We start from the raw sequence: 51,978 nt of genomic DNA on the forward strand, positions 1-51,978 counted from the left end.
CCCTTCGATACTTGTGATCATCCAAGTATCCCCCAAGAGTTTGTACCTGTGATCGTCCAGGTACCCCTTCGATGCTTGTGATCATCCAAGTATCTCCAAAGAGTTTGTGCTTGTGATCGTCCAGGTACCCCTTCGATACTTGTGATCATCCAAGTATCCCCCAAGAGTTTGTACTTTGTGATCGTCCAGTACCTTCGATACTTGTGATCATCCAAGTATCCCCCAAGAGTTTGTACCTGTGATCGTCCAGGTACCCCTTCAATACTTGTGATCATCCAAGTACTATCTCCCAACAAGTAGATGCCCTGAGAAAGGTCGACGCATCTCCCGTCAAGGCGACCGAATAAAGGTTCGGGTCCTGGAAAAGCAATTCCCCGTCAAGGTGACCGAAGAAAGGTTTGGGTCCTAGACAAACCAACTTATTGCTCTAACAGGCGACCGAAGAAAGGTTCGGGTCCTGGAAAAGCAATTCCCCGTCAAGGCGACCGAAGAAAGGGTCGGGTCCTAGACAAACCACTTATTGCTCCAATAGGCGACCGAAGAATGGTTCGGGTCCTAGAGAAGCAATCTCCTCATGCAACAGGTAAGATGACGCCTTGATACTTGCCAAAACTCGGGGTTCACACCCTATCTCACTCATTCCCGGTAAGTAACTACATGTATCTTCTTATCTGTCTTACTATGTGTAATGTTATATTACTCATTTTCTGCATAAGACACTAGGTCCCAAATAAGATATAATCTATTGCATATGTACGAACAAAATTTAGGTATCAGTTTGTCTTTGAATGCAACCTCTGCGAACTCACCATCAAGAGAGGGTAATTGTTGACGCCTAAATTTTGATTAGGTCTTTTTAATTAGGGCTTAGTCTCTTTTAATCTTTGTTTTTCCTTTTTCATATAATAAATAATAAATAATAAACAACAAAAAATCAGTAAAAAACAAACAAATAAAAAAACAAATAAAAACAAGAAAAGCAAAAAGCAAAAAAGCAGCCAGCCCCTTTTTCTTTCTTTTTCCTTCGCACGACTTGCCCCCCTCTTCTTCTTCCTCCTATCTTCTTCTTCTTCATTCGCCTTTGCATCTCATGCGCGGTGGCCGGCAACGCGCTTAAGGGCAGCCTACGGCAGAGAGGCACGGAGGTAGGCCACCGAAGGAGAAGACAACGCGCATGTGCCTTCAATGCGCGCCTTTAATGCTGAGATGAGACGCCGGTTGGGCCGCGGGAGTCCGATCGGCAAGCCAAAGACCGGCGGCCAAGCCCCTCCGTCGACCGGACCTCCTCGCCTATAAATAGCGGAGCACCTCCGTCGTTGAAGAACAGACGAGGCCAGCAAGCTTAGAGAGGTCCCTGAGAGACTTCAGGGAGCTCAAAGAGCGAGCACGGCCGAAGGATCGAAGCCGGCGAACTCTGAAGAACTTCCCCGAGAGACTTCGGGGAGGTTCGAGAGCGAGCTGGCCGAGATCCGAGGGAGATCGATCGGAGGAAGGCCAGATCCGGAAGCTGAAGAGGCGTCGTAGCTGCCCTGTCGTCGTCACACGCACCTGCACCCCAGATCCGCTGCTGCTCCGGGCTCAAAGAACCACCGCAACTCGGAGCCCCGTCGCGGAGTTCCCCTACGCTGGGTCGTCACCATTTCCCACGCCGCTGCGCCATACCCTCTCCATAGGCAGGTATCAGCTTTGCTTGGCCATCGCTGTTTCTGCCCGAAACCTTGGTCGCCGCCCCTACCTGTCGCCGCAGCTTCACTGTCGCTCCCCCCCGCGAGAATCCAGCAGCCGCCCGTCGTCGCCCTAGTCGTCGTCGCCATCGTCGTCGACGCAAGCCGCCGCCCCAGCTTCCCCCTCTCGACGCCGCAAATCGTCGAGCTCTAGGGTTCCCGCGAAGCCGGGTCGTCGGATCGGGTAGGGTTTCGCTAGGATCGGGTCGCGGCTGCAAGCCGGGTCAGCGGTTGAAAATCGGGTCGGGCGTGGGTCTGAATCGGGTAGGGTTTGGCTTCAAAGCGGGCCGGGTTGTACGCGTGGGCCGGTTTGCTGTTGGGCTGCACCCTTTTGTGAAGTAGGCCCAATTCCGGCGAGTGGGCTGAGTAAAAAACCGAGCCGGGCCCGCGTTGCGGGCCGTCCAAGTCTCGCGGGTCGCGAACCAGGTCGGACCCAACCCGGGGATCCGACCGGTTCGTTTTTATATTATTATAATATAAAATAATAATAAATAAATAAATAATTTATTTTCCAAAAAATCAAAAAAATCAAAAAAATTCATATTTTCCAAAAATCCCAAAAAAACCAAAAATTCATGGAAAAAGCCAAAAAAGTTCTTAAAATGCCAAAAAGACTTATTTTCCAAAAAATAGCAAAAAATCCAAAAATCCCTTTTACTTTCAAAAAATAGAAAAAGGTCACAAAAATGTTTTTCTCCACAAAATGCATGGAAAATCTCTCAAACATCCAAAAAAAAACCTCAAGATTTAAACAAGATTAGGTACCGAAAGGGCATTAGTGATTAACTAGTGTAATCAAGTCCCCGATCCTAATTTCTCTGGTTGCTGAGCGCGGAGCAAGTATTTCTCCCGATACTTCGTTTGGGTTTCTAATCGACCCACCCCAAACCGATTAGTGGCGACTCCATTTTAAAATTAATTTATAGGTTAAAAACTTGAACCATTAAGTCGTGAATTGGTGGACTTGGGAAAGTCCGGGCTTAATAATTTCAGCCGAGCCATTAGCCTCCTTAGGCGCTCGTACCCGATTGCGGGCGCTGAGAAAAAAGAGGTCGCGACATGGACCGACAGAAAATATTTTTCTCTTTGGTTCTCTTCCATGGATCAATAAGCACGCACGGTGTAATTAATGCATGGTTTTCTCTAATAGCATACTTTAAAAAAAAAAGGAAAGAAATGAATGATTTCTTCTAAGGGAGAGAGAGATATAGTGAAAATTACCAGAATAATTCCCATATGTTCCAATCTCGAGCCAAAGAGATTTAGTGATTATGTTAAGCCCTAGGTTTCGCTTAGAGGACGTTTATTACATAAATAAGCAAATCTAGATTACTAGGAACAGGCATGTAAAGGTTGAAAAGGACAAGACAAGCACATGCATTGGACAAGGACAGGCCAGAGAGCTTGTCCCCTTTCTTGAGACGGGCTTGCATGTCCCTTTTATCGGACGGTGATTTTTTTTTTTCGGACATGCAGTTTGGTTGTGCCCTTCCGTGGGACAAGAAAATCCAACTTGGATTTTTCTGGGCCGGACGACGTGCAAAAAGAGAGGAAGGACGGAATGGGGTCCGTGGGCGTGAGGTTAACACACCGCGAAGCTTCAATAATTCCCAAGTGACCGATGATGGTCAAAAAGCAACTTAACTCCACCCCGGTTAACTCTTATCGTCATCTTGCTGTCTTCTTCCTCTCCTCCTCGTCTGCATTTTAGAGAGAGAGAAAGAAGGTGTGTTTGGTCCGTGTTATTGAGGGAGAGACCCGTAAGGATCTGGGAATCAACATGAGAAGCGTCGGCTTTGTGAACTGTTCCGTCGCTTTTGCATAGAATGAATAGGAAAGAGGGACATTCCATGGAAGTTAGTAGCGCAGAGGGAGCAAGAGAGAAAGAGAGGTGGTCCCATATAATCCGTGAAATAGGCTGACATTATTGTCGAGTGCAAGCAGCCCTGGTATGGAGTTAATGATCCCCTTAAACATATATATAATGACACACAAGTGAACTTTATATTCACCGAACCACCAGGGGTTCGTTCCAATAGCCACCCTTCCAACTTGGAAGGGGGAGGTAAGGGGAGGTAGGGGATTCAAATTCCCACTTTCTCAGGGGGGATAAGGGTGGGGACGATGTCATTTCAAGTAGGTTTTGATTCCCACACCCTACAAAGAGGGGGCAAAAGTCTAATGATGGATTTATGAGGTGGGCTTAAGGCCCATCCACTCAAATTGGGCCCAAAAGACCCAGCCCACGGGAATAGGGCCCGTGGAGGGGGAAGGTATAAAAGGGAGGAGAGAGAGAGAGAATAAAAGGTTGAGGAACAGAACGTACGTCTTTTCTCTTCTCACGCTCTCTCTCTCCCAAAAAGAAAAGGCAGTAAGCATATGGCACGCTTTCTTTCCCTTCAAGTCGTCATCGGATCGAACGGGGCCAGAATTTCTTCCTCTTCTTCGGCATTGGTGTTTAATCTGTGGCTAACAAGGTACGGTCGAATCCGTGGTGTGCTTTACGATCGGTGATGCGTGTTTTCCCGGGCTTCGTCTTCCGCATTGATTTAGGGGTTTGATTTAGTGTCGAATCCGTTTTTAGGGGATCAGTAATTCCCAACATTGGTATAAGAGCCCTAGTTCACGTTTTCCCGATCTGTTTTTGATGTTTTTGATTGATTTTTCGCAAAAATGTTTTCGGCCGTACGGATCGGGCGACAAATCCCGACACCCGAGAGCTCTTCGGCCATTTTTACATGTTTTCATATGTCAAAATCAAAATCTGATGGCACAGGAAGAAAGGGGGCGTCGAGACGAGTCTGGCGGTATGTCGAGCGCCGCCGGGAGACGCCGCACGCGTCCACACGCGCGGCCGGAAGGCGCTGCGCGTGGGCGCGACGCGCCCGGGGGCGCTGGTTCGCCCGACGCGTGTGCCACACGCGCCGGTGGCGAACCGGCGGGCGCGCTTCGCCACCGGCGGCGAACCGGCACGCGCGCCCGATCCACGGACCGACGCGTGCGGCGTCGGCATGACGTCACCCAACGATCGGTAACCGCCGGGCGTCATCGATGACGTCAGCGATGACGTCGGTTGGCCGGGCGGCGACCCGACCCGCGAACCGACCCGACCCGTTGACGAAGGCACGCGCCCGGCACGTGTCGGATGACGTCTGCGTGACGTCATTCCCCGCACGCGCGAGGCACGTGCGGTCGGTCCGGCGGCGGTCCGACCCGGGTCCGGTCCGACCGGTTCGACCGTCGCGACGGTCCGACCGGTCCGACCCGCGCAACCTTTGACCCGTTGACCGTTGACCGACGACCGTTGACCGTTGACCGACCGTTGACTTTGACCGTTGACCCGAAAAAAAAAAAAAAAAAAAAAAAAAAAAAAAAAAAGGAATTTGTTTCTTTTTCAATTATGTCTGTGTGGGTTGTAGGTAATCCATTTTTATTCTGCATTTGTTGCATGAATCATGGAATTTTATGTATTTTCCATTTTGTTTATTATGGATTATAAGTGATCCATTTTAGTTCGCATTTGTTGCGAAACTATGATGCGTAATGCACGGATACCGCAATCCCGAGAACGGACGAAGGAAGAGCTAGACTGAAAAGGCTGATGAAAGAGTTAGCTGATTTTCGGTGGCTTGATGGTGATTTAGTATCACATATGGTCAAGGTCAATCGGATGATACGAAATCATCAATAATGGTTATCTTATGCCGGATTTTGAGAAGGTGCCGGCTTTGTTGAACACTCTTCCACCTGAATGGCAAGCGGTGTTAGATCGGCTATGGGAGGTCAACGTGGTCCCGGGTTATAGGAGGTTGGTGGAAGCTTTTGTAAGAGAGTGCTACTATAGGATTGAGTTGGCCAAAACTTCAACCCTTAGATTGTGCGCTACGTGGCGCGAGTGAATGCGCCTTGGTGGTGACATAAGAGCTCTCCAAAAGTTTTTCCATGGTTGGCAAATGTACCTTTAGTTTTCTCAGATGTTTTGGCTGATAGATTAGAAGGGACATTCCCTAATTATTTCTTAGATTAATTATGAGATGTTTTATGGATGTAAATATCTCTTTCCAAGTTGATATTTTTCTTTGTATATATTGCTCGGTGTAATGTATAGTTGTATTATGTGAAAGCATTGTTATTATATTGAATGTTAGATAATATTTGCTTTACATTCATTCTGCTGATTCTTTGTGGGTAGTTAGTGGGTAGTTATAGAAGTTTTTGTAACTTCATAGAATTGATTTTGCATATGACAATCATATTAATGATAGTTTTAAGTTATGATTTTTGGAGGATGATTGGAAACGTAGTGACCTTTTGATTCTGAAGCCTTACTTGAAATTATTCATTAATATGATGGGTCTATGCAAATAAAGATGCATAATTGATAGGCATTAATTATTCGTGCATGTATGTCTGATGTGTTCAGAACGATAGTTCAGCAACTAAGAATGTAATTGCTGATATGAACGGCTACAATTGTGAAATATTGAATATGAAGATTCAATATGTGCTGGAAAAGCAAGAAGCACTAGAAGCTCTTGACCATGTTATGGAAGATCTTGAGAATGCTGTGCGCCACCTTGAGCTGGTAGAGGACCGCTTAATGGCATGTGAGCTGAGAATAGATATTTGCAATGCTGGTTCTAGCTCATAAAGGGTTTTGAGCTCTAAGCGCAAGCGTATTGATTCGTTCAATATGTGGGAATGCAAAGGATCAAGTTTTTATTGCAAGAAATCAAGAGTTAACCAACACAAGAGAGGAAAACGTCCTCAAGTTAAGAAAATGTCAAGGGTGAGGTGTTACAATAGTGACAAGAAAGGTCACTATGCTCGCGTCTGTCATGAGAGAAAGTAAACACCTCTTGTACATTTGAGAACTTTTGATTATGTGTCAAGTTCTGAATTATTGGCTGAATCCAATCCTTTGTGGACTGTAGATTCAGGAGCAACAGACGATCTAGCGAAGGATAAAAGATCCTTCGTGGAATTCCGACGAATACCAACTGGGCCGAGAGTGGATCTATGTGGAAAACAACTCCAGAGCTGAAGTTAAATAGGGATTGGCACCTGCCAACTGAACATGTGTGGTGGACGCAACTTGTTCCTACATGATGTTCTAAATGCTCTGGAGATTCGTCGAAATTTAGGTGTCTGTTTTGCTGTTGGTTAAGCTTGGTTTTAATATGAACTTCCATAATAGAGCTGTAGATTTGTATTTGGATACAAACTACTATAATAGTGGTCACTTTCTAGATGGTTTTATTGTACTAAATGTTGACTATGGTGATGTCAATATATGTTATCCCCTTGTTTCACGTCTTCTATCTTATATGATAATGATGTGAATGTGTGGCATGCTTGACTTGGTCATATTGGCCAACAACATATGAAAAGACTAGCCAAAGAGGGCTTGTTGGGCAATATTGAATAAGTTGATTTGTCCATATGTAAGTATTGCCTAGAAGGAAAACGACAAAGAAACCATTTGGAAAAGGTAAAAGAGCTAACGTTCCTCTGCATTTAATCCATTATGACGATTGTGGTTCAATGAATGTGAGAGGAAGGCATGGGACTGTTTACTTCATCACTCTTAATAGATGATTATACTCGATTCGGATGTGTCTATTTGATTTCTCATAAAACTGAAGCATAAGTTGTTTCAAAGGTTTATGAACTTGGTTGAAAATCAATTAGACAAGAAAATAAAAGTATTGAGATCCGATCGAGGTCGAGAATATTTATCGATGAGTTCAGAAAATTATGTGATGAAAAAGGAATAGAAAGACAGTTGTCTATTCCATATACTCCTCAACAAAATGGTGTTGCGAGAGAGAAGAAACAGAACCCTACTAGAAATGGTTAGGTCCATGATGGCGTATGCTAACTTACATATCACTTTTATGGAGTGATGTGTTGTTAATCTTCTGCCTAAATACTTAACCGGGTGCCTTCCAAATCGGTTAGTTTCACTCCATATGAGTTATGGATATGTAGAAAACCAGACTTAAGTTTACTTAAGCCATGGGGTTATGCTGTCTATACTCATATGTCCTCTCACAAGTTTGGGAAATTGAGTCCCATATAAAAGTAGAGTATTTTAATGAGATACTCCGAACACTCAAAAGGGTATGTGTTCGTAAGTGAGCAGGAAAGTGGGAGAATAACTGAATTTGAATCACAGGATGTCACATTCTTAGTGGATGAATTTCCTAAGAAGGGCGAAATAGGGGAAGATTACTTCCTATTTGAAACCTTGGATTAAGATTATGATATTAATGGAGTTCATCCAAGTGGGAGTAATATAAGATGTGATGAATTGAATTCAACTCATTCTCAATTGCAACCACCTCGATGTGACGACATCATCATTACCTAATCCAAGTGGGAGCATAATGGGGAATGATGTGCTAAGTGTACAATCTCCCATACGGTGAACAAGTCGCCAAAGTATTCCCCGTCGATGTTTTGACATTGAAAGGGAAACTTTTATGGTTGCTCCGCAAGATGAGGATGAGCCAAGAAATATTAATGAGGCTCTAAATTGCCCTAGTAAGGAGAAATGGATTTATGCAATGAAAGAGGAAAATGGAGTCAATGAAATCAAACCAAGTCTGGGAACTGGTTGATCTTCCAAAAGGACGCAAAGCCATCGGGAACAAGTGAGTTCTCAAAGAAAGCGAAAGGCTGATGGCTCGATTGAAAGGCATAAGGCTCGCCTTGTGGCGAAGGGTATAATCAATAGGAAGGAATTGATTATGAAGATATTTTTTCTCCTATAATAAGATTTGCCTTGATTCGCATAGTTACGGCAATTGTGTTTAGTATGGATCTTGAGTTACATCAAATGGATGTAAAGACTGCTTTCCTCAATGGAGAATTAGAGGATGAAATATATATTGAACAACCTGTTGGTTTCATAGTGAAAGGCCAAGAAGAAAAGGTATGTCGACTTTGGGGGTCGATATATGGCCTTAAGCAGTCGTCAAGACAAGGATATATACGTTTTTATAATGCCATAATGGCATATGACTTTACAATGATAGATGAGGATCATTGTGTATATATCAAAAGATCCAAGGATCAATTTGTGATCATATCATTATATGTTGATGATATACTAATTGCCGGAAGCAATATGGAGCTAGTCAATACTGTCAAAAGTTGGTTGTCTTCCAAATTTTGAATTGAATGATATGGGATTGTAAACCCATTGACGCTCCTATTGCAAAAGGTGAAGGATTGAGCCATAGACTGTGTCCAAGGACTCCACAAGAGAAGGAACAAATGAAACATGTTCCTTATGCTAGTGCTGTTAGAAGCTTGTTGTACGCTATGATGTGTACAAGACCTGACATATCTTTTGCAGTTGGAATGGTGAGTAGATACTAATCCAATCCAGGTCAAGCACGTTGGAAAGCTGTTAAGTGAATACTGAGGTATCTAAAGTGGACTGCTGATTATATGTTGAGTTATTATAGAAAGGATCTGCGACTCTAAGGCTATTCGATGTTGATTGGGGAGGAGATTTAAATGAAAGGAAATCTACCTCTAGGTTTGTTCTCTTACCGAATAATGGCACCATGTGTTGGAGCAGTAAGAAACAAAAGTATATAGCCTTGTCCACGATGGAATTGAGTTCGTGGTATTATCAGCAGCAGTATAAGAAGATGTTTGGCTTAAGAGATTATTGGATCATTTAGGTGTTATTGGAAGTGCTGCAGATTTGTTATTAGTTAACTATGATAATCAAGCAGCAAAAGTGTACACTAAAGATCCAAATATCATGGCAAGACCAAACATATAGATACCAAGTATAATTTTGTCATGGATATGATTGCACGAAAAGATGTGAACTTATAGTACATACTACGCATAGAATGGTAGCAGATCCTATGACAAAGCCGGTACTTAGAGATGTGTTTTGTGGCCATGTGAAATCTCTAGGATTGCGTAGAGGATGATGTACTGAATATTGTAATTTCCCTAAGAGTTCACATTTGATGAATTTGTGTTTTCATCATTAATGCCTATGAATCTTTGTTTGATCTTTATGCATCTTAATGCTCAGTGCATTATTTTAAGTTAGAAGAAGTATGTCGGACAGATGAGATTAGCCCACTCACACGGGTAATCGCCTCTATTTACTTGTGTGATAAATAGAGATGAGACTGTTTTTAAGCTTATTATCTAGGTGATAATCGAGAGCTCAAGCTTAAAACACGTATGTCGCCTTAACTGGGTGTTAAGATGAGGACATGATACTTACTATGTCCGAAAGTAAAATACCCCACATATTTTACTTTATCTGTCTATGATGCCAGATGTGAGTTCTGATGAATTTTGTAAATGAGTAGATGCATGAACTCAAGTTAGACATTGGGTATGTCTGAACTATCATCTGTACGGTATTGAAAGGTGTAGACATACGCTCCATGGGAAAGGAGTTAATACCGTAATACGTATTTCATACTACGTATGCATGAGACGACCAATAAGAGTGGCAAAAGTTTGATCTCAACTTTTATGTCGTGTGAGACTCTTGAGGAAGAGAGTTCCTCAATTTCTTAGTCCCCTCATGACTCTTACTTATTCTCAAGATTTTTATTTAGTGTTTGCTATCTTAGGATGTTGCCAATGGTCATGAGTTTGATTCGATCTAATGGGGCATTTCTAGAAAAGCAAGCTGGACTGAAATTGAGAGTTTGAAGGAAAGAGGAAGATCGATTTTGGAGAATCACATTATAGTTTTGTATTCACCGGTTAACCAATTATGACTGTCTTTGTGATAATCATAATTGTGAATACAATATATATATCATTGTTTAAAAGAAATCAAGAGAGATATAAATGTGATCGATCGATCTAGGGTACTGCATACTAAATCTACTCGAAGTGTGATGCTCATTATGAGCTGCTATGTATTCCTAACAGATGTATGGCAACGAGCTCTCAAAGTATGCTGGTCGCACGGATTATTCACCGGTATGAATGTTGAAGAGAGGAAAAGAGGATTATGTTCGGCCCACCATGTTAAGTGAGAGTCTATGATGGATTTTTCTCTGATGGGGCTGAGAAGGGCCTGTCCGCCCATGTTGGTTTTGCACCACCATGTGCGAGTGGGAGATGATGGATTTATGAGGTGGGCTTAAGGCCCATCCACTCAAATTGGGCCCAAAAGACCCAGCCCACGGGAATAGGGCCCGTGGAGGGGGAAGGTATAAAAGGGAGGAGAGAGAGAGAGATAAAAGGTTGAGAATTCAACGTACGTCTTTTCTCTTCTCACGCTCTCTCTCTCCCAAAAAGAAAAGGCAGTAAGCATATGGCGCGCTTTCCTTCCCTTCAAGTCGTCATCGGATCGAACGGGGCAAGAATTTCTTCCTCTTCTTCGGCATTGGTGTTTAATCTGTGGCTAACAAGGTACGGTCGAATCCGTGGTGTGCTTTACGATCGGTGATGCGTGTTTTCCCAGGCTTCGTCTTCCGCATTGATTTAGGGGTTTGATTTAGTGTCGAATCCGTTTTTAGGGGATCAGTAATTCCCAACATCTAAGATGAGTGGTAAAGTAGGATTATAATAGGACCGATAAAAAAAAACTTTATATTCACCGGATCCGTTGGCAAAGTGTAATCAATCAATGAAATTAGATCTTCTCAGAACTATTAAAGTGAGGTTTATGAGAAATAAATGATGATGATAGTTAGTAATTTCTATAAAAAGAAAATGAAAAGGTATTTTTCCATGAACCTTCATTTTCTCTCAATAAAGTGTGTAATTTTTTGAACATTCGATTAATCTTTATTAGGCATGCGGGTCCCCCCATTTCACACACACCGAATAATTAACGTTGACACACTGTTTTTATATTACAAAATGTATTAGTTGCCGCACTTGAAACTTTGTTTTTATTGATTTTGGTAGCTTACCGTTTTAAACTTGGGAGCTAAGCCCCTTCCCTTTTTTAAACTTTTGGCAAGGTTTGGTAAATATTTACGTACAAATACACATTCTATGCACTGAGACAGTTAATGAGGTGTAATTAATCAATGAAATTCGGTTTTCATTAGAACTGTTAAAGTAAGGTTCTTAAAAAAAAAAACTGAATAAAATTAATAATTTTCAATAAATGTTTATTTAATTTTTCAACGTTCGTTTCACGAAAAATAAATTGATTGAAGAAAACATTTTCTATAAAGGGTAAATTTTTTTCCAAAATAAGAGAAAATATTTTTCATTTTTCAAATAAGCTCACTCACTTTCTCTTATCTCACAACTCTTACTAGTCCTCACTTCCTTCTTTGTTTTTTTTTTTTTTTTTTCTATTTTTAAAAGTTCGAATTTCTTTTTTCATTTTCTTCTGTCAGAATCGGACATCGGCCAGCGACGACGACCAGCGGCCGATCATGGGCTAGTCTCGAGCTGCCCAGCTTCTGTTGAGCTCAGGGCCGATTTCGGCGAGCTCAGAGCTGCTGATCGCTGGAGCTATGTACGTATGAAATAAATGGTAGACGGTGGTGGACAGCTAAATAATTCCCGCACTCCGCAAACGGTGGGGTCGAAAAGGCGATTTTAGTCCACAAAGACAAAGAAATGGAGGGGTGGGGCCCGCTTGTTTTAAATCAGTGTCCTTAAGGTCAAGCATAATCAAATGGAGATACGATTAGATGACATCTCTGTATAGCCCACGCGAGGGGCATCAGTGGGAACATCAATATAGTAAGTAACGCCACATATGTTATCCACGCTTCGTGCCACCTGTTTCTGACCACCATTGGATCGTCTAAATGATTTCTTCCTCGCTCTAGAAGCCCCTCTCTTTCGCCTGATCTTCTGCGTCTCTTCTCTTTGTTGGAACCGCCGTGTGTGCATCGTATTGAATCTTTCCTCTTCTTCAGTCATTGGAGTTTCCGGGTTCCATCAGTTTCGCCTGCCTCGGAATATAAAAATTCTTAACTCTCGTTTCTCCACGAAGAAGGAAAGAAAGCCAGAAAGGTAGAAGAAGTCGAAACGGGGGGAAATGGAGGAGATTGCTCTGTGCGGAGCTTCCGAAGTGGCAAAGTGCCTGGTGGCTCCGATTGGTCGGCACTGCGGCTACGTAATGTCCTCCGACCGCTACGTTCGCCAACTTAATGATGAAGTCGAGAACCTAGGTTACACGAGGGATGAGGTGCAGCATTCCATCGATGAAGCTCGAAACAACATGAAGCCGATCATACCCAAGGTCGAGAGATGGGTGAACGACGTGGAGACCGTCGCTAATGAGGTGCGTGACGTGCTGGATTACGACGGAAGAGCTAAGAAAACTTGCTTCTATGGGTGGCTTCCCAACCCAAAGGCGCGATATCATCTCGGCAAAAAGGCGAGAAGGACGGTCAAGGACATCCAGGCACTCATTGCAGTGGGTCCATTCGAGAAGGTTGACTTCGAGAATCCTCCGCCTGGGCTTGTTGGCGCTGCTCTCGACGTGAACTCGTTGGCCGGTGATGGGGGCGACTTTATCACAGATTCGCGAGCTTCCATCTTTCGGGGCATAATGAAAGCTCTGAATGATGAGAAGGTGAAAGTGGTTGGGGTCTACGGGCCTGGCGGCGTGGGGAAGACTACTCTATTGGAGATAGTCGAGGAGAAACTCAAGAAAGAGGGGAGACCGTTCCACATGATCGTCAAATCGAAAGTCTCGCAGACTCCAGACTTGACGAAAATCCAATTCGATATCGCTTACGCCTTGGGTCTAAAAGATCTGAAGGATGAGCCGAGTGAAGAGGGAAGGAGAGATCTTCTGTTCAAGAGATTACAGATGGATCGGAGTGAGAAGGTTCTCATAATATTGGACGACCTGTGGGGAGCACTTGATTTGAAGGCGGTTGGAATTCCTCTGGGAGATGAGAGCAGGTACTGCAAATTGTTGCTTACTTCGAGAGATAAAAGTGTGCTGGAGCAAAAGCTGCATGCCGAACAAACATTTCGTCTTGAAGGTTTAAGCGACGAAGAAGCTTGCATGCTATTTGCAAAGATAGTCCGCGACAAGCTCAAAGACAACGAGGAATTGATACTAAAGGCGGTTCAAGTGGTAATGAAGCTTGCAGGTTTGCCTCTTTTGATTACCTCCGTTGCAAGTACCTTAAAATGTAGCGATGTGTCCACATGGGAGAACATGATAATAAAAATAGAAGACCCAAATATTGAGAGAATGGTGAAGTGGAGTTACGACCATTTGGAGAGTGAGGATGCCAAATGCTTATTCAAGCTTTGTGGTCTTATTGGTGGGACCATTAAAGTCGAATGTCTACTGGGAGTAGGCATGGGTTTGGGCTTGTTTGAGGGATTCAACAACACAGTACAAGATTCAAGGAATAGATTGAATAAGCTGCTCGATAAACTCCGTTTCACTTGTCTGTTGCTGGATGGTGGTGACGACAAGGAAAATGTGACCATACATGATCTTTACAGCGAGGTGGCCGTCTCAACTACATTTAGTGGTCAGCATTCCTTAATGATGAACAGCAATTATGGCTCATGGCCCAAGGAAAAGCTTGAGAAATGTTGGGCAATACGCCAAGTTGATGTTGGCAAGGATAAGCTTGCTGAACTAATGCGGTGTGTGTTTCCTGAATTGAAGATACTCATGTTGTCTCAACCGGAAAATTGGAAGGGGAGACCTGCACACCGACATGATCAGGAAGATTGCTGTAGACTAGATTTCACATACATGAAGGAGCTCCGAGTCCTATATCTCCGCACCATGCATATCACCACTTTACCTTCCTCTATGGAAATCCTCGGGAACCTCTGCTCGTTATATTTAGACCATTGCAAGGTGGGAGACGTGGCAAATCTTGGCAAGCTCAAAGCATTGCAGATTCTTAGCTTTGTAGGATCTAAAATTTCTAGGCTGCCTAAAGATATCGGGGAACCGACAAATCTAAGATCGTTGAATCTAAGTGACTGCTACTCGCTTAAGGTAATCGAGCCTGGAGCTCTAAAAGGCTTAATCAACTTGGAAGAGTTACATATGAAGGGAAGCTTTGATCAATGGATGGGCAAGGATGAAATACCATCAAAATTGTGTAATGCTGGGCTTGCCGAGCTGAAGAGCTTGAGAAAGATAGCATCTCTAGAAATATCGATCCGTGATCCCACCATATTGGAGGATGTTGACTTGCCATTTGGGAACCTGAGCAAATTTTGGATCGAGATAGGAATTGTTTGTATCACCTATGATCTAAAAGGAAATGTTGTTGGGAGAGAATTTGAAGGTTCGAGAACTATGAAGCTCAATTTGGAAGGGTGCGATAGTATTCTTTCAGAAAAATGGATTCAGCAAATTCTACAGAAGACTCAGTACTTATATTTATGCGAGTTGAGTGGGTTCAAAAAGAGCGCTCACGAGTTGTGCACCCAAGGATTCCGAGAAGTGAAGTACCTCAAAATTGAAGATAGCCCCTCAATCAAGTACATTGCCAATTCATTTCATGGCCTCCCCCTCACTGCTTTTAAGAAGTTAGAGTCATTGTTCCTTGAAAATCTTATTAATTTAGAGAAGATATACCATGGCCCCATCGAACCAGAGTGTTTCAGCAAATTGAAAGCCGTGAGTGTCAAACATTGCGATCGATTGAAATACTTGTGGTATCTTTCAGATATACGAAGACTCGTGCAGCTGGAAGAGATTGAAGTGTGTAAATGTAACTCATTGCAATCCATTGTCAAACATGATGCGGGAGAAGATATTGTTTCTACCAATAGCAGAGTTGACTTGCCTAATGTACACCGTCTGATATTGCAAGAGTTAACAAATATGACAAGCTTTTGCAGCAAAGCTGAAAGGACATCAGAGGATAGTCCAATCCAGGTAATTTTTTTTTTTTCATTTTTTCTCTCAGTCAATTTGTCCTATTAGGATGTGATGATATTGGTGTTCACTCAACGGTAGTACGTACTGCATTTAACTTTGATTATTTGTACAATTGGATTCACGTTTTGATTTACAAATAAAAAAATCCTCTCAAATAGAACACAAACCACATTATAACTAGAGGGAAGCCTCTTTCCACGACTAATTTTTTTTTCAACAGTAGATAATTGCACTGATAACTTGGGTTTCTACTGTGACTAATTCATTATTTATTTAACATTCTTAATGAGTTGAAAAAATACTAGTGTGCTGAACGAATGAAAGTGAGAATGAATCTTGAATGAATAAATAAAATTGAATAATTTCAAAATGAAGAAAGTGATATCTGGAGATTCAATAAATGTATGGCGAGTGAGGAGCCACGTAACAAAGAAATCCCCATGATTCATGTCCTGCCTAACATTCAATTTGCAACTGATTCCAACATGTCATGCCAAGTTGCCAACGTCACGATGTCAACATCACCGTGTGTTGGAGAAATCTTTCCAGAATATTTTGAAGGCGACAAAACATTTCTATCGGTCTAAGTCTGGATATCGATAGTTAAAGTCTCAAGATTTTATAGTCTCAAGACTTTGTTATCTCAAGACTCAAGACTCAAGACTCAAGACTCAAAGTTATTCTCACTGATGTCTTTCTAATCCAAAGTGTTGAAGGAAATCCAAAGTCGAGGTTTATGATTGAGGATTTGATCCTATCCTCTGGGATAGATTCTTTGGTTGGATAATCATTTCGGATTCTTTATATCTTATCTCAAAACGATTGAAGATCCGATGGTCGACGAAATAATCTTGGATTATTCTATTCTTGAAACCGAGATCCCGATTGTATGGGCGAACAGATTGATGGGCTATCATCGATTCCTTATATAGCTCGGATGATCTTCTTGATTGATTCCGTCCAACGGGTAGATTGGAGGAATTCCTTTGGTAAGTGCCAACGGCTATGATGGCATGAAGGAATATAAAAGGAAGACGTTCTAGTTGTTTTAAGTGTGTGATCGATAGAAAAATTCCAGTCCAAGATCCTTTGATTGTTAGTTGAGACGAGCGAAATTGTATACGAGAGTGTTTATACTTGGTGACGCCTTGAGCGAGTGTGGTAGATCATCTACACCTAGAAATCAAGGAAGATCAACACCGTAACAACTCTTTGATCATAGTGGAATCCAGCCAATCGGCTGTCGGTGCGAAAGAGTGGACGTAGGCTTGAATCAAGTGAACCACTATAAACCGAGTGTTCAATTCTCTCTTTCCCTTACTCGCCTTGCGATTGAATTTTTAACCGTTGCAAATTCTCTAATTGTTTAAATATCGTGCAAACATCGAGAAATTTTTGCGTATACCTATTCACCCCCTCTAGGTACTCGTACTAGCTATCTCAATTGGTATCGAGCCTGTGTTCTTACTTTGTTTGAAGTGTTTTACTTCGAGTAAAAGATCCATGGCTAGTATGCTAGCACCGGGGCTGATGGAGGGGCAAAGCAATACCGAGACCTCCCTACTTCGATGGAAAGGATTACAACATCCGGAAGAACAAGATGAAAGCTTTCCTACGATCAAAGGATCCTCTGGAATGGGACGTAGTGGAAAAAGGAATCACTCCTGCTGCTTCATCAAACACTGAAAGAGGAAAAGAAACCGTTGAAACCAGCGGAATGTCTCAAGAAGAAATAAACAAGAGACAAGCACTCGATGCTAAAGCAATTTATTCTTTATATTGTGCTTTGTCACCAACTGAATATAACAGAATATCTTCTTGTGTCACAGCAAAAGAAGTCCGGGGACAGTTACATATCACTTATGAAGGAACAGATCGAGTGAAGGAGACCAGAATTAACATTCTTCTTGGTCAATATGAATCCTTCAAAATGAAACCAGGAGAATCTATAACCGACATGTTTAGTCGTTTTTGAGATATTGTCAATGGTCTTGAGAACCAAGGACAAAAATTTCTGATCCCATGAAGGTGAACAAGCTTCTACGTGGACTCTCCAAGGATTGGAATCATATAAAGACTTCAATAAGAGAGACGCAAAGAATCATGCCATTATCTGTAGATGAACTGATTGGAACTCTTCAGTCTTACGAAGTGGAACGAATTAATGAAGACGAAGATCCAAGAGGTAAGAAATCTATTGCACTAAAATCAAATGATGATTCGATGATGCAGATTCTGAAGATGATATGAATGATGAGGAGCTCGCCCTCATGATAAGAAGATTCAGAAAACGAATAGAAAAGGCGAAGGTTCATCCCAAAGAAACAAAGTTCTCGAGACAGCGAGACCAAGTCGGTGATGATGAGGAACCAAACAAAGAAGTAGTTTGCTTCGAATGTAAAAAGAAGGGACACATCGGACCCAACCGTCCTCTTCTGAAAAGAAAAGAGGAAAAGCTGAGAAATTTCGAAAAGCTCTTAAAGCCGAAACCCGGAGCGATACGAGTGTGAAGAGAGTGATGAGGAATATGCCAACCCGTGTCTAATGGCGCAATCGGACTCGGACTGGATCGGACTCGGACAAGTGAATTTGAGGTAAGTAATTATAAAATCCCTGTCAAAGTCTCTAAATATATTAATGAGTTATGTTTTAGTCTTAAGACTTCTCTTAAAAGGATTTCCGAACTTAAAAGGAAAACTCAGTTTTAAAACAAAAGGAAATCATTTTAGAAGAAAAGGTAAAAATTTAGACTTGAATGTTTCTACTCTTAAAGAGAGTGAAGACAATCTTTCAAAAGAAAATGCTTTCTTAAAAACTGATTTATCAAATATTTCAAAGAAATTTTCAATAGGGTCCGAAAAACTTGAAAAAGTTCTTTCAATCCAAAGACCTTACTTTAATAAGTCGGGTCTAGGTATGACAGAAGAAACAATCCCTTTGATTGATTTTCCGAAAGTAAAAGAAAGAATTAAGAAAAGACCATCGAGAGAGGCTTATAAAAATCATTTCAAAAGAGTTTTTGTAAAGCCCGTAGGTCGAAATGCTTTAAGGTGTTCTAAGTGTAGCAAATGATCATTTTGAAAAAGAGTGTCCTATGGTTTGGAAGCCTGTGAAGAGAGTATGGCCTAATAATGCTTATCCTACTAACACGAAAGGACCCAAGAAAATTTGGGTACCAAAGAAAGCTTGAGACTCTTTTTGAATGCAGGTCTCTGTCAAAAAGAAGGTAAAGTGGTATCTTGACAGCGGATGCTCAAGACACATGACAGGAGACTCAGAGTGTTTCATAAAGCTTATTAAAGTGAATGGTGGAAAAGTTTCATTCGGAGGAAATAGCAAAGGAAGTATTGTGGGATTCGGAATTGCGAAAATTGGAAATCTCACAATAAGCAATGTCTCTCTAGTGGAAGGACTCAACTACAATCTACTCAGCATTAGCCAATTGTGTGATACTTTTGGTTACAAGATCTTCTTTCAAGAAGGCATATGTTCTGGAATTAGCAAAGATTCGACTCGCCTCTTTCATGGGTCGAAGGCATGGAAACATCTACCTCCTTGATGTAAAGCCAAATGAAGAACAATGCTTAATTTCAATTCAAGATGAAGCAATTCTATGGCATAGAAAGCTTGGCCATATCAACAAGAAGCAATTAGCCAAAATCTCTTCAAAGCAGCTTGTTCGAGGTCTACCTAAACCGCCATACCAAAAGTCCGACTTATGTACTCCATGCATTCTGGGAAAACAGGTAAGAAATTCATTTAAACAAATAAATCATGTATCTACTAATCATGTAATACATTTGCTTCATATGGATCTCTTCGGACCAACAAGAACCCGAGCATTGGAGGTAAGAAATATTGTCTAGTAATTGTAGATGATTACTCTCGTTTTACACAGGTATATTTTCTAGCAAACAAATCGAAACCTTTTCGTACTTTGAAAAGTTTGCTAAAAAGGTTCAAAATGAAAAAGGATGTGCTATTTCTAGTATAAGAACAGATCATGGAAGTGAATTTGAAAATCAAGATTTTACGAGATTCCGTGATAAATCTGGTGTTAATCACATGTTCTCCTCTCCGTATACTCCCGAGCAAAATGGAGTTGTGGAAAGAAAGAATAGATCTCTTCAAGAAATGGCTAGAACACTTTTAATTGAAAGTAAAATTTCTTCACGATTTTGGGCTGAAGTCAAGTTTCAACTGCTATATATTATAAATAGAGTCTTTTTAAGACCTATTCTTGATAAAACCCCTATGAATTGTTCAAAGGTAAGAAGCCTATTGTTTCATACTTTCATGTGTTCGGTTGCAAATGCTTTATTTTGAAAAATGCAAATGATCGAGTTGGTAAGTTTGAAGAAAGATCGATGAAGGCATCTTCCTTGGATATTCTACATCAAGCAAAGCCTACGAGTCTACAACAAAAAAAGCCACCATGGAAGAATCAATGAATGTCAAATTCCAAGACTCGGTGCAAGATGAATCCAAACCGGACTCGGTACGAAGAGACCAATCCGCTCTAGATCTTCAAATGTCTACATCTCAAGAAGCATCTCGATTCGGAAGTCCATCATCAAGACGCTCATGGAGAATCAAATAAAGAAAGAGATCATCAACCCGGTAACCGGAAACACAAATCCAAATATCCCAAAGATCTTATTATTGGCGAACTTAATGAAGGAATCCGCACTGATCAAAAAGGCATGAAGAATCTAGTGCTTTGTGGCTCTCATCTCGAAATTGAACCAAAAAGCATAGAAGAAGCTTTATCCGATGAAAGCTGGATCGAAGCTATGCAAGAAGAGCTTAGACAGTTCAACATCAATGATGTCCGGGAATTGACATCTAAACCAAAAGGTAAAACATTTATTGGAACCAAATGGGTATTCGGAACAAAATGAACGAAAAGGAAAAGTCGTACGAAACAAAGCAAGGCTCGTGGCCAAAGGGTATACGCAAGAAGAAGGAATAGACTATGACGAGACTTACGCACCCGTTGCAAGGTTAGAAGCTATTCGTCTATTACTTGCGTTTGCTTGTTATAAAAATTTCAGGTTATTCCAAATGGACGTCAAAAGTGCTTTCCTAAATGGATTTATCCATGAGGAAGTTTATGTGGAACAACCGCCTGGATTTGAAGACCCAAAGAAGCCGACCTCGGTCTTCGGACCGAAAAGGCTCGTATGGTCTAAAGCAAGCACCTCGAGCTTGGTACGACGATTAAGTAAGTTTTTATTACAAAATGGTTTTGTCAAAGGTAAAGTAGATACTACTTTGTTTATCAAAAAGGAAAACAAAAACTTTTTACTTGTTCAAATATATGTTGATGACATTATTTTTGGATCTTCTAATGAAAGTCTTTGCAAGAAATTTTCTAAGTCTATGCAGGATGAATTTGAAATGAGTATGATGGGAGAATTAACATTCTTTCTTGGACTCCAAGTGAAACAAATGAAGGAAGGAACTTTCATCCATCAAGAAAAATATGCGAATGATCTTGTCAAAAGGTTTGGATTGGAAAAATGCAAAAAGATCGACATACCAATGTCATGTTCTCGGAAGATAGACAAGGATGAAGAAGGGAAGAAAGTAGATCAAAAGCTGTATGAAGCATGATCGGTTCACTTCTTTATCTTACCGCTTCTAGACCTGATATTTTGTTTAGTGTTTGTATCGTGCTAGGTTTCAATCGATCCTAGAGAATCACATCTCATTGCCGTGAAACGAATTATCAAATACGTTGCTTCATCTTCAAGCATCGGTCTTTGGTATCCAAAGAGGGGAGACTTTAATCTTCTAGGATACTCGGATGCGAGATCTGGCGGGTTGCGGGAATCGATAGAAAGAGCACTTCCGGAACTTGTCAACTACTTGGAAACAGAACGGTGTCTTGGTTTTCGAGGAAACAAAGCACCGTAGCTCTTTCAACGACGTAGCGTAGTATGTAGCTCTTGGAAGGCTTGTTCGCAAATTCTATGGATAAAACAACAGCTACAAGACTTTGGCATTGAAGACTCATGCACGTAAATCAGATGTGACAACACCGCAGTGCTATAAATCTCACCAAAAATCCAATCCTTCATTCAAGAGCAAAGCATATTGAGATTCGACATCACTTTATTAGAGATCATATTCAAAATGGAGAAATCTCGATTCAATTTGTTGATTCAAAAAGTCAACTAGCGTACATATTCACAAAGCCTTTGGAGAAGAATCGCTTTGACTTTATCCGCTCAAGACTCAACATTTTGAAGCTTGAAGAAGTTAAAGTCTAGAGACTCACCAACTCTAAGACTCTGATCTCTTAGACTCTAAGTCCTGAGACTCAGACATTCGTGGATAAAGACTGTAAGTTGTATTTCATCTAAAAGGTACTAATTGTCATTTAGTCGAAAAGGTACGATCTTTTGTTTAATAATTTTGGCAGTTATAGATTTTGAAAAGAAGTAATCGTTCACTTTCCATTGCACCGATTGAACTTCCCTTTTCAAAAACTAAGTTATATATATATATAGTTTTTTACTTTCCCCAATTTTCAAAACCCTAAAAGCACTCTCCTCTCGATCTTGTTTCTACTCTTTGTTCATCGTCGAGAAAGTGGTCATTTTTCTTGGGAAAGCAAGTGAAGGAATCCTCCAATAGACAAAGAAAGATGTCGTCTTTGAGGAAATCATCAAGAATCGCAAACAGGGACCACAAAGAATGAAGAAGGGACCGACTCATTTCGATCTCACCGAGGAAGAAGACTTATCCTGTCGGCCGACAAAGTCCGATTCGCTCTCCTCCACGTCATTCAGCATCTCCCCCCCCACAAAGTGCAAGTCATAATCTGGAAGAAGAGATAATCGAGGATGCCGACCCGGTAAGAGTTCAAAAGCCCTCCTTTTGTATAAACTTTATCGTGCATTGAAAAGCACAGTACTCCATTGAACTACATAGATGACTTCCTTAAGGACAAAAATTATGGGAATGAGTATCTTTTCTCGAAGAAAATGGAGGAATGGGGAATTGCCCCAAAAGGAAAAGCAGAGGAAGCTCTTGCGAACATTCCAAGAGATCCTCGTATGCCGGACAAAATCTGATTGACGCGAATGATGATGACAAAATGTTCCTTGAATTTGAACCTAGAATGGGTGTGGCGGCAAAGGCGAAAGGAAATCGGATGGATTTGTTTAAATCCAAGGATCAAGAAAAAGTGTATTACAGTCTGTTGAAAAGAGGGGTAATCAACCCTAGAAGTGTCGATTTTGACTTCCTGGATTCCATCAACTTGAACCTAAGAGAGAAGTTGAATTTGCTTCAACTTGAGACTTTCTGCTTCGACTCTGGCGACGGGTATGATCATCCGACCGCTTATTTCTATTCAAATCTTAGCTTTTTGGATGCGAATAGAATTTCATTCATGTTCGAGACAAAGTCTATGTGGTAGATGTGAATATGTTGGCGACATAGTTGGAGTTGAACGGGGACGCTATCTCCCAATTAAAGTCTCACCTGCTCGAACTACTCGGATCTTGTCAAAGATAGGGATGTAGATAAGAAAATTATCTATTCCGAATGAACGCTATCAACATTGTGCTTCACAAGATTGTGATCAATTGTCTAAGACCTAAGTCTACTTCAAAGACTTCGTGTCTCTTTCGAAGCAAAGTTGATGTATGCGATCAACTCAGGACGGAAGTTCTCTCTCCCGCACACTATTCTTTTCCATATGTACAGAACTGTGTCAAAAGACAAAGGACAATTGCCTTATCCTGGTCTGGTGACCAAGATCTTCAGACATCTGAATATTGATCTGCCACATACTTTTTGTGTTCGACCGTGTGATAAGATGGTGGTAGGGCTGAAAATGTTAATGAAGATGCGTCTCCAAGAACTTTCTAAGGCAATGGAGAAATTCAAAGTGAAATCTCCAAATCGATCTGCTTCAAAAGGAAAAGGAAAGAAGGCATTTAGTGCTTCTTCGAAAAAGAGGAAAAGAACTCTTATCCTGGAGGATGAGGATGAAGATGATGAAGATCCCACTATTCCAAAGATCGACAAGAACAAGACGTTCGTGTCTTATTCGACGTAACTTCAGCGAGCGAGAAGAAGAAGAACAGAGAGAGAAGGAGAAAGAAGTTGAGGAAGAAAAAGAAGAAGTAAAAGAACAATCTGAGATAAACTGAGAGAAAGGAAATCAAGAGATTGATCATCACTCTTCCCCTTTCGATGTCCTAGAGACAAGGGAGTTAGCGAGCAAGAGAGGTCTCCACCTCATGCCGCTGAAGATCAAAGAAAATCTCCGTAAGACCTGTAAGAAGCTCGGTCTCTCAATTGCCTGAAGAAGATGATACGACAATTCCAAATCTGCAAGACCGTTCAGAAGCACCATCGTCGCACACACACCATCCGAGAAAGCCAATGCCGGTACACGCACGGATGATTCTCAGTAGATCTTCGTAGTATCATGAATATTCTTACGGAAATGCGTAACCAGATATATATTCGGATTGTGAAATCCAAGTCTTGAAGCATGCTGGACAAGCATCTTCGCCCTCTCGGAAGATAAATACAAAGACCTCGCTCTACAACTTCAAGCCAATGCCAAGAGAGAAGAGGTAGCTCATCTCGCGAGAAGATCTCGAAGAAGCTCGAAGGAGTAGTCCACCATTGGGGATTTCCGGATCGTGCGCATTCCCAAGCGAGACATGACTCCTTTCTCACCCTCTTTTTAATGATGACAAAAAGGGGGAGAACCAATTTGAACAAACATTATTTTAAAACTTTATTTGACTTTTGTGGTTATGTTTATTTTTGAGTATGACTTGAGAACTTGAACTTGAGTGTTAGACCGAATTGGTTGTGGATTTTGATGCTTGACTTGTTGCATTTATATCAAGTATTGTTACATGGTATTACTCATGAAAGACTAACCAATTTGCTGTGGATGCAGAGTCCGGTTGTTTATTAATCTTTATGAGTTAGCCATATTGCTTGAGAAATGTTTTTGCGGGTCAAAGTTGTTCAAATCTTCAAGAAAGTTTTGTCACCATCAAAAAGGGGAGATTGTTGGAGAAATCTTTCCGAATATTTTGAAGCCGACAAAACATTTCTATCGGTCTAAGTCTGGATATCGATAGTTAAAGTCTCAAGATTTTATAGTCTCAAGACTTTGTTATCTCAAGACTCAAGACTCAAGACTCAAGACTCAAAGTTATTCTCACCGACGCCTTTCTAATCCGGTGTTGAAGGAAATCCAAAGTCGAGGTTTATGATTGAGGATTTGATCCTATCCTCCGGGATAGATTCTTTGGTTGGATAATCATTTCGGATTCTTTATATCTTATCTCGAACGATTGAAGATCCGATGGTCGACGAAATAATCTTGGATTATTCTATTCTTGGAAACCGAGATCCCGATTGTATGGGCGAACAGATTGATGGGCTATCATCGATTCCTTATATAGCTCGGATGATCTTCTTGATTGATTCCGTCCAACGGGTAGATTGGAGGAATTCCTTTGGTAAGTGCCAACGGCTATGATGGCATGAAGGAATATAAAAGGAAGACGTTCTAGTTGTTTTAAGTGTGTGATCGATAGAAAAATTCCAGTGTCCGAAGATCCTTTGATTGTTAGTTGAGACTGAGCGAAATTGTATACTGAGAGTGTTTATACTTGGTGACGCCTTGAGCGAGTGTGGTAGATCATCTACACCTAGAAATCAAGGAAGATCAACACTGTAACAACTCTTTGATCATAGTGGAATCCAGCCAATCGGGTCCGTCGGTGCGAAGAGTGGACGTAGGCTTGAATCAAGCCGAACCACTATAAACGAGTGTTCAATTCTCTCTTTCCCTTACTCGATCTTGCGATTGAATTTTTAACTGTTGCAAATTCTCTAATTGTTTAAATATCGTGCAAACATCGAGAAATTTTTTGCGTATACCTATTCACCCCCCTCTAGGTACTCGTACTAGCTATCTCACCGTGCAGTTTGCTGCATTGATAGAATGATAATGGTGGGGATATCCTCAGGAAAATGATTTCGCTTTTCATGGAAGGGAAATTCTTTTTTTTCATTTTAGCTTGAGAGTTTCACTTATTTTCTCTTGAAAATAGCTTTACTTGTAACAAACTCACCTTTAATGAGTTTCATTGTGGCGCTTTGTCAGGTTTCATTGCCTCACTTGGAATCCCTAGTAATGGTTGGACTCCCTGGCCTAGAAAAGATACTCTATGGTGAACCCTCAATAAAATACAATGGTCTGAAATCGCTAAAGATAGAAGAATCTAAATCCACGTTGAGTATTCTGAAAGATTGGATACTAAAGCTGCCAAATTTGGAGTCAATGGAAATTGCGGGCTCTCCATCATTAGAAGTAGTTTTCGACTTGGAGGAACTAAAAGTCACTTTGGAGAAGTTGAGATTCTCTCTTGGCTAAGTACATTGGAGTTATCTAAGCTGCCAAACTTGCGGTGCATGTGGAAACAAGATGTACGATTGCAAGGAATATCGATATTTCGGAACTTGAAGAAGCTCTCTATCAGCAATACAGGGCTATCATTTCTCTTTCCGGTGTCTATGACTAAATATCTTAGAGAAATTAGAGACATTGAAGTGAAGGATTGTCCAAATATGAAGGCAGTGATTGTGGATGAAGAAGGAAGAAATGAAGAGATGGATGATATTATAGAGTTCCCATTATTGGAACGACTATCTATAAGCCATTGTCCCATGGAGAAATTCTTCTCGTATTCTCACGGAAAAAAAGAGTTAATAACCACCACTTCAGATTCACAAGATACTTATTTCGATTTCTTCATTGATCAAAAGGTACGAATCTTTTCTTTTGAGATTACGCCCATAATAGTCATAGGCACATGATTTATGGGGGCAAATAATAATATTTCTTTGAAGATTTTTTATTTGATTTTCTTAGTTAAATTTTTTTTCTAATTTATAACTATAGTTGTTGTCAGAGTAAGGCCGTTAGTGATAATTCCTTGCTCCACCGTATTAGATAGATCTATATTAGTCTAAATTGTCAAATTATTCATAGCTATGATCTAATGCATAACTCTTATGAGCAGATAAGTTTACCAAGCTTGGAGAAGTTAATACTCTACTCGGTAGGATCCTTCAACAAATTAGCCAACCTCACCCTGAAACAAGATGTACAGTTAGAAGGAATATCAATATTTCGGAACTTAGAGAAGCTCTATGTCTATAATATGGGGCTGTCATTTCTCTTTTCAGCGTACTGTGGCTAAATGTCTTAGAGAAATTAGAGACATTACAGTGGAGGACTGTCCAAATATGAAGGCGGTGATTGTGGATGAAGAAGGACGAAGAGATGAAGGGACAGTTGATATTATAGAGTTCCCACTATTGAATCGACTAACTATAAGCTGCTGTCCCACAGAGAAATTCTTCTCATATCCTCACGGAAAAACAGAGTCAATAACCACTACTTCAGATTCACAAGATACTTATTCTAATTCCTTCTTTGATCAAAAGGTACGAATCCCTTCTCTTGAGATTATACCCATACTAGCCATGAGCACACACTTTGTGGCTCTTTGAAGAATTTTTTTATTTGGTTTTAATGTGTTCATTATGTACAACTACATTTGTCAAAGTAAGGCCACTAGTGAAAATTCATTCTTCCGTTGCATCAAATGGATCGTTAAGATTAGGCCAAATTGTTAGATGTTTCATAGCTATGATCTAACGCATAACTCTCATGAGCAGGTTAGTTTACCAAGCTTGGAGCATTTAGGCCTTTGCTCAGTAGGATCCTTCAAAAGGATATGGCACGATGAACTTCCCAAAAGTTCTTTCTGCGAATTAGCCACCCTCACCCTTGAAAATTGTTTTGGGCTACTCATCGTCTTCCCTTCGACAATCACACGGAGATTGCACAACCTGAAAGAAGTCAAAGTTTCAAACTTGAAATGCTTGGAATCATTATTTGACTGTGGATCCTTTGGTTCAACTATGGAAAGAAAACTTGTGTTGCTCCCAAAATTGGAAAGAGTGGAGGTGAGAGGAGCAGGAAGGCTCAAACACATGGTGAAGAGCGACTCTCACATGGTTTTGGGTTTTCCTAGTCTAACAAAAGTCGAGGTTGAAAATTGCTCCGAGCTAACATATCTTTTCCCCAATTATACGGTCACAACTTTAGGGAAACTTGAGCGCTTATGGATTAGCAAATGCGAACGTATGAAGGAAGTGGTTCCCAAGGAAGAAGGGGATCAATCAAAGTCGGAAGTGATTAGTTTCCCTTGCTTAAGTGACTTATCACTTCAGAAGCTTGATGACTTGATTTGTTTCAGCTCAGGATGTTCTTCGTATGATTTTGCCTCATTAAGAAGTCTAAGAATTGAGGGGTGCTGTAACTTTGGAGCGTTCATCCCAAGTCCTACAAGTGTCGAGAGGCCATTAAGCAAGATGGCGGGAGAGGACGATGAGATGGTTCGCTCTATCCCTTAGTATGATCCTTCATATTCTTACATTTCATGTTTTAGATCAAACAATGCAATAAATATGTCCTACTTATCCTCCTTTTCTCACATTATCCTCATGTAGGTTACATTTCCCAATATAAGAAGTCTAGAAATTGAAGGCCCTCAGTGCAAAGAGCTATGGAACAATCAAATTCCCACCGATTCCTTTCGGAAATTGAAATATCTTGGTTTGGAGTCCTGTGACAATCTCCAACGTATTGCCCCATCCCATATGTGGAAGAGGCTACAGTGTTGTCTTGAGAATCTAAAAGTGATTTCATGCTGTTCGATTGAGATAATATACGAAGGTGATGGGATGGATATAGAGGGTGGTGAATTGAGGTCATTGGTTTTGTGTGATCTCAAGAATTTGAGGCACATTTGGCAGTCCAACAATCTCCCAAACATCCCGTTCCCAAACTTGAGAGACATAGAGACTGTGAGGTGGCCCCGTTTGGAAATGGTTTTCACTACCTTCACAGTGAAATTTCTCCGGCAAATCAAAGAGCTAATGGTGGAGTCATGTGAAGATATGAAACAAATTGCTGGCCATGAAAAAGCGGAAGAAGCGACTGGCACGACAATCACCTTCTCCAAGTTAACTATTCTTAGACTTCTCGAGTTGCCGAAATTCAAGAGCTTCTTACTTGAGAGATACTCTCTGAAATTCCCGTGCCCTGAGAACTGCCCATCCTTGCGAGACTTGAGTATAGTAAGTTGTGGAGCGGAGCCAGACCAAGCCCTTGGTGACTGGGAAGGCCACCAACAAGCACGACAACTACTCATGATCTTCCGCCAATTGATCTGTTAAATAGACTCGGATGATTTTTGAAGATCCATAAGTCAACTCTCTCGGTGATTTCAAATTGAATCCTTTTCCTCTCACTTCGTTGCTGATTGTCATTGCTTCTTGATCGCCACCAGCAGTTTCGCCACTGTGAAGGTGTGTAATGCCGAAGTGCTCTTGAAACTCAGTCATTTGCTTTGACAATGCCATTCTTGGACGTTGCTTCTGTTATCTCATTACTTATGATGTCAATTGCTGTAGCTAATCGTACTTCATTCACCAAAACCACGTGCTCTGTTTTCCAATGCTTTATAAATGAAGCGGAGGCTAGGATCTATTCCTACCGTTTGTGAAAATTGGCTCTAATTGAGGCTGATGATTTGAAGCGGTGCTCCTCAGCCGAAATGTATACCTCTTGTTTGATGAAATTCTTGAACTAAATTAGTGCGTATTTTGATTCAGGTATTGACCAAGAATTTCCTTCATTACTAGATTGTTGATCTATTCTACAACAACAAGTAGATCTATTTATAGCTCAATATGTCGGTGCTACAACGATGATGCGATTATTAATCATTCATTGATTGCAATAGGAAACTTATTAAGGACACTTGCCTCTGAGTTGCTCTGATTTTGCTCCAGTCATCACAGCTTGAAACCCCAGCTTAATGGTCGTGCTACCTGCACAAATTCTCTTTTTTGCTTCCGCCAAACTGAAATACGAGTATCAAATGTCATCTCAACTTTGCAATGTAGATCATGCCATGGTTGCCTTGGGACATAGATCTCATGATGAGGAAATAATATATCCATGTTATTACAATGCTAAATGTAAACACTAGCTTAATTACCACGAACGTAGGTTGCTGCGAGGAAAGAGGAATTTAAAAATTAGAAAATCGAAGAAAATCAATAAAACTATTTATAAAAATTTAGTTTTAATCAGACGCAGGTCGGGTCAGCTATTACGACAGAATTTTTTATTCCCTAGGTTCCACCAACGATTTTCCTTCTCCCTCGAATTCGGTTACGATAGCAATAACCAGAAGGACATTTTCGTCGTTTTAAATCAGGGCACTTTCGTCATTTGACGAGGAAGTTCTCGATTCCGCTTCGCATCCATAGCCTCTCCCATCCTCCCTAGCTTTACCGCCGGCCGCCGGCTCCACGGGAAGCCACCGCCGGCCTTCCGTCTCCGACCACGGTAGACGCACGAAGAAGGGACACAATACGCGCGCGGGAGAAACAAAGGTCAAACCTGGAATCCAAAGTTCATTGTCGTTGATTCGAGGTTCGCCAGAGGTGAATCGACGTCGATTCCAGTGTTCATGACTTCGATTGCGGGTTCCAGTGTCGTCTGGTTGCAGTTCCGATCGCGTGCTGTTCTGACCGCGAGGGGCTCCTTCGATTCGTTCTTGCGCTTCGGTGATCGGTGGAAGCTTGCGGTAGGTTCGAATCCCATGGAAAAGGACGCTCGGGCTCAGTTGACTCCCAACCGTCACTTTCGAATCTTCTCTCTACCAACTGAGCTCTTCCGCTTCATACTCTAAATCAAGCCCGAGAGTCGTCCTCGCGTCGAATGAATGTACGGATACTGCTCAGGAAGTGTTCGATGAAACGACCGAAAGACCCTATCCGTTATTCTGTCCCGTTGCTGGCCATTAGAATCGATGCTATAACGAGGCTGTGCTCGCTGTCTGGAAAGTCGCTGAGTCGTCATATGGAGCTCGTGCCGTCCTAGCCACCAAATCATCAGGTCATCTCTTCTCCAATTAAACTTCGTTATTGGTGTCGGATTTGTTCTAAACTCGCCTCTCTTGATCTCTGTTCTGTTTTTCCCTTCTATTTCCGCGCCTTTCACTTGACTGCTTTGTCGTCGGACTTTCGTTGGGTTGTCACGCGGATCGTGATTGCTTTCGATTCGATAATACCGGTTGCCTTTATCGGACCTTCCTCTGTGTACACATTCGAGATGGCCGGAACCGCATTTACCCAGGAGGTACGTGTGCTTGCCCGGACCATAGCTTTTCATACCGACCGGAGCTCATTCTAGGATTCCATTTATTGAAAGGTTCTATCGATATGTGGTCCTAAAGTGGTGGTGCGATCAATTGTCTTTCGCATTGCAAGTCGGATCATGAAATTCCACGAACTGGACCCTTGATTGTTTGCTGGAATGAGGTGGAATTTGCCGAATTTTTGTCGAGGTGTTGCCGGAAGATTACTGTGGCTTTGCTAGAATTCACTAGAATTTTACTTGGAGTCGCTGTAATTTGTTCAGAATTGTTGAAACTCGCTTGAATATACCGGAGTCTTGCTGAAATAAGTTGGAATTTTGTCAAAACATGCCCAAAGTCTTTAAAGATACTTTTCTAGTTCACCAACACGCAAGACGACATTTTTATGCCACAGCTCTCCTCAAGGGCATCCCATATGTTAGACCTGGAGGATTTTCTCGGGAAAATCTGTTGATATCGGTGAGGAGGAAAAATGGGTGCCATGGCAAGTGAAAAACGCCAAAAAAAAAAAGGTGGCGAAGCTGTTGGTAAATTCCTTTTTTTTTCAAGTCCTTGGTAAAATCTTGAATAGAATAGTAACTTTAAATAAATAAAGTAAGTATCTTCTGCTCAGCATCCGTAAGTTTCAATGTTCGAGTTTAGTTTTTTCTAAATAAGTTGTTGATTCAATTAGAAATCTTGTTTCCTTATTCGATTTTCATCTTTTGCTATTGGTGAAAAATTTCACGTAATTCTAGAAAAAAAATCGATCACATGGTTGATATCTTTATTGTGTTTATTTTCCCAATTATTTTTTATGAATTTGCATAAAAATCGTATAAGAAATCTCATCTACTTACTCCCTTTTTTTTGGAGATATCCCTTCATGCTCTTCCATTAGGTGATATGTTGCTTCAATTGCATCATCAAACTGAACAAAAAGCTCATGTTAAGGTCATGTGAAGGTACAAAACTAATTGGTGGCCATGAAGAATGTGAAGAAACGGCTGGCACAACAATCACCTTGTTGAAGATAACTACTCTTAAATTTTACAATTTGCCGAAATTGAGGAGCTTCTTACCTGAGAGATACTCTGCAGAATTCCCATCCTTGGATGTCTCGAGTAGGATAGAGCTGGACCAAGGCCCCGAGGTGAGGAGGACAACAAGTGGGAAATTGTGGGGTTAGACCATGGAAGTGAGGGGGAAAGTGAGGGGATGCAAAATATCATGTCCGGTAATATGAGATTTTTTTTTTTTTTTTTCATTATTCTCTTCTACACGTCCCGCGGGGTGCGTGACTATTTTCTTGACTAGACATTTCTTTGGTTTGTCTCCTAGGCTATAATGATGAGGGACCAATCATTGGACCATACATTGTAAGGCGTTGTATAAAGTCTAATCAAGTGCATTATCGTGTTAATAAATCATCTTGTCTGTTAGAAAATTTATGTGCTATTATATTAAGCATGTTCAAGAAAACCACGAAAATTCTTCATATTTGAAAGAGCTTTATATTTGTTTAATTTTCATGAAGAATAAATTTTTATAATGCTCGTTATCCACACATGAATGCTCATCCCCCAACCACTAAGTTCTCCATTATGAATTTGCATTTTGGAGGGAAAGAAACTTCTATTTTAGAACTTCTAATGACTCTTAATTTGGCCCTCCAACATTGTCCAGCTTTAGAACTAGACAATGTCGTGGATAAAGATTAGACATTTGTTAATAAACTGTGAAATTTTAGAAATTAAATGCATTGTTATGACAATTTTTACAATTTGTGCTTTAATTTTCCCTTTTTGTTTACGTTAACCGAAACACTATTATAGTAATTACCGCGTTGTAGCCCTTGCATAGGAAAGTTAAAGATAAGAAAATCTTTGCATGAAAAATTGTAAGATGAAAAGGAGTAAGATTTTCGCATTTTGTATTTCATGCTTTCACATTCTACGACTTGTTTTCACTTTACATTTATTTATTTTAATAAGTGTTTCATAAATTCTAAAATTTATTACAAAAGTACAATTAAATTTTTAAACTTTCGCTCTTTTAACTCTATTAAATTAATTAATGGAAAATAATGTCGTGATTTTTATTTAGAATATAACTTTAGGCTCGTTTTATTAAAAAAGAATACATGAGTTCATCAACGGGTTTTGATGACGGCATTTGCTCAGCAAGATACTGATCCCCACTCTTCCTTCCCGCACTCCTTCTTGCTCATCCACTTCCAGGCCAGCGCCGCCCAGAGCTTCTCATTCCACCGCCCTCCAACCGCAGGCGCCGCCACCGCCACCGCCGGCGTGCTGGTGTCGGAGAACGTCAGCATCTCCCTGCACCGACGGTTGGGGCACGCCGACGTTTTCTTCTCCCCCAGGTCGCAGTCCCCGAACCTCTCTTGCCTCTGCAACATCGTCTTCTCGTCTTCCTCGGTGGTCTCGATCGCAGTCGAGCAGGCTTCGCAAACAACGAGCCGCTGGTTCAGGTGGTCCGAATTCGGGCACTTGTGGGACATCTGGATCTGCGCTCGAGACGCGAAAACTGCACATGATCTGCACTGGTTCAGATGTGTGATTCAGGATGGAAAAATTATTGAACAAATCCTTCTTTCCGTATAAATTTATAAGTAATTGGCCACCAAAATCACAAACTCGATTGCTTCGTGATCCGACGTAAGCAATCGGAGTCGTGACGAATTACCTCACGACAACCGTCACAGGAGGAAGAAGTAGATCGAGGAGATTGCAAATCTGGGAAAGCCCATGTTCCTCCTCCCATCTCTCTCTCTCTCTGTGACAATTGGTTGAGGCTGAAACCGTTTGAGGGACAGTATTATGATTTCGAGTTTGAGGAAGATTGAATGTGAGTTGGAATCGGTGATAACGAGGTTTCTTTGAGTGGATTGAGTATTTACATAATCATGATTCTCATCAAGGTAAACTTCGCATGCTCTGTTTCTGCTGGAGGTGGGGATCGAGTGCTTGATTCTGCCAGCGTGAAATCCGGTTGAGTTTGAGACTGTCCTGACGAACTCAAACATGTTTCGGTGATTGTTTGGATACGAACCTTTTCCTTACCATCTTTACCAAAAAAAAAAAACCTTTTCCTTAACATTGCATTCAGGTGCCCTTTGCTGCAACGCCTGCCACATGTTTGATTGAATTCCTGAACGGCGCTGGCATGCGTCTTTCCCAAGCATTCTTGCATTCTGATGATTACCTGGCAATGGCGTCCTTAAACTGAAAGTTCTTCAGGGTATGTGACAAATTATTTTCATTGATGTTGGTTGAACTTCTAAAGTTGTGCTCAATGCTCCCACAACTGGGAATTTGAACATGCTGTGTTGGCTTAATTTACTTGAAATGATGTTATCTATATCAATCTACGATTTTTTTTTTTTGATGACCCAAGGAACCCGCGCACCGTACCAACACGGATAGCCCGACAGGCCCGGGGTAATAGGATAAACCCTGGGGCGATGCTAGCGGAGAACCTACCACCCCGACGCGCACTTAAGATCCCGTGCGGCCAGCGGAATTCGAACTCCTCAATCTACGATGTTTGTATATGGCTATTCTAACATTTGAGACAATTACCATCTTTGAATTGAAAATGGTGAGATCCTTCTTTGAAATGTGCATCATGTACTGTGTACTTCAGTGAATTCCTGTCCGGACTTCATCCTTTGCTTGATCTCGCGAGTAATTGGTTTCGTACGCTTTGATGATTATGCCTTGCATTTCTCGATCCGTTCATTGATACCTTAATACCTTCTCATTGTCAATGATATTTGGTTCCCTTTTTTTGGCGAATGCATAAGCCTTTTAACTGTTTGATTTTCTTCGTTTACTGAAGATTCTGAAGTTCATTCCTCGATGTCATTTGCTTGTATCTTTTCTATAAATGGCATGCGAGTCCCTGTCATAACTGACATTCAATGGCTGAGTAGATAATGAGCTGTTTGTGCCATGACTAAATGCTTTGGTTGATTCTTTGTCCACATTGCCGATTTGTATACAGGTTCAGTTGTTGCTAAATGAGTATCAACTATCAACCATGAGAATTTATAGTAGAATGCGGCTCAATTCTGTTTTCCTGTGTTTATGTTGCTATGCATTTTGGTTTTTGCAGCATGATGTTCTTCGAAAATGTCTCCGCCGCAGCCGCCTGTGGGTAATTAGAACGTGATCTTTAGTATTTGGTCCCAAGAGTTCCTATTGTGTATTACCAGAGTTGTTTCCAAGTTATTCAAGTCATATCGTCAATTTACTTTGGATATCCATGCTGATTTTTATAGAAGTTTAATGTGTTTTTTGTGTCATTTGTTGGCTAGGATTGAATTTGATAGATCTTGGTTTCATATGAGGGTTAATTTGGTAGCGCACGATGATACATCAACGTGCAGATGATTTCTAGTCATTTTTTAATGTTTTAGTAGTGATTTGCTTGAATAAATAAAGGTCACGTGCCATTGTCTGAACCATAAACTACAAGTATCGGACTCGTTCTTAGTTAAATAGCATGTCCCGGGTTAGTTTCTGTAAGTGGCCATGACCCCGGGCCGGATTCTTTAGTTTACCGGATCATTCCGTGCTTATCTGTTATATGTTTCTCCTTGGAATTTTATTATTGGTCGTCATTTGGGGGATATTTATTTGATAGCTTAGAAATAGAATAAAATCTTGGATTTGGCTCACGGGGATTCTTGTCCTGGGACTCAATAATGAGGCCATGTATATTCATTACCTGACATCATATTGGGTTTATTCTGTCGCACTTTACCTTTATTGCATTGATTTTGATTGCTTACTTGTTGATTGTGCACCCATGCAAGTACATCATTTAGTGGTGTATGATAATACAATAGGCAAAGATCGCATGAACAATATATTCAAAAGATTGAGAATCGGCACTAAAAGGGTGGTCATTAGATAATTAGCGTAATTAAGCCTCCGATCTTAGACCAATAGTTTGCGAGAGTGAAGTGTACTATTGCGCTTCACTTGGCTCTTAATTGACCCTAAATAGAGTAGTGGCAATTTCAATTAAATAAAATTTCTTTAATTAATTAATTGAAACTCAAAGGTCAAGATAGTTAGGATTTAAGAGAACTCACCTCGAACAAGAGCGAGCACCTTGAACAAAGTCATCACTTATTTCAATTCGACAAATCGTTATACCCGCCCCTCTAAGATTCCTTAAAGAGGGTCGCAACAATTTATGAGAGGGAGCTTTCGAAAATTAGTTATGGTAATACGTGTTATGGTGACTAGAGGAGGCAAATTAAAAGGGCTTCATTTTTTGGCACGTTTTAAGACAGATGATGTCGTCAATTAAATCTCTTGTCCATGTGCTCCGAAACCGAGTGGGGTCGCCAACAATTTGCTTAAGAAAATTTGGATGCCCATGCCACTTCATTTTGGCATTCCTGTGCTATCTTTTTTCATTATTTATTTTTTCTTATCATTACAGATCTTCTTTTTTTTTTACAAAAGATGTCCATCCCCATTGCTTTAATGTTTTGTTTTCTATCGCTTAAATATCTTCAACCACCTTTCCTTGCGGGATAGCCACCTGTTCAGCATGTTTGCCTTCGCTCTTGTGATAATGTACTTAATGTTGTCAGTTGGGACACGCATATTATATGTACCTTCATCTATGTGAATGGTAAGCTTAAGTTGGAACCTTATGACACCTATATTCCAATGGTATCTCTAAATCCTTCTTATTGAACCTTCATTCTTATCGTGTTTATTCTTTAGAGATAAACTACAAACGAGAGAGAGAGAGAGAGAGAGAGAGAGAGAGAGAGAGAGAGAGAGAGAGAGAGAGAGAGTCCATGGTAAATGAAGGCATATAAATGAGGAATTAATGGAAAGGAAGTAAATAGAGCTGATACTATAAAAAGGTGATAATTTTTATATCAGAGTGAACTTCACCTCTAATATAATATAAAAATAATGGAACTCATGAACTTGCCAAATTTTTGTTGAGGTGTTGCCGCAAGATTATTGTGGCTTTGCTATAATTCACTAAAAGTTTACTTGGAATTGCCGTAATTTGTTCAGAATTGTTTAAACTCGCTTAAATGTACCGGAGTGTGGCTGAAATAAGTTGAATTTTGTCAAAACATGCCCAGAATATTTAAAGATACTTTTTCTAGTTCACCACATGCAACACGACATTTTTATGCCATGACTGTCCTCAAAGGCGTCCCATCTGTTAGACCTCAAGGATTTTCTCGGGAAAATCTGTAAATGCTGGTGAGGACGAAAAATGGGTGCCATGGCAAGTGAAAACGGAAAAAGAAAAAAAGAAAAAGAGATGACGAAGCTGTTGGTAATTTTTTTTCTAACTTTAAATAAATAAAGTAAGTAACTTCAGTGCTTGCATTTAGTTTTTTTCTAAAGAAATTGTTGATTCCAATTAAAATTCGTGTTTTCCTATTCGATTTTTCACCTGTTGGTGTTGGTATTTCACGTAATTCTAAAAAGTCGATCACGTGGCTCATATCTTTATCATGTTGATTTTCCCAATTATTTTCGATGAATTTTTATAAAAATCGAATTAGAAATCCCATCTCCTTACTCCCTTTATTTGGAGAAATCCCTTTGCATTCTTCCATAAGATGATATGCTTCAATTACTTCCTTATATTGTTCCACTCGACGCATCATCAAACTGAACGAAAAATGGTGAGTAGATTATATAGAATTACTGAATAAATGGTGAGTAGATTATCTAGAATTACTGAATAATCCATCTCTATACTCTGCAATTTCATAGCAAACAAATTATATCTAGTGCTTAAGCAACATCCCCATTTTAGCGAATACCCATAAACTATTACATTCCACAAGCCTGTATCTCAAAACGGCATATCATCAGGCACTCGACAAGCACTATCTAAGTAATCATGTTAAGCATGCATATGTGCCTAGGAAAAGGCAACGGATACTTAGATTCATAACTTAGCTTCGAAATTGAGTAACCGAACCTTTCTGCCTCCAGTACATTTTCTACAAATTTAATGGTGGAAGACCAGATCGGAAGATCGAAATCCCTTTCTTACTTCCTAACTCCGATGAAATCTAATTCGATTTGGAGAGCACCGGTGGAAAAGGTGAGGAAATAGCATGTCGGAAGAGCATCGTCATGGTTCGCTTGCGGGCTCTGTATCGCAAGGTGTGAGATGGGCATGGTTTAATGGGTTGGGCCAGACCGAAAGGCTTGGGTGATGGGGTCCAAACTAGGCCCAATTGGACTCTCTCTTCTTATTTTTATTTACTTTTATTTATTATTGTTTTGTATCTTTTTACTATTATTTATTTCTTATTTTTTTCAGAAATATATGCTTAGTGTGTCGATAAAAATTAAGGTGTCAATAATGGATTTTGTGGAATGAAGGGAGAGAGTGAGAGAGAGAAGAGAGAGAGATTATGTAATGCGCTTTACAAATAGAAAATATAATAAAATTACCCATTATCTTAGATAGGAGGAAGGAAAAGGTAAAAGCTCAGGAGAAAATCCATTATGAGATTGAATTCCAACACTAATCATAACAAATATTATATATTTTGATCACTCTTATGATTGAAAAAAAAAAAAAAAAACATAGATACCCATCAAAACAAGTTGTTTTGGCATACCCTTTAATATTGAAAAGGTTATATGGTTTCAAATATTTTGAGGATAAATGTTTGCAAAAAAATATTTATTTATATATAGATCATATTGAGGATTATGACGGGGCCTGAAAGATATACTATCTCACATATGACTTATATTTGACAAATAGTAATACCAAATGGTGTTTATCACCGCAGCAATCTCCACCGATTCCAAAGACTTTGACTTTTTATCACCAACACGCAATAGTCTTTTTTTTCATCCAACGGTTCAAGACTCTTCATGCTAATCAAACTATTGCGAGGCATGATGCATGGAAAAGGGCAATTATTGCAAGCATAATTTCCACAACTTTATGTAGAAGTGCTTCTTGACTTGACTTGCCTTTTTTATTAATTAAAACAAAGAATTAGAAAAAAGAATCAGCGAGCAATAAAATGTTTCTTAGTTGGTAAACAGTACTCTCCACCAACTAATTTTATAATTCTTTTCGCTAATAAAGTTTAGATTGCGATCCAAAAGAACCAGCGAGCGATAATGACGCGAGGCATGATGCACGGAAAATGGCAATTTTTGCAAGGGTAATTTCCGCAACTTCATGTAGAAGTGCTTCTTGACTTGACTTGCCTTTTTTATTAATTAAAATAAAGAATTAGAAAAAATAATCAGTTAGCAGTACGATGTTTCTTAGTTGGTAAACTGTACTCTCCACTAACTAATTTTGTAATCTTTTTCGCCAATAAAGTTTAGATTGCGATCAAAAAAGAACCAGCGAGCAATAATGATGCTCCTTTGTTGGTAATCATACTCTCCACTAAGTAATTTAATATTCTTTCCGCTAATAAAATTTAGATTGTGATAGCAGTTAGTCTCTTTTCAAAAGATGGATGCGCAGCTTCAATGTCTTATCCAATTTGAAGGCCCTTACTCACGCATTTTTATTGTCTAATGACGATGGTACATGGAGAAATTGTCAATCAATTCTAATTTTTTTGTACGAATGACGATAACATTTTAACTTTTTCAATTTTCTCAATTTGGTCTTAAATCTTTGTACGAAATCACAATATAATCATTTTGGCTAATTCTCATAAAAAAATCGCTGATATTGCAAGTCACGTAGGATAGTCGACAATAATTGAATCATATGTCAGTAATTTCTTATATAAATTGACGAGATGGACAACATTAAATTTTGTGCAAATGTTTAAGACTAAATTATCAAAATTGAAAAGTTTTTGATTAAATTGACATTGATACGATACATCTAAGACTTGTTGGATAATTTGTTCCTATTATGTGTATTAGCATGTAGTTGTGGAGAAGAAACTTATTTCATCATAAAATTAGAAGACAACTACTAAATTCGTGCATAGAGTCACCTCGTTACAACTTTAAGGTTGATCAAAGATTATATTCAACTGCTTAAGTAAACAATATCTTGAATGAGTCAATTTAGGGATATGACCCTCGAGTTGGGCCTAATAGATGAACCATTGATAAAACAACAACTTGTAGTGGCAGCATACAAATGTTTTATTTTATTTCGAGTAATGATGATGGAACATTAAACGAACAAAATGATATAAAAAGGAACAAAGAAAGATGAGATACAGAACATAGGATTAAGACACGACATAGGGTCCAGGAAAAAGTAATAAGAACAAAAGCAGGAGAATATGATTGGTTTTTCTCGAGCCAAAAAGAGAAACCATAATATTTTTTGTTTCATGTGATAAAGGTCTCGTACATGTCAAAGAATCAGAGAAAATTCCTCGAGTACATCAAGAGAAGATGCATTCATATGTCATCATGCTCATCAAGGTGAAGACGGAACTTGCGTCATTAAAGTGAATAGAAGAAATGGAGATGTAAAATAATCTTAACAGAAGGTCTTGTAAAATTTATAATTCTAGAAAATAAAATTCACATCATTTTCTAATAGGTCATACATATGCACTCAATTTTTTCCACAATATTTGAATGGTAAAAATCTCCAATTGAATTTCTTGATTGTATAAACCAAAGCGAGTCAAGTTCAGAATCTATTTCTAATTATTCGACTCAACTCGATCTCCATTAATAAAGGAGGCATTCTCTTTTATATAATATCGCAATTCTTGATCCTGAATATTTTGAGTTATACCTTACTTCAGCGGCCTGAATATAAATCTAGGAAAAGCCACACAAATTACAGACGCATGAGAGGAAAAATCAAAATTGGGTCTTGGAGGCAAAAGAAAAGCTCCAAAAAACACAGTTTTCTTTTTTCCGACAATGAATTGTGCATTCTTCACTTCAAGAAAATACGTTCACGGTGTTGTCAATGTGCTTATCGCTATTTTCTAATAGACTAGCTTTTCCACATGACTTGCGGTCAAATAATTTGACAAAATTCCAAAGATGCTTTTACAAGGAAAATAATACAAACTTTCGATGAGAAAAACATTTTGGCCAAAACCGGTGGTGGCACGTCGTACAACAGGAGAAAGCGTTAATTATTGCACTAAGTGGACTCTATAATTGTCAAATTTTAGTAAAGCTAATGCTCAAAGAGCCCGTCAAGTCACTGGGATTGGAGTGCCTTCATCTGCATCAGAATCTGGACTCCGGCCGCTGCGGATTGCTGGAGCCAAGCGCGACTCTCGTAATTTTTAGTGGGTAGGGTCTGAAGTCAATTTCAGTACAAAAGAAATGGCGGAGTGGGCCCTTTTGTTTTCAATTAATCGTGTAATCAGATGGAGGCATTTGCTCTTTTCGGAGACTCCGTAGATGTCGTGTAAAGATGATTAAATGAAGCTTTGCACTACACATGTGAGCGCGGACACCTTGCAAACATCGACTAAAGTACGAAATGGAGCCAAGGTTTAGCAGAGTCTATGCAAAAAAAAAGAAAAAGAAATACAGGTAAGTTAAGAGTTACCAAACTTATGATGAAAAATAACATCGAATTAATAGAAGATCACAGGATCCTCGATAGAAGTACGGGGATCTTCTCAAATGTGAGAGGGATGTTGGAAGTTTCACATATGATGATTGCCGGCTGGCTTTCATTTTAGTTTGCGAAAATGGTGATCTTTTTAGTCCACACCTTCATCTAAAAACTTAAGATACTCTACAAAATAGATGAAAAAAATCTCTCTTTTTTTTGCGTCGAGTGGGGGATAAGTTTTTAGAATCATTATAGTAATTTCACAAAATCTTTCAGATGTCCTAACTCCATTACCATATGAGATTTTGATAAGATCATTATCAACTGTTTTGAAAATTTAAGTTGTTATATGAACGCATTATTTATTATTTAAATATTTTAATAAACAATGCACTTCTGGCAACTTAATACAAAACATTTCATGACATTTTCTATCATGGCAAAATTCCTGACAACATACACCTCTTCAGATACAATAAATCCTCCACCCCCTTAGCATCGTCAATCCTTCCATCCACATCTACCTCTTCTCCTCTTCACTCATATCTCTCAAAGATCCCCTCTACAACGATCTGGTGGGCCAACACAATTTGAGACAATGAGATTATTTAGTCCTCTCTTAATTCTGGTTTTTGCGCAATATCGTTTAGACATTTTTGACATTTAAGACATTTATAGTTCGTGAGAAAAATATTTTAGAGAACTCTAGGTACAACAATAAGTCCATGACCAAACAACTTATTACACTTTTCTATCCAGCCTTCTATGGTTACTTGAGAAACCAATCTCGTGTTGTACCATGTTGAGCCCAAATGTTGTGCGGTAACTTTTGCATGAAGTGTTGTACCATATAAACACCTAGAAATTTTCAGTAATAATCATTTGTATGGTATGACAATTTGCATCGGAGCAATGGCAAATTTGTGCTCTAAAACTGAGAAAACTTATAAAGAAAACTTCTACACGACGAAGAAAATCAGATTCTCCTAAGGATGAGTAGAGCTTAATATACCCGACCCCAATACTCGAAGCATCGTGGAAAATTGCACTGCACTGCACTGCGTGTGCAGAAGATATTGTTGCACTTTGGCTTTCCATAATTCAAGTTCAGTTTAAATACTACATTTTCTTGAAAGTCGTATTAAAATGTTTTTTTTTTTTTTTTTTTTTTAAGTTCTCCATTGCACTTGTTTTGGCAATTCTTCTTTACGGACACAGGGAACTCATCAAATCGATCGCTCAAGAGCTACTGGTTAAGCTGTAGGGTTAAACGTAGGTTCATTACCGAGCATGGGGTCGTATTGAATGATCAATAAGAAGGCATAGTGAAAATTATTAGATGCTGAAGTTGAAGGAGCACGTTTTGTTGTAATTTACTGGTTTGGTGGTAGTGGTAAGATGTCTTTGCCGGTCTTATTTTTAGTCAGTTATATGCTAGCTTAACTCTTATGCAACTTGAGGAGTGTAGTTGGCCACTGAAGAGTGCATATCTTGATTCAAACGCTTTCCAATTGTCACACAACTTCTTATAGAAATTATCTAAGATGAGAATACAACAAGTGATGTAATTTTTGTATGGCAATTACTTGAGTGTCATGATCTTTTTGATTAATTGAGTATCATGACTTTCAAAAAAAAAATATGTTCATTTGAGTGAATTAACTTCTAAAAAATTTCACTTAAATATCATAACTTTCAATTCATCATTTAAATTCTAATTGCCATCACAAGTGCCATGATCTGTAGCATTTGTGGGGAATAGCCGAACAGAACTCGTATTTTGCATTTCAATTGAAAAGAAGGAACTCATTTTGCATTTCCCTCCATTTCCTCCCACTTTTTGGAGGAAAATATCTTTGCAACGTGACCCACGCTGCGTCAAAAGTCGTACTCCCATCGGCAGCATGAATGAGGGTGACATAACACGAAGCTTTAATAATTGTCAAGGGACTAGTGACTGACGATGGCCAAAAAGCAAAACTTAAGTCCACCTAGGTTAACTCTTAACCTCATTTTGTTCTGTCTTCATCCTCCTCCTCTGCGTTTTAGAGAGAGAGATAGCAGCATCAAAGCAACGATGGTGGACGTGTCGGGGGAAAAGACCCGTAAGGACTTGGAGTTTGGCAATGGGAAGCGTCGGCTTCGTGAATTGGTACATTACTTATTTTTGCAGAGAATCTGATAATGTCATTACGTGGAGGGTACTAGCAAAGAGAGATTAGACAGAGAAAGATCCATATAATCCATGAAATAGGCTGACACTATCGAGTGTCTGCAACACTTGCAACATTGATATGGAGTTAATGATCCCCTTAACATAAACACATAATTACATACAAATACACTGCATATTCCCTGGATCCGTTGACAGGGAGTAATCAATGATATAAAATTGGGTTTTTTTTTTAGAACTATTGAAGTGTGATTTTGAGAAATAAATGATGATGATTATAGTTTGTAAGTTCTACACAAAAAATGAAAAAGTCATCTTCCATGAACCTTCAATTTCTCTTGATAGTGTTGTGCATGTAGCTCAAAACCTATGCATATTGCATTTATTAAATAAGATAAAAAAATTAAAAAGGTGTTGGAGAAATCTTTCCAGAATATTTTGAAGCTGACAAAACGTTTCTATCAGTCTAGTCTGGATATTTGCAGACCGACAGTTTAAAGTCTGAAGACTTTATGATCACCAGACTCAGCACTCAAGACTCAAGACTATTCTCACTGACAGTCTTTCTAATCCAGTGACGAAGGAAATCCAGAGCCGAAGTATATGGTTGAGGATTCGATCCTATCCTCTGGAGAAGATCCCTTGGTTGGATAAATATAACGGATTCTTTTATTCGTATCTAGATCGATTGAAGATCCGATGGTCGACGAAATATTCTTGGAATGTTCTATTCTTGGAAACCAAGATCCTGATTGTATGGGCGAACATGATTGATGGGCTATCGTCAGTTCCTTTAATAGCTCGAATGATCTTCTTGATTGATTCCGTCCAACGGGTAGATTGGAGGAATTCCTTTGGTAAGTGCCAACGATTATGATGGCATAAAGGAGTATAAAAGGAAGACGTTCTAGTTGTTTTAGTAACGTGATCCATAGAGAAATTCCAGAGTCTGAAGCTCCTTGATTATTAGTCGATACATTTTGAGCGAAATTGTATACACAGAGAGTGTCTATACTTGGTGATACCTTGAGCGAGTGTGGTAGATCATCTACACCTAGAAATCAAGGAAGATCAACACTGTGACATCTCTTTGTTCATAGTGGAATCCAGCCAATTGGCTGTCAGTGCAGAAGAGTGGACGTAGGCTTGAATCAAGCCGAACCACTATAAACCGCGTGTTCAATTCTCTCTTTCCTTTACTCAGTCTTACGATTGATTATTAATTGTTGCAAATCCTTCAACTGTCTAAGTATTGTGCAATCATCAAGAAAAATCTTTTATATACCTATTCACCCCCCTCTAGGTACTCGTACTAGCTATATCAATTGGTATCAGAGCTCGTGTTCTTATTTTATTTGAAGTGTTTTACTTCAGAGTAAAAGATCCATGGCTAGTATGCTAGCACCGGGCTGGTGGAAGGGCAAAGCAATACCGCACCACCCTACTTTGATGGAAAGTATTACAACATCTGGAAGAACAAGATGAAAGCTTTCCTATGGTCAAAGGATCCTCTGGAATGGGACGTTGTGGAAAGAGGAATCACTCCTACTGCTGCATCAGTATCTGAAAGAGGGAAAGAAACTGTTGAGACCAGCGGAATGTCTCAAGAAGAGATAAACAAGAGGCAAGCACTCGATGCAAAAACAATTTACTCTTTATATTGTGCTTTGTCACTAACTGAATATAACATAATATCTTCTTGTGTTACAGCAAAAGAAGTCTGAGACAGATTACATATCACCTATGAAGGGACAGACCGAGTGAAGGAGACCAGAATTAACATTCTCCTTGGTCAATATGAAGCCTTCAAAATGAAACCAGGAGAATCTATAACTAACATGTTTAGCCGTTTTACAGATATTGTCAATGGTCTTGAGAATCAAGGACAGAAAATTTCGGATCCCATGAAGGTGAACAAGCTACTGCGTGGACTCTCCAAGGATTGGAATCATATAAAGACTTCAATAAGAGAGACGCAAAGAATTATGCCATTATCTGTAGACGAGCTGATTGGAACTCTTCAGTCTTACGAAGTGGAACGAATTAATGAAGACGAAGATCCAAGAGGTAAGAAATCCATTGCATTAAAATCTAATGATGATTCTGATGATACAGATTCTGAAGAAGATCTGGACGATGAGGAGCTTGCTCTTATGATAAGAAGATTCAGAAAGTTGAATAGAAAAGGAAGAAGGTTCAACTCAAAGAAACAAAGTTTTCAGAAACAGCAAACCAAGTTTGTTGATAATGAGGAACCAAACAAAGATGTAGTCTGCTTCGAATGTAAGAAAAAGGGACACATCAGACCCAACTGTCCTCTTCTGAAGAAGAAGAGAGGAAAAGCTGAAAAGTCTCGAAAAGCTCTCAAAGCCGAAACCTGGAGCGATACAGAGTGTGAAGAAAGTGATGAGGAATATGCCAACCTGTGTCTGATGGCACAATCAGACTCAAATTTAGACTCGGATCGACTCGGACAAAGGTGAATTTGAGGTAAGTGATTTTAAAATTCCCGTCAAAGTCTCTAAATACATTGATGAACTGTGTTTTAGTCTTAAGACTTCTCTCAAAAAAATTTCCAAACTTAAAAAGGAAAACTCAGCTCTAAAACAAAAGGAAAAAATTTTAGAAGAAAGAGTGAAAAGTTTAGACTTGAATGTTTCTACTCTTAAAGAGAATGAAGATAATCTTTTGAAAGAAAATGCTCTCTTAAAAACTGACTTATCAAATATTTCAAAGAAATTTTCAATAGGGTTTGAAAAACTTGAAAAAGTTCTTTCGGTTCAAAGACCTTACTTCAATAAGTCCGGGTCTAGGTATGACAGCGAAACAATTCCCTTGATTGATTTTCCTAAAGTAAAAGAAAGAATTAAGAAAAGATCGTCGAGAGAGGCTTACAAAAATCATTTCAAGAAAGTTTTTGTAAAGTCTGTAGGTCGAAATGCTCTAAGGTGTTCAAAGTGTAACAGTCAGGATCACTTTGAAAAGGAGTGTCCTATGGTTTGGAAGCCTGTTAAGAAAGTATGGCCTAATAATGCTTATCCTACTAACACCAAAGGACCCAAGAAAATTTGGGTACCAAAGAAAGCTTGAGACTCTCTTTTGAATGCAGGTCTCTGTCAAGAAGAAGGTAAAGTGGTATCTTGACAGCGGATGTTCAAGACACATGACAGGAGACTCAAATTGCTTCATAAAGCTTATTCAAGTAAATGGTGGAAAAGTTTCATTTGGAGGAAACAACAAAGGAAGCATTGTGGGATTTGGAACTGTAAAAATTGGAAATCTCACAATAAGCAATGTCTCTCTAGTGGAAGGACTCAACTACAATCTTCTAAGCATCAGTCAATTGTGTGATACTGGTTTCAAGATCTCCTTTCAAGAAGGCATATGTTCTGGAATTAGTAAAGACTCGACTCAGTCTTTCATGGGTCGAAGACATGGAAATATCTACCTCCTTGATGTAAAACCAAATGAAACACAATGCCTAATCTCAATTCAAGATGAAGCAGTTTTATGGCACAGAAAGCTTGGCCATGTCAACATGAAGCAATTAGCCAAAATCTCATCAAAGAAGCTTGTTCGAGGTCTACCTAAATTGCCATACCAAAAGTCTGATTCATGCACTCCATGTATTCTGGGCAAGCAGGTAAGAAATTCATTTAAGCCAACAAATCATGTTTCCACTAATCATGTACTACAGTTGCTGCACATGGATCTCTTCGGACCAACTAGAACCCAAAGCATTGGAGGTAAGAAATATTGTCTAGTAATTGTGGACGATTACTCTCGTTTTACTTGGGTATATTTCCTTGCAAGTAAGTCCGAAACTTTCTCGTATTTTGAAAAATTTGCCAAAAAGATTCAAAATGAAAAAGGGTGTGCTATTTCGAGTATAAGAACAGATCATGGAAGTAAATTTGAAAATCAAGATTTTACAAGATTTTGTGATAAATCTGGTTTTAATCATGAGTTTTCCTCTCCATACACTCCAGAACAAAATGGAGTTGTGGAAAGAAAGAATAGATCTCTTCAAGAAATGGCTAGAACTCTTTTAATTGAAAGTAAAATTTCTTCACGATTTTGGGTCAAGCCGTGTCAACAAAGATGCTATATCATTAATAAAGTCTTCTTAAGACCTATTATAGAGAAAACCCCCTATGAATTGTTCAAAGGTAAGAAGCCTATTGTTTCATACTTTCATGTGTTCGGTTGCAAATGCTTTATTTTAAAAAATGCAAATGATCGAGTTGGTAAGTTTGAAGAAAGATCAGATGAAGGCATCTTCCTTGGATATTCTACCTCAAGCAAGACCTACAGAGTCTACAACAAGAAAAGCCAGTCGGTGGAGGAATCAATGAATGTCAAATTCCAAGACTTAACGCAAGATGAATCCAGTCAGACTCAGTATGAAGAGTCTAAACCTGCTCCAGACCTTCCAAAGCTTACAACTCAAGAAGTATCTCAGACTCTGGAAGTCCAGCATCAAGATGTTCATGAAGATTCAAATAAAGAAAGAGATCATCAACCAGACAAATCAACCAGTAACTGGAAGCATAAGTCCAGTCATCCCAAATAGCTCATTATTGGCGAAATCAATGAAGGAATCCGCACCAAATCAAAAAGGCGTGAAGAATCTAGTCTTTGGGCCCTCATTTCGAAATTGAACCAAAAAGCATAGAAGAAGTTTTATCGATGAAAGCTGGATCGAAGCTATGCAAGAAGAACTCGGACAATTCAACATCAATGATGTCCGGGAATTGACATCTAAACCAAAAGGTAAAACTGTTATTGGAGCCAAATGGGTATTCAGGAACAAGATGAACGAGGTAGGAAAAGTTGTACGAAACAAAGCAAGACTCGTGGCCAAAGGATATACGCAAGAAGAAGGAATAGACTATGACGAAACTTACGCACCAGTAGCAAGGTTAGAACCTATTCGACTATTACTTGCATTTGCTTGTTATAAAAATTTCAAGTTATTCCAAATGGACGTCAAAAGTGCGTTCCTAAATGGATTTATCCATGAGGAAGTTTATGTGGAACAACCACCTGGTTTGAAGACCCAAAGAAGCCGGACTCGGTCTTCGGACCGAAAATGCCTTGTATGGTTTAAAACAAGCACCTCGAGCTTGGTACGACAGACTAAGTAAGTTCCTAATGCAGAATGGTTTTGTCAAAGGTAAAGTAGATACTACTTTATTTATCAAAAAGGAAAACAAAAGCTTTTTACTTGTTCAAATATATGTGGACGATATTATTTTTGGATCTCCTAATGAAAGTCTATGCAAGAAATTTTCTAAGTCTATGCAGGATGAGTTTGAAATGAGTATGATGGGAGAGTTAACATTCTTTCTTGGACTCCAAGTGAAACAAATGAAGGAAGGAACTTTCATTCATCAAGAAAAGTATGCAAATGATCTTGTCAAAAGGTTTGGACTGGAAAAGTGCAAAAAGACCGACATACCAATGTCATGTTCTCTGAAGATAGACAAGGATGAAGAAGGGAAGAAAGTAGATCAAAAGCTGTATAGGAGCATGATCGGTTCACTTCTTTATCTAACCGCTTCTAGACCTGATATTTTGTTGAGTGTTTGCATCTCGTGCTAGGTTTCAATCGATCCTAGAGAATCCCATCTCGGTCTTTGCAAAACGTATTATCAAATACATTGCCTCATCTTCAAGCATCGGTCTTTGGTATCCTAAGAAGGGAGACTTTAATCTTCTGGGATATTCAGACGCAGATTTGGCCGGTTGCAGAGTCGATAGAAAGAGCACTTCGGGAACTTGTCAACTGCTTGGAAATAGGACAGTGTCTTGGTTTTCAAGGAAGCAAAGCACTGTGGCTCTTTCAACGACAGAAGCAGAGTATGTAGCTCTTGGAAGCTGCTGTTCGCAAATTCTATGGATAAAACAACAGCTACAAGACTTTGGGATTGAAGACTCATGCACAGAAATCAGATGTGACAACACCAGCGCGATCAATCTCACCAAAAATCCAATCCTTCATTCAAGAGCAAAGCATATTGAGATTCGACATCACTTCATTAGAGATCATATTCAAAATGGAGAAATCTCGATTCAATTTGTTGATTCAAAAAGTCAACTAGTGGATATATTCACAAAGCCTTTGGAGAAAAATCAATTCGACTTTATCCATTCCAGACTCAACATTTTGAAGCTTGAAGAAGTTAAAGTCTAGAGACTCACCAACCCTCAGACTCTAATCTCTCAGACTCTAATCTCTTAGACTCTAAATCCTCAGACTCAGACATTCATGGCTATAGACTGTAAGTTGCTATTTTATCTAAACTCGAAAAGGTACGATCTTTCGTTCAGTTATTTTATGGTCTGTGTGAAAAACGAAAACTTATCTTTTCAAAATGATTAATTTTGGCAGTTATTGATTTTAAAAAGAAGTGTTCGTACACTTTCCTTGTGCCGATTGAACTTCCCTTTTCAAAACCGAGTTATATATATACAGTTTTTTTTCAAATCTTCAAAACCCTAAAAGGCACTCTCCTCCCGATCCTGTTTCTACTTCTTGTTCATCTTCGAGAAAGTTGTCATCTTTTCTTGGGAAAGCAAGTAAAGGAGTCTTTCATTGACAAAGAAGGATGTCTTCTTCAAGGAAATCTTCAAGAATAGCGAACAGGGGACCACGAAAAATGAAGGAGGGACCTACTCACTTTGATCTCACCGAGGAAGGAGATTTATCGAGTCAGCATCAGAACCCGACTCACTCTCCATCACGTCATTCAACGCCTTCTACCCCACAAGGTGCAAGTCAACATCCGGAGGAAGAGATAATCGAGGAGGCCGACCCTGTAAGAGTCCAAAAACCCTCTTTCATCTATAAGCTCTATCGTGCGTTGAAAAGCACCGGTACTCCATTGAACTATATAGATGAATTCCTTAAGGACAAGAATTATGGGAATGAATATATTTTTCTGCGAAAAATGGAGGATTTGGGAATTGCTCCCAAGGGAAAGGCAGAGGAAGCACTTGCGAACATTCCGAGTGATGTAGGAGGATTGAATCCCACTGATGGGAATGATGATGATACACTGTTCAGTGAATTTCAACCTAGGATGGGTGTCGCTGCAAATGTGAAGGGAAAGAGGATGGATTTGTTCAAATCGAAGGATCAGGAGAATGTGTATTTCAAACTGCTGAAACGAGGGGTGATAAACCCTAGAAGTGTTGATTTCGATTTCCTAGATGCCATCAATTTGAACTTAAGGGAGAAGTTCAACTTGCTTCAACTTGAGCAATTTTGCACCGATACCACAGACGGTTATGCGCAATTGACAGCATATTTCTATTCGAATCTCAGCTTTTTAGATGCGAATAGAATATCATTCAGTGTTCGAGACCAGGATTATGTGGTAGACGTGGACATGTTGGCGGATATAATTGGAGTTGAACGAGGACGTTATCAACCAATCAAAGTCTCAGTTGCTCGTGCATCATTGGAACTTGTCAAAGATAGAGATGCAGAGGGAAGAATCATCTATTCAAGGATGCGTGCCATCAATATCATTCTGCACAAAATTGTGATCAATTGCATAAGGCCCAAGTCTACATCGAAGACTGATGTGTCTAATTCCGAGGCAAAATTGATGTACGCAATCAACTCAGGGAAGAAGTTCTCTCTACCTTATACTATTCTCTTTCACATGTACATAGCAATGTCGAAGGACAAAGGACAATTGCCTTACCCAGGTCTGGTGACCAAGATCTTCAGACACATGAATATTGAACTGCCATATACACTTTGTGTTCGACCATGCGATAAGATGGTGGTAGGTTTGAATATGTTAACGAAGATGCGTCTGCAAGAACTTTCCAAGGCAATGAAGAAATTCAGAGTGAAGTCTCCAGTTCCGTCCGCCTCAAAGAGAAAAGGAAAGGAGGCTATTGGAGCCCCATCGAAAAAGAAGAAAAGAACTCTCATCTTGGAGGATGAAGATGAGGATGAAGATCCCACTATCTGTGCATTGACAAGAACCAGACGTTCTGTGCCTCAACCGACAGAACTTCAGAAGAAACAGAGAGAAGAAGAGGAGCAAGCCAAGAACAGAGAAGAAGAAGAGCAGAGAGAGAAGGAGAAAGAAGCTGAAGAAGAAAGAGAAGGAGAGAAAGAAAAGTTTACAGTTGAATCTGGAGAAAAGGGAAATCAAGATACAGAAGAGCATGATCATCACTCTTCCCATTTTGATGTCCTAAAGACAGGGGGAGTTGGCGAGCAAGAAAGGTCCACACCTCATGCTACCGATAGTGAAGGTCTAAGACAATCTCCAACAGACCCAGAAGAGGTTCAGGTTTCTCAATTGCCTGAAGAAGGACACGATACGTCGACTCCAAATCTGCAAGATTATACAGAAGCTCCATCGT

General features: G+C 39.8%; 3 protein-coding genes across 3 annotated transcripts; 2 read left to right on the plus strand and 1 right to left on the minus strand.

Annotated features, from left to right (window-relative positions):
- Nucleotides 1-12,735: 12,735 nt before the first annotated feature.
- On the plus strand, nucleotides 12,736-25,999 carry LOC120295822 (disease resistance protein At4g27190-like). Its single transcript, XM_039317410.1, has 2 exons — nucleotides 12,736-15,570; nucleotides 25,730-25,999. Exons 1-2 carry the CDS (start codon nucleotides 12,736-12,738, stop codon nucleotides 25,997-25,999), a joined length of 3,105 nt encoding a protein of 1,034 aa, XP_039173344.1.
- On the plus strand, nucleotides 25,990-28,875 carry LOC120295823. Its single transcript, XM_039317411.1, has 4 exons — nucleotides 25,990-26,391; nucleotides 26,649-27,075; nucleotides 27,310-28,032; nucleotides 28,147-28,875. Exons 2-4 carry the CDS (start codon nucleotides 26,779-26,781, stop codon nucleotides 28,873-28,875), a joined length of 1,749 nt encoding a protein of 582 aa, XP_039173345.1. The 5' UTR covers nucleotides 25,990-26,391; nucleotides 26,649-26,778.
- A 4,152-nt stretch (nucleotides 28,876-33,027) lies between these two features.
- Nucleotides 33,028-33,369, minus strand: LOC120295824 (zinc finger AN1 domain-containing stress-associated protein 12-like). Its single transcript, XM_039317412.1, has one exon. The coding sequence runs from the start codon at nucleotides 33,367-33,369 to the stop codon at nucleotides 33,028-33,030; it is 342 nt and encodes a 113-aa protein (XP_039173346.1).
- Nucleotides 33,370-51,978: the final 18,609 nt, after the last annotated feature.

The sequence above is a fragment of the Eucalyptus grandis genome, chromosome 7, assembly GCF_016545825.1.
Source record: "Eucalyptus grandis isolate ANBG69807.140 chromosome 7, ASM1654582v1, whole genome shotgun sequence".
In the NCBI taxonomy this organism is placed as follows: Eukaryota; Viridiplantae; Streptophyta; class Magnoliopsida; order Myrtales; family Myrtaceae; genus Eucalyptus; species Eucalyptus grandis.

Coding starts and splice junctions, on each gene's coding strand:
- LOC120295822 (XM_039317410.1), top strand. CDS start 12,736: ATGGAGGAGATTGCTCTGTGCGGAGCTTCCGAAGTGGCAAAGTGCCTG. Junction 15,571..25,729: donor CAGAGGATAGTCCAATCCAG/GTAATTTTTTTT, acceptor GCGCTTTGTCAG/GTTTCATTGCCTCACTTGGA.
- LOC120295823 (XM_039317411.1), top strand. CDS start 26,779: ATGTCTATAATATGGGGCTGTCATTTCTCTTTTCAGCGTACTGTGGCT. Junction 27,076..27,309: donor ATTCCTTCTTTGATCAAAAG/GTACGAATCCCT, acceptor TCTCATGAGCAG/GTTAGTTTACCAAGCTTGGA. Junction 28,033..28,146: donor CGGGAGAGGACGATGAGATG/GTTCGCTCTATC, acceptor ATCCTCATGTAG/GTTACATTTCCCAATATAAG.
- LOC120295824 (XM_039317412.1), bottom strand. CDS start 33,369: ATGTCCCACAAGTGCCCGAATTCGGACCACCTGAACCAGCGGCTCGTT.